This window comes from Somniosus microcephalus, chromosome 12 (genome assembly GCF_052327205.1).
Source record: "Somniosus microcephalus isolate GS21.2 chromosome 12, FLI_Smic_1.0, whole genome shotgun sequence".
In the NCBI taxonomy this organism is placed as follows: domain Eukaryota; kingdom Metazoa; phylum Chordata; class Chondrichthyes; order Squaliformes; family Somniosidae; genus Somniosus; species Somniosus microcephalus.
Window position 1 is genome coordinate 13,449,291 of NC_140998.1, and position 72,089 is coordinate 13,521,379.

Genomic DNA, 72,089 nt, shown 5'->3' on the forward strand with positions numbered 1-72,089 from the left:
GACAGAGGCTTCCCGAAGGCAACTAATAATTGGCAACTTCCCGAAACGCATTCATAATTTAGGCTCGTCTGTTGTGCCAATCACCTTTAATTAGCTCCTATCGTTCATGTTTCACTTCCGTGCAATTTCCCGCTCCACATTTTTGCTTTTTGCATCCATCCAAACTGACACCTGAGACTATATGCCAATGAGCAGTATGCGGCGGGTGGCCCACTTCCCTTCAGAAGGGAACTGGGTAAATACTTTAAGGGAAAACATTTACAGGGCTATAGGGGAAAGGTGCTGCATGTGTGGGGGGTATGGGAGGTGTTGCTTAGCTCGACCAAAGAGCCAGCGCAGACACCATGGGCTGAATAGCCTCCATCTGTGCTGTATCATTCTATGGTTCCTTTTCAGTCAGTGTAAAACCAGCAAATAGCCAAATCCAGGTCTCTGCCTGTTACACCCCACCCTCAGTAAGAGGCGCTGAGTTATAACACTCTCTCTGGCCATGAACTCCGCAAAACATAATTGTAGCAACCAAGATTGTTAACACTGCGCAGGAACAGTTAAATCCTTGCAGACCTCATTACTTCTTCTTTCCACAGAGACCTGTAAGTTAGTCCAGCCCTGCACATTAACCACTGGCTCCTGGATCTTCTTGCGTTTATTATTTTCTCACATTCTTTCAATAATCATATTTATATCTTTATATAGCAACTTACCTGAGCGAAGAACTCAAAGCTCTTGTGTGGCTATTAATACCTCAGCCCTTGAATAGTGCCAACGTCCACTGTTCCTTTTGTTGGCGTATTTTCTCATTCCTCAGCCCTGAACACTTTCCCAACTTCGCTGTCCTAAAACCGTGCAGCTCTGCATTATCTGTTGGTCTCTCGAGGTTAAACACACCCATTTCTGGGAAACTAATCAGCTCTATTGATCTTTACCTGTGGGAATGAATGTCAGTCCCTCTCTGTTGACATTTAAATGGCACAGAGAGGTCACAGATCACAATCTGCACCCAGAGTACTTTTAAATAGTCCCTTTAAAGAGGAAAAGGTTCCTCGTTAACCCGAGCGAATAGTGACACTGGCACCGTAGCCTCTGTACTGCCGCAGTTAATTCTCTGCCCTAATAATGCCGGACGCAGCCCACAGTACCAAGGTGTGGCAGCCCTGGACTGAAGAAACTCAAGCACACAGCATATGTTTCTTGTCTGTCATTCTCTTTCATGTCCGGAGTGGCCCAGAGACTGAAGACTTTGTGCTCATTGGTTGGAACTAATCATAAAGAAGGATAAAGGGTAAACAGTACACTTTGCCCTTGTCATGAAGCCCAATTGAAACATGACCAGGGCAGCCCAACCAACACTCTCCTATTGCTCTGAGACACACTTATCAATGCTTAATAGAACAAAAATTTTATACACCAGGACTTAGTGCCCAGTCTATTTGGAGCAGGGCAGAATGCCCTGCATCAAGCAGGACTGAATTATTTATATCTACTAGGACTGGATACTCTATATGGAGCAGGACTGGATACTCTATATGGAGCAGGACTGGATACTCTATATGGAGCAGGACTGGATACTCTATATGGAGCAGGACTGGATACTCTATATGGAGCAGGACTGGATACTCTATATGGAGCAGGACTGGATACTCTATATGGAGCAGGACTGGATACTCTATATGGAGCAGGACTGGATACTCTATATAGAGCAGGACTGGATACTCTAGGACTGGATACTCTATATGGAGCAGGACTGGATACTCTATATGGAGCAGGACTGGATACTCTATATGGAGCAGGACTGGATACTCTATATGGAGCAGGACTGGATACTCTATATGGAGCAGGACTGGATACTCTATATGGAGCAGGACTGGATACTCTATATGGAGCAGGACTGGATACTCTATATGGAGCAGGACTGGATACTCTATATGGAGCAGGACTGGATACTCTATATGGAGCAGGACTGGATACTCTATATGGAGCAGGACTGGATGCTCTATATAGAGCAGGACTGGATACTCTAGGACTGGATACTCTATATGGAGCAGGACTGGATACTCTATATGGAGCAGGACTGGATACTCTATATGGAGCAGGACTGGATACTCTATATGGAGCAGGACTGGATACTCTATATGGAGCAGGACTGGATACTCTATATGGAGCAGGACTGGATACTCTATATGGAGCAGGACTGGATACTCTATATGGAGCAGGACTGGATACTCTATATGGAGCAGGACTGGATACTCTATATGGAGCAGGACTGGATACTGTATATGGAGCAGGACTGGATACTCTATTTGGAGCAGGACTGGATACTCTATATGGAGCAGGACTGGATACTCTATATGGAGCAGGACTGGATACTCTATATGGAGCAGGACTGGATACTCTATATGGAGCAGGACTGGATACTCTATTTGGAGCAGGACTGGATACTCTATATGGAGCAGGACTGGATACTCTATATGGAGCAGGACTGGATACTCTATATGGAGCAGGACTGGATACTCTATATGGAGCAGGACTGGATACTCTATATGGAGCAGGACTGGATACTCTATATGGAGCAGGACTGGATACTCTATATGGAGCAGGACTGGATACTCTATATGGAGCAGGACTAGATACTCCAGACATATGAGGCTGATGGTGATTTCATTATATTTTTGAAAAGTGCAGCAACAAATCCATGTAGTAGATGAGCTTGGACATGTGGTGCTATGACATCCTGTTACAATCCTCTGGGGTCACTTACTGGATAGTAACATTGGGCCCAATGTTCCGGGAGATGGAGAGAGAACATATGTAGGATTTACGCCGGGGGAGGGGGGGATGGAATATTGTCCAGAATCTGGGATTCCACGCTAATAAAACAGACCTTCAAATTCTAGTCGGGGACAGGTGTGGGTGGATCTCCCCCCACCCCCTATATCAAGGGGCCACCAAGGGACCCAAGAAAGGCCTCAGCAGAACTCATGTCAGTTGAGCGCTAACATGATCCCCTTGGCTAGTGTAAAGTAATCGATCCCCTCGATTACTTGTCTATTGTCGAATGGATCCAGTTGGAGTTGGAAGAAAAAAATATTCTTCTTCGGATACTTTGGACTTAGGAACTCCTCGCCACCAGTCAAGGGCCGATGTGGGAACCGCTGGTGCATATCAGCTCGGATATCCGGACTGGGTTTCTGACCTTGGGGGGGGGGGGCGGGGGGCAGGGGGAAGCGTAGTGGTTGGGAGTTCCAAGCCACCAGAATTAAAATGTTGAGAAGTTATCCTAAGGATTTTCACCCCAGTACATGTAGAAATAGTGGGCTTGAAAGCAGAGTTTGTTGAGCTTTTTATGAACATTAGGAACAGGAGGAGGCCATTCTGCCCCTCGAGCCTCTTCTGTCATTCAATTAGATCATGGTGGATCTGTACCTCATGCCCTTCGTTCCATATACCTTGATAACCTTACATATCTCATTCTTGAAACTGTCAATGGTGCCCCAGCATCCACAGTCCTTTGGGGCGAGAGAGTTCCAGATTTCCAATACCCTTTATGTGAAAAATTGCTTCCCGACTTTCACTCCTAAATGGCTTTAATTTAATTGAAAGATTGTGCCCCCTTGTTCTGGATTCCCGCACCACAGGAAACAGTTACTCTGTATCTAGTCTATCAAACCCATTTGTTGTTTTAAACACCTCGATTAAATCACCCCTCAACCTTCTAAACTCAAAGGAATGCAAACCAAGTCACTGTAACCTGTCCTCATAATTTAACCCTTTCAGCCTGGTGAATTTATGCTATGCCACTTCCAAGGCCATTATATCGTTCCTGCATGTCCTGATGAACATAAGAACATAAAAATTAGGAGCAGGAGTCGGCCATTCGGCCCCTCGAGCCTGCTCCGCCATTCAATAAGATCATGGGTGATCATCGGCCTCAATGCCACTTTCCCGCCCAATCCCCATGGCCCTTGATTCCCTCAGTATCCAAAAATCTATCGATGTCAGCCTTGAATATACTCAACGACAGCCCCCACAGCCTTTTGGGGCAGAGAACTCCAAAGATTCCAAAGGTGAAAGGTTATCGTCCTGAAAAGTTAACTCTGTCCACAGATACTGCCTGGCCTGCTGAGTGTTTCCAGCTTTTATTTCAGAATTCCAGCATCAGTAGTATTTTGATCTTACTTTTCCGGTGGTTCGGTTCCCAAAACTGCACAACTGAAGGGTCGCTTCCTCACTTCTGTATTCCAGCCTCCTCGAGATGAAGGCCAACATTCTATTAGCCTTGTTGATTACTTTCTATGCCTGTGCACTCGCTAATAATGATGTGTATATGGACACCCAAATCCCATTGCTCCGCCACTGCTCCCAATCTCTCACTATTAAGAAAATAAAGGCTTAGATCAGCTCTCGAGTAAAGAAATCTAATACAAGACACAAAGCAATGTCCCAGTACTCAGTGAGGCCTTCAGCTGAACATATTAAAATGGCCCAGAACTTCGGGTCTCCACGGGTGAGTACGCACTGGGTACTCGCCCGTAAGCGCCGGTTTCCTGCATGCACTGCGCATGCGTGGGAAACCAGCACTTCCATTCCCCTGAAAGGGGTTCAGAGGTCGAACGCGTGCGCGGGAGAGGCTGCGCGTGCGCATCGAACTTAGGTTTTTTTTGCAGGTTTTCCCGGGAGGGTTAGTCTGCAGAAGTTAGACATTTAAAAAGCAGGCCTGCTTTTTACAAGGTAAGTGGTGAATTAATTAAAATTAAAACATTTTTTCCACAGGTTTATTATTTTTAAATACTTTAAAGCAAGGTAAGTTTATTTTTAGCCCCATTAGAAAATTAAAAAAAAAAAAATTAATTATTGTTTAAAATAGTTATTTCATATAATTTATAGTTTATTTAAAAAATGTGATTTAAAAAAAAAATTATTTGAAGATTTAGTGATGTTTTGGGGCCCGTAGTATTTATAAGTTTTGACAGCTCTTCCTGTCAAACTTATGAATGGGCATTCCCTGCTCCGATTGGCTCTCCATGGCCCACGGGATCCCAAGGGACGCTTCGAACTAACTGCGCCCCTGGGATACGCAAGCACTGCGCGCCGGCAGTTGGAGCAGGCCCAGGATCGGAATCCCACGCGGGCCCACAGCTCAACGGCCGGCGCGCAAGGTAAGTGCAGGTCGGAGGCTTGCACCCGCGGGAAGCCCCCGACCCGAATTTCTGGGCCAATATGTCATGTCATGGATATCTACATTGCTTCAGCTTGTCATGGTGTTTAATTTGTTCTTGTCTCTGCATTTGTTGCCCACCTATAGTTCCCCTGAGAAGGTGGTGGTGGTGGGTCTTCTTGAACCGCTGCAGTCCTAGTGCTGATGGCGATCCCACAGCAGTGTTAAGTGCGGAGTTCTAGAATTTTGACCCAACAACAAAGGAACAATGGTATATGCCCCAAGTCAGGATGGTGTGTGACTGGGAAGGGGACTTGGAGATGATGGTGTTCCCATGATCTGACTGCTGTAAGGATCTCTGAGGGAGTGCTACATTACCAGAGGCGCCTTTCTTCACATGATATGTCCAACCAACCTGCTTGTTCCGCTAGTTCAGGTGGACATCAGAGAACTCATCGAACTATTCAAAGAAGAGCAGGGTGTTCTACCAGCATCCTGGCCAATGTTCCCCCCTCAACCAATGACACCAAAGAACAGGTGAAGTCTCATTCACCTCATTGGTGTTTGTGGGATCTACCCTGCATAAAATAGCTGCTACATTTGCTTACGTGATAACAGTCAATGCACTTCAAAGTAATCCACTTTATGTGAAACATAGAAACATAGAAGATAGGAGCAGGAGTAGGCCATTCGGCCCCTCGAGCCCGCTCCGCCATTCAATGAGATCATGGCTGATCATCCAAATTCAGTACCCTGTCCCTGCCTTCTCCCCATATCCCTTGATCCCTTTAGCCTTAAGAAATATATTTAACTCCTTCTTGAATATATTTAATGACTTTGGGATGTGTCTGAGAAATGTGACAAGGTGCCCTATAAACGCAAGTCAAAAGCTATTTAATGGTCCCACTGCCAATTTCTCGGCAATAAAGAACACTCTGGCTGCGAGCGAGTCATTATCTTATGCCACCATTTCATGGCTTTCTGTCTCTCTTTGACTCACTTCTGTCCCACTATTCCATGGGCGGCACCAGCTAACTCCAGAGTTCATTGGGTGGTTTTATATTTACATGAATTTTCCATCGCACCAAATATGATTTGATTACATTTAACTACGGCGATGAGAGGAAAGTGCGGTGCATGTAATTGTGGCATTTCAGTGGTGATGGTTTCCAGGCAGCAGCAAGAAGCTGAGGAGTTGGAGAGAATCTTCAGCAGAGAACTACAAATGGGAAACCAGAGAATCACAAGCTGGGTCCATCTGGAAACGGTCCATTGATACTTTATGTCAGCCAACATTTGTTACTCAGGTACGGGACATCTCTCTCTTTTTGTATTTCATATCGCTTTTTATTTGCTCCCCAATAGATATGGAATGGGGATCTTGTCTGATTTTAACCCTTCCTGGCCCAGGAGAAATTTTATTGTTCCCTTGCTGCTGCCCCAGCTGATATCAACTAATTTCCACCAGAAGTCTCATAGAGGGTTGCTCAAAATGAGCACGGGGTCTTTTACGTCCACCTGAGAGGGCAGACGGGGCCTCGGTTCAACATCTTATCCTAAAGGCGACACCTCCGACAGTGCAACGCTCCCTCAGTACTGTGCTGAAGTGTCAGCCTAGATTTTTGTTCTCAAGTCATCTATTATTGTTATCCTCTCTCTACCTTCTAGTCCTCTTGAACGACGGGAGCAATCTCTCTGATGTGCCCACACCTAGCACGCTCCAAGAACACACGTTACACACTCCCAGCCTGCAAATATCTGCCTATTGACTGCAAGTACATACTTCCATAGCCTGATCATCACTTTGTATTTGTGAAGGATATTGGGCCGTATTTTCCGATCAGAGGCTTCCCGCGTGCGGAGGTCTCCGATCTGGAAAAAATGTACGCACTTACCTGAGGGCTCCCGAGGTGCGTATAGTTCCGCTCCTGGGCTTCTCCAGCTCCAAGTGCACAGGACCCACGTATCCCAGAGGCGCAGGCGGTTCGCAAGCGTCCCTGGGATCACGTGGGCCATGGGGGGCCAATCAAAGAAGGGAATTTCCCTTCATACACTTGACAGATAGACCTGTGAAATATATGAATGGAGATCAATGAAAAAACATAGTAAAACTTTAAATACATTTTTAAAAAACCATCACCTTTTTAAAATTAGTTGAAATTACAATAAATTAAATATTTCAAACAAAAATTTAATTTTTTGAAAAAATATTTAAAAATTTTTACGGGACTAAAAATAAACTTACCTTTTTTTAAAAGTATTTTTAAATGGTAAATGACTGAAATTTTAAAAACTTTTTTCAACTCTTATCCTGGTAAAAGCAGGCCTTACGCCTGCTTTTACCAAGCGTAAGGATTCTAAGGGTTTTCTGCGGGCGGAGGGTCTCCAGAAAGCGGAACTATCGGCCCGCAGCGCATTCTTGACAGATCGGAAATGCCGGTTTTCAGCACATGCACTGTGCGTGCCTGAAACCAGCGTTTCCAATGTCCCTACATGTGTACTCACCCGTAGGGATCGGAATATCCGGGCCAATGATTCAAAACAAGCAACAAGCAGCCCAGGACTGAGATCTAAAACATCCCTTTGTGTCTTCAATCACAGGTGACAGAATAGGCTTTGAGTTACTGGCATCAGGGCAGCTCAGAATGACAGACAACGCGACACAAGGCAATTCCAGCTGCACTGTCGACACCAGCGTGGAGTCCGTCTTGGTCCCCATCATGTACGTGGCTGCATTTCTCGTCAGCCTGCCTGGGAACTTACACGTGAAGCGCGATAATGAGATTGGCATCTACCTACTGAACCTGTCCTTGGTCGATATCTTGTACACACTCACACTGCCTTACTGGTTTGTTGACTATTTTAGCCCCCACACCGACATGGCGCTGTACAACCTGCTCATCGTGGTGATGTACAGCACCATGTACCTAAGCCCTGCGTTCCTCTGCTGCATCTCCATGGATCGCTACCTGGCCATCGCCCATCCGCTGAGGTATTTTGGGCTGCGGACAGTGCGGGCAGCCGTCTGCTGGGCCGTTCAGTTGACGTGCCATGCACTGTTGCTCCAAAAGCAGGATTTCTTCACCAACTTTGCTTCCTCCTTGGTGTACGAAGAGGCTTACCCAATGCAGCCAGCCCTGACCGTCGAATATATCACCCGATTCGCCGTCGGCTTTTGCTCGCCGCTGGCCCTGCTTTTCTTTTGCTCCCAGCGCATTTTAAAAGCGATCGCGGGCAGCGCCGCCACCGTGGACAGCGAGAAGAAGAAGATTGCGAAACTCTTGCTTCAGCTGCTGCTTGTCTACGCCATCAGCTTCGGCCCGTATCAGGCCATCATGCTGGTCCGCAGTCTCGGTGAGCCAGGCAACTGCAACTTCGCCCAGCAAGTGTACACCTTTTACAAAGTGTCCTTTGCACTGACTGGCCTCAACTGCGCCGCCGACCCCATTCTCTACTGCTTGCTCTGTGACGCTGCCAAACAAGACATTATTCATTTGGTCATGACTGGGAAGGACATTCTCCAGAGACTGTATGGTAGATTTTAATGTTCGGACGGACAGCCCAAGGAGCATGCGGGCCGGACTCCCTCGGTCCATTTTGAGGGCCGGCCTCATTGCAACAACAATAGCTTGCAGTTATATAGCACCTTTAACAAAGTAAAACATCCCAAGGTGTTTCACAGGAGCGATTATCAGACAACATTTAACACCGAGCCACATATTAGGACAGGTGACCAAAAGCTCAGTCAAAGAGGCAAGTTTAAAGGAGCGTCTTAAAGGAGGAGAGAGAGGTAGAGAGGCGGAGAGGTTTAGGGAGGTAATTCCAGAGCTTAGCGCCTAAGCAGCTGAAGGCACGGCCGCCAATGGAGGAGCGAAGGAAATCGTGGATGCATGAGGCCAGAGTTAGATAAACCACTCCTCCAGTGTGCTTCACATCACATACAGGCCCGTTTGGGACCACCCAGTACAACTGTGCAGGGAGTCCACAGCGCACGCTCCACCCAGCTGTCCCTCGTAATTGCACCATGGTCCGATGTATGTCACAGAAGCCAAATTTGCAGAGAGAAATCAGGTTCCCGTCTGATTCAGCTGGCTGCCTGGCGCGCCCTTCAAACCATCAAATCTGGCGGCAGACAGGAACCGAGCACGACCAGGGCGGCCGGACCACCACAGTGCCCGCTGCCTCCCCAGGGGGGAGGGAGACACAATTGCCCATTATGACACACCAAAAAAAAAGTTTCAAATAACCTTTTTGGGCCTCTTCCCCTTGACCGCCAGGTTTAACTGAGCAAAGCATCCATGCCCAGTGATACGGCCAGTAGGTCCAGAAAACTGCTTTGGGGGCCGACATACACTATTGGACCCTAATTAGCATCAGATAATGAAGCTCCCGCATGGGACACCCATCCAAAGGCCCCAGGAGAGATGGTGGTGGAGATGGAATGGGATGGTAGGTCGACCACCTCCATTTAAACTCCGCTAACGCCTCATTATTGCGCGGACACCCCAAGTATACCTTAGCTGATCATTAATCTGAGGGATTTTAGTGCCGGAGATTGCTTTCCCAGTTTTTCTACACCAAGTGAGTATAATGCACTCCTAAGTTTGTTAACACAGTTACAGAGTAAAGCTCCCTCTACACTGTCCCATCAAACGTTCCCAGGGCAGGTACAGCACGGATTAGATACAGAGTTAAGCTCCCTCTACAATGTCCCATCAAACACACCCAGGGCAGCCTATTACCATCTCGTCTAGCTTCTAACACCTTTCATTGTCTCTTTTTTACTTCTTTTGTTTCTTTTATTCTTTTGTCCGATCGCAGCCCTGCCTCCGATCCATCTTTTCTTTCCAGTTTTGAAGAAGGGTTCGACCCGAAACATCAACTAAAATTTCTGTCCACGGATGTTGCCTGACCTGCTGAGTTTTTCCAGCATTTTCTGTTGTTATTTCGGATTTCCAACATCCGCAGTATTTTGCTATCGTACTAGTGTTTGGTTCACTGCCACACCTCTTCTAGGAATGCCTACCTTGAAGAAGTTTTGCTCTTCTCTTCGACGGGATCAAATCAAATCAAATCAAATCAACTTTTATTGTCATTGTTAGTGCACAAGTGCAGTACAACGAAATGTAGGCTTGCGGCTCCCGAGAGTGTACAATTTGGATTAGGACACTTAAACATTTCAACATACATTTGTACATATATATTAGCATAAATATGACCATAATAAAGTGCATCGGCAGATGTGCAGGCTTTAGTGTTTGTTTGTGGAGTTCAGTAGGATGACAGCCCTGGGAAAGAAGCTGTTCCTAAATCTGGTCGTACGGGTGCGAATGCATCTGTAGCGTCTTCCAGATGGTAGGAGGGCGAACAGACTGTGGCTGGGGTGGGTAGGGTCTTTGATGATGGACCGTGCCCTCCGTAGGCAGCGTTTCTGATATATATGTTCTATGGTCGGTAGCCGGGTGCCGGTAATGCGTTGGGCAGTTTTGACTACCCGCTGCAGGGCTTTCCGGTCATGGGAGCTACAGCTGCCATACCATACCATGATACAGTTTGTCAGGATGCTCTCTATAGTGCAGCGGTAGAAGTTAGAGAGGATCGAGGGTGACAGATTACATCCCTTCAGCCTCCTCAAGAAATATAGGCACTGCTGGGCCTTCTTCACCAGAGAGGAGGTGTTGAGGGACCAGGAGAGGTCTTCCGTGATGTGGACTCTGAGGAACTCCGTTTGGCTCTTCAACCTTGTTCATCTTCATTACTTTCAGTTTCCCTTCTCGTGTTTGATCAGGTATCTGCCAAGACTCGGTTTCACAGCCACATCATTTTCCTCAGCAACTGTCTCCGGTTCCGACTTATTCCACGTGGATTCCAACTAAACTTCCACCCTTCGTGCTTCGGATCCACCCAGGATTACAAATATCTCCAAGATATTCATCGTTCCTTGAACTACTGCTCTCGCCGCATCCTGAGATCCACGCTCAACGCCATGCGGCGCCACATGAACACACTCGACCTCTCTCTTCAGCAGCACCGGCGCACTGTATCTCAAAGCTGTCCGGGTCCACAGTTCCATTTCATCCTTCGACTCATCCGACGCTTCAACAAAAAACTTTTCTTCTTCCTTTCTGATGTCAAGGATCGCAAGCTTCATCAACTCTTGGACACCAACGCCCCTCCGGAACCTTCTTCCCCTTCACTTTCCTCTGACCCCCCTTCTCCCAATCTCACCCCCTGCCACGTTTTCACTATCCCCTCTGACCTTCCACTTTCTGACCCCGAACAATCAGTCCTCAGCAAAGGCCTGAGCTTCATCCCCTTACGCCCCCACCTCAATGAATTTCGAGCTCGGCACGATGTTGAGCTCTTTTTCCGCCGCCTTCGTCTCCGTGCCCACTTCTCTGGCCAGGAGTCTTCCCCCCGCACAACTGACCCTTTCTCCCGCTTGCAGAATTCCCGTTCTACCTGGACCCCTCCCCCTGGCCTCTTACCCTCTCTAGATCTTTTCATCGCTAACTGCCGCCGTGACATCGGCCGTCTCCATTTCTCTGCTCCCCTCACTCACTCCAACCTACCTCCCTCTGAACTTGCAGCACTCCATTCTCTTAGATCCAACCCTGACATTGTCATTAAACCCGCTGACAAGGGTGGTGCTGTTGTTGTTTGGCGTACAGACCTCTACCTAGCGGAAGCTGAACGGCAACTCTCCGACACCTCCTCCTACCTCCCCCTGGACCATGACCCCACTACCGAACATCAAACCACCGTTTCCAAGACTGTCACTGACCTCATCTCCTCTGGAGATCTTCCCCCCGCTGCCACCAACCTCATAGTTCCCCAACCCCGCACAGCCCGCTTCTACCTCCTTCCCAAGATCCACAAACAGGACTGCCCTGGTAGACCCATCGTTTCAGCCTGTTCTTGCCCCACGGAACTTATCTCTTCCTATCTTGACTCCATCTTTTCTCCCCTTGTCCAGTCTCTTCCCACCTACATCCACGACTCTTCGGACGCCCTCCGCCACTTTAACAGTTTCCAGTTTCCTGGCCCCAACCGCTTCCTTTTCACCATGGACGTACAATCCCTCTACACCTCCATCCCCCACCCGGATGGCCTGAGGGCGCTCCGCTTCTTCCTTGAAGAGAGGCCCGACCAGTCCCCATCCACCACTACCCTCCTCCGCCTGGCTGAACTTGTTCTCACATTGAACAACTTCTCCTTTAACTCCACTCATTTCCTCCAAATCAAAGGTGTTGCCATGGGTACCCGCATGGGTCCTAGCTATGCCTGCCTTTTCGTGGGCTATGTGGAACAATCTTTGTTCCAGTCCTACTTGGGTCCCCTCCCTCACCTCTTTTTCCGATACATTGATGGCTGTATCGGTGCCGTTTCCTGCTCTCGTCCTGAACTTGACAACTTCATTCACTTTGCCTCCAATTTCCACCCTTCCCTCACCTTCACATGGTCCATCTCTGACTCTTCCCTTCCCTTCCTCGACTTCTCCATCTCCATCTCTGGGGATAGGTTATCGACTAATATTCACTACAAGCCCACTGACTCCCACAGCTACCTGGACAACACTTCCTCCCACCCCGCTTCCTGTAAGGACTCTATTCCATTCTCCCAGTTTCTCCGTCTCCACCGTATCTGCTCCGACGATGCCACCTTCCACACCAGTGCTTCAGACATGTCTTCCTTTTTCCACAACCGAGGATTCCCCTCTACCGTGATTGACACTGCCCTCGACCGTGTCAGATCTATCTCCCGTACTTCTGCCCTCACCCCTGCCCCCACCTCCCAGAACCATGATAGGGTTCCCCTTGTCCTCACCTTTCACCCCACCAGCCTCCACATTCAACAGATCATCCTCCGGCATTTCCGCGACCTCCAAAGTGATCCCACCACCAAACGTATCTTCCCCTCCCCTCCCCTTTCAGCATTGCGCAGGGACCGCTCCCTCCGAGACACCCTAGTCCACTCCTCTATCACCCCAAACAGCCCTTCCCCTTCGCCCGGCACCTTCCCATTCAAGCGGAGGTGATGTTACACCTGCCCCTATACCTCCCCCCTTCCCACTGTCCAGGGCCCCAAACACCCCTTCCAGGTGAAACAGCGATTTACTTGTACTTCTCGCAATCTAGTGTACTGTATTCGCTGCTCACGATGTGGTCTCCTCTACATTGGGGAGACCAAACGCAGATTGGGTGACCGCTTTGCGGAACACCTCCGTTCAGTCCGTAAGGGTGACCCCGAGCTTCCGGTCGCCTGTCATTTTAATTCAACGCTCCATTCCCACTCGGACCTCACCGTCCTTGGCCTCTTGTATTGTTCCACGGAAGCTCAATGTAAACTCGAGGAACAGCACCTCATCTTCCGATTAGGCACTCTGCAGCCTTCCGGACTCAATATCGAGTTCAACAATTTCAAATCATAACCTCGGCCCCTATTTCATTTTTTCTTGTAATTTTTCCACTCCTTTCCCCCCCCACCTTTCCTTTTGTTTCGCTCTCACACCTGGCAGCTATCCCTTGCCCTGCCAGTACACTTTACACCCAATCTCAGCCTATTACCATCTCGTCTAGCTTCCAACACCTTTTATTGTCTCTTTTTTACTTCTTTTGTTTCTTTTATTCTTTTGTCCGATCGCAGCCCTGCCTCCGATCCATCTTTTCTTTCCAGTTTTGAGGAAGGGTTCGACCCGAAATGTCAACTCAAATTTCTGTCCACGGATGTTGCCTGACCTGCTGAGTTTTTCCAGCATTTTCTGTTGTTATTTCAGGTACAGCATGGGTTAGATATAGAGTTAAGCTCCCTCTACACTGTCCCATCAAACACTCCCAGGGCAGGTACAGCATGGGTTAGATACAGAGTAAAGCTCCCTCTACACTGTCCCATGAAACACTCCCAGGGCAGGTACAGCACGGGTTAGATACAGAGTAAAGCACCCTTTACACTGTCCCATCAAACACTCCCAGGGCAGGTACAGCATGGGTTAGATACAGAGTAAAGCTCCCTCTACACTGTCCCATCAAACACTCCCAGGGCAGGTGCAGCACGGGTTAGATACAGAGCCAGAAATTAGGATTGGGTGCTTGCTGCGCGTGCAAGCCCCCGATCGGCACTCATCCTGCGCGCTGATATCTGAAGCCCGGGCCTGCTTGCATTTCCTGTCCATGGCCCGGTTCCAATGTCGGCGCGATGTGCTTACCTGATCCAGTGGCGTAGTTAGTGCGATGTGCCGGCTGGGATCAGATCAGCACTCTGCAGCCAATCAGGGGAGGGGAAACTCATTCATGAGTTTGATAGTAAAGACTGTCAAACTCATGAAAAGTACGGGCGCCCAAAAGACTAGTTTAACTTTAATTAAAATTTTTAAAAACATCCCAATAATTAAATAAACTATAAATAACTTCAAAAAAAACTATTTAAAACAATTAATAAAATTTTTGAAAAATTTCTTCTTTTTACGAATTCGGGTCTAAAAATAAACTTACCTTACTGTACAGTCCTTAAAACCAATGAAGCTGTGGAAAAAATGCAATAATTTTAAATAATAGACCACTTACCTTCAAGAATCCACTCCTTACGCCTCCTTTTTTCATTTCCAAAAAGTCCAGGCCCTTGCACACGCGCAAACCTGTGAAAACGAAGGAAGTTCAACGCGTGCGCGCAGAGTCCTGCGCGCACGCGTTGGACCTCTTAACCCCTTAGTTCGAAGGAGAGGAAATGCCGATTTCCCGCGCATGTGCTGTGTATGCTGGAATCAGGCAATATCTCCGGCCACACGCGTGAGTACACCGTCCGTACTCACGTGTTGGGAACGGAATTACTGGCCCACAGAGTAAAGCTCAATCTACACTGTCCCATCAAGCACTCCCAGGGCAGGTACAGCACGGGTTAGATACAGAGTAATGCTCAATCTACAGAGTCCCATCAAACACTCCCAGGGCAGGTACAGCACGGGTTAGATACAGAGTAAAGCTCCCTCTACACTGTCCCATCAAACACTCCCAGGGCAGGTACAGCACGGGTTAGATACAGAGTAAAGCTCCCTCTACACTGTCCCATCAAACACTCCCAGGGCAGGTACAGCACGGGTTAGATACAGAGTAAAGCTCAATCTACACTGTCCCATCAAGCACTCCCAGGGCAGGTACAGCACGGGTTAGATACAGAGTAATGCTCAATCTACAGAGTCCCATCAAACACTCCCAGGGCAGGTACAGCACGGGTTAGATACAGAGTAAAGCTCCCTCTACACTGTCCCATCAAACACTCCCAGGGCAGGTACAGCACGGGTTAGATACAGAGTAAAGCTCACTCTACACTGTCCCATCAAACACTCCCAGGGCAGGTACAGCACGGGTTAGATACAGAGTAAAGCTCAATCTACACTGTCCCATCAAGCACTCCCAGGGCAGGTACAGCATGGGTTAGATACAGAGTAAAGATCCCTCTACACTGTCCCATCAAACACTCCCAGGGCAGGTACAGCACGGGTTAGATACAGAGTAAAGCTCTCTCTACACTGTCCCATCAAACGCTCCCAGGGCAGGTACAGCACGGGTTAGATACAGAGTAAAGCTCTCTCTACACTGTCCCATCAAACACTCCCAGGGCAGGTACAGCACGGGTTAGATACAGAGTAAAGCTCCCTCTACACTGTCCCATCAAACACTCCCAGGGCAGGTACAGCACGGGTTAGATACAGAGTAAAGCTCCCTCTACACTGTCACATCAAGCACTCCCAGGGCAGGTACAGCATGGGTTAGATACAGAGTAAAGCTCTATCTACACTGTCCCATCAAACACTCCCAGGGCAGCTACAGCACGGGTTAGATACAGAGTAAAGCTCCCTCTACACTGTCCCATCAAACACTCCCAGGGCAGGTACAGCATGGGTTAGATACAGAGTAAAGCTCCCTCTACATTGTCCCATCAAACAGTCCCAGGGCAGGTACAGCACGGGTTAGATACAGAGTAAAGCTCCTTCTACACTGTCCCATCAAGCACTCCCAGGGCAGGTACAGCACGGGTTAGATAGAGTAAAGCTCCCTCTAAACTGTCCCATCAAACAGTCCAGGGCAGGTACAGCACGGGTTAGATACAGAGTAAAGCTCAATCTACAGAGTCCCATCAAGCACTCCCAGGGCAGGTACAGCATGGGTTAGATACAGAGTAAAGCTCCCTCTACACTGTCCCATCAAGCACTCCCAGGGCAGGTACAGCATGGGTTAGATACAGAGTAAAGCTCTATCTACAGAGTCCCATCAAGCACTCCCAGGGCAGGTACAGCATGGGTTAGATACAGAGTAAAGCTCCTTCTACACTGTCCCATCAAGCACTCCCAGGGCAGGTACAGCATGGGTTAGATACAGAGTAAAGCTCCTTCTACACTGTCCCATCAAACACTCCCAGGGCAGTTACAGCATGGGTTAGATACAGAGTAAAGCTCCTTCTACACTGTCCCATGAAACACTCCCAGGGCAGTTACAGCATGGGTTAGATACAGAGTAAAGCTCCTTCTACACTGTCCCATCAAACACTCCCAGGGCAGTTACAGCATGGGTTAGATACAGAGTAAAGCTCCTTCTACACTGTCCCATCAAACACTCCCAGGGCAGTTACAGCATGGGTTAGATACAGAGTAAAGCTCCTTCTACACTGTCCCATCAAACACTCCCAGGGCAGGTACAGCATGGGTTAGATACAGAGTAAAGCTCCTTCTACACTGTCCCATCAAACACTCCCAGGGCAGTTACAGCACGGGTTAGATACAGAGTAAAGCTCCCTCTACCCTGCCCAATCAAACACTCCCAGGGCAGGTACAGCGTGTGTTAGATACAGAGTAAAGCTCCCTCTACACTGTACCATCAAACACTCCCAGGGCAGGTACAGCAGGGGTTAGATACAGAGTAAAGCTCCCTCTACACTGTCCCATCAAACACTCCCAGGGCAGGAACAGCGCTGGTTAGATACAGAGTAATGCTCTATCTACAGAGTCCCATCAAGCACTCCCAGGGCAGGTACAGCATGGGTTAGATACAGAGTAAAGCTCCTTCTACACTGTCCCATCAAGCACTCCCAGGGCAGGTACAGCATGGGTTAGATACAGAGTAAAGCTCCTTCTACACTGTCCCATCAAGCACTCCCAGGGCAGGTACAGCATGGGTTAGATACAGAGTAAAGCTCCTTCTACACTGTCCCATCAAACACTCCCAGGGCAGTTACAGCATGGGTTAGATACAGAGTAAAGCTCCTTCTACACTGTCCCATCAAACACTCCCAGGGCAGGTACAGCATTGGTTAGATACAGAGTAAAGCTCCTTCTACACTGTCCCATCAAACACTCCCAGGGCAGTTACAGCACGGGTTAGATACAGAGTAAAGCTCCCTCTACCCTGCCCAATCAAACACTCCCAGGGCAGGTACAGCGTGTGTTAGATACAGAGTAAAGCTCCCTCTACACTGTACCATCAAACACTCCCAGGGCAGGTACAGCAGGGGTTAGATACAGAGTAAAGCTCCCTCTACACTGTCCCATCAAACACTCCCAGGGCAGGAACAGCGCTGGTTAGATACAGAGTAAAGCTCCCTCTACACAATCCCATCAAACAATCCCAGGGCAGGTACAGCAGGGGTTAGATACAGAGTAAAGCTGCCCGTACACTATCCCATAAAACACTCCCAGGGCAGGTACAGCATGGGTTAGATACAGAGTAAAGCTCCCTCTACACTGTCCTATCAAACACCCCCAGGGCAGGTACAGCACGGGTTAGATACAGAGTAAAGCTCGCTCTACACTGTCCCATCAAACACTCACTGGGCAGGTACAGCACGGGTTAGATACAGAGTAAAGCTCCCTCTACACTGTCCCATCAAACACTCACTGGGCAGGTACAGCATGGATTAGATACAGAGTAAAGCTCCCTCTACACTGTCCCCTCTAACACTCCCAGGGCAGGTACAGCACGGGTTAGATACAGAGTAAAGCTCCCTCTACACTGTCCCATCAAACACTCCCAGGGCAGGTACAGCACGGTTTAGATACAGAATAAAGCTCTCTCTGCACTGTCACCATCAAACACTCCCAGGGCAGGTACAGCACATGTTAGATACAGAGTAAAGCTCCCTCTGCACTGTCCCATCAAACACTCCCAGGGCAGGTAAAGCATGGGTTAGATACAGAGTAAAGCTCCCTCCACACAGTCCCATCAAACACTCCCAGGGCAGGTACAGCACGGGTTAGATACAGAGTAAAGCTCCCTCTACACTGACCATCAAACACTCCCAGGGCAGGTACAGCACGGGTTAGCTCTACACTGTCCAATCAAACACTCCCAGGGCAGGTGCAGCACATGTCAGATACAGAGTAAAGCTCCCTCTACACTGTCCCATCAAACAGTCCCAGGGCAAGTACAGCATGGGTTAGATACAGAGTAAAGCTCCCTCTACAATGTCCCATCAAACACTCCCAGGGCAGGAACAGCGCTGGTTATATACAGAGTAAAGCTCCCTCTACACTGTGCCATCAAACACTCCCAGGGCAGGTGCAGCACAGGTTAGATACAGAGTAAAGCTCCCTCTACACTGTCCCATCAAACACTCCCAGGGCTGGTACAGCGCGGGTTAGATACAGAGTAAAGCTCCCCCTACGCTATCCCATCAAACACTTCCAGGGCAGGTACAGCACGGGTTATATACAGTGTAAAGCTCCCTCTACACTGTCCCATCAAACACTCCCAGGGCAGGTACAGTACGTGTTAGATACAGAGTAAAGCTCCCTCTACACTGTCCCATCAAACACTCCCAGGACGGGTACAGCACAGGTTAGATACAGAGTAAAGCTCCCTCTACACAGCCCATCAAAGAATCCCAGGGCAGGTACAGCATGGGTTAGATACAGAGTAAAGCTCCCTCTACACTGTCCCATCAAACACTCCCAGGGCAGTTACAGCACGGGTTAGATACAGAGTAAAGCTCCCTCTACCCTGCCCAATCAAACACTCCCAGGGCAGGTACAGTGTGTGTTAGATACAGAGTAAAGCTCCCTCTACACTATCCCATCAAACACTCCCAGGTCAGGTACAGCACAGGTTAGATACAGAGTAAAGCTCCCTCTACACTGTCCCATCAAACACTCACTGGGCAGGTACAGCATGGAGTAGATACAGAATAAAGCTCTCTCTGCACTGTCACCATCAAACACTCCCAGGGCAGGTACAGCACATGTTAGATACAGAGTAAAGCTCCCTCTGCACTGTCCCATCAAACACTCCCAGGGCAGGTAAAGCATGGGTTAGATACAGAGTAAAGCTCCCTCCACACAGTCCCATCAAACACTCCCAGGGCAGGTACAGCACGGGTTAGATACAGAGTAAAGCTCCCTCTACACTGACCATCAAACACTCCCAGGGCAGGTACAGCACGGGTTAGCTCTACACTGTCCAATCAAACACTCCCAGGGCAGGTGCAGCACATGTCAGATACAGAGTAAAGCTCCCTCTACAGTGTCCCATCAAACAGTCCCAGGGCAAGTACAGCATGGGTTAGATACAGAGTAAAGCTCCCTCTACAATGTCCCATCAAACACTCCCAGGGCAGGAACAGCGCTGGTTATATACAGAGTAAAGCTCCCTCTACACTGTGCCATCAAACACTCCCAGGGCAGGTGCAGCACAGGTTAGCTACAGAGTAAAGCTCCCTCTACACTGTCCCATCAAACACTCCCAGGGCTGGTACAGCGCGGGTTAGATACAGAGTAAAGCTCCCTCTACACTGTCCCATCAAACACTCCCAGGGCAGGTACAGTACGTGTTAGATACAGAGTAAAGCTCCATCTACACTGTCCCATCAAACACTCCCAGGACGGGTACAGCACGGGTTAGATACAGAGTAAAGCTCCCTCTACACTATCCCATCAAACACTCCCAGGACAGGTACAGCACAGGTTAGATACAGAGTAAAGCTCCCTCTACACTGTCCCATCAAACACTCCCGGGGCAGGTGCAGCACGGGTTAGATACAGAGTAAAGCTCCCTCTACACGGTCCCATCAAACACTCCCAGGGCAGGTACAGCACGGGTTAGATACAGAGTAAAGCTCACTCTACACTGTCCCATCAAACAGGCTCAGGGCAGGTACAGCACGGGTTGGTTACAGAGTAAAGCCCCCTCTACACTGCCCATCAAATACTCCTAAGGCAGGTACAACACGGGATAGATACAGAGAAAAGCTCCCTCTGCACTGTCCCCATCAAATACTCCCAGGGCAGGTACAGCACGGGTTAGATGCAGAATGAAGCTCCCTCCACACAGACACATCAAACAATCCCAGGGCAGGTGCAGCACGGGTTAGATACAAAGTAAATCTCCCTCTACATTGCCCATCAAACACTCCCAGGACAGGTAAAGCACGGGTTAGATACAGAGTAAAGCTCCCTCTACACTGTCCCATGAAACACTCCCAGGGCAGGTACAGCACAGGTTAGATAGAGAGTAAAGCTCCCTCTACACTGTACCATCAAACACTCCCAGGGCAGGTGCAGCAGGGGTTAGATACAGAGCAAAGCTCCCTCTACACTGTCCCATCAAAAACTCCCAGGGCAGGAACAGCGCTGGTTATATACAGAGTAAAGCTCCCTCTACACTGCGCCATCAAACACTCACAGGGCAGGTACAGCGCAGGTTAGATACAGAGTAAAGCTCCCCCTTCGCTATCCCATCAAACACTTCCAAGGCAGGTACAGCACGGGTTATATACAGAGTAAAGCTCCCTCTACACTGTCCCATCAAGCACTCCCAGGGCAGATACAGTACGTGTTAGATACAGAGTAAAGCTCCCTCTACACTGTCCCATCAAACACTCCCAGGGCAGGTACAGCATGGGTAAGATACAGAGTAAAGCTCCCTCTGCACTGTCCCTTCAAACACTCCCAGGGCAGGTACAGCACGGGTTAGATACAGAGTAAAGCTCGCTCTACACTGTCCCATCAAACACTCCCTGGGCAGGTGCAGCACGGGTTAGATACAGAGTAAAGCTCCCTCAACACTGTTCCATCAAACACTCCCTGGGCAGGTACAGCACGGATTAGATACAGAGTAAAGCTCCCTCTACACTGTCCCCTGTAACACTCCCAGGGCAGGTACAGCACAGGTTAGATACAGAATAAAGCTCTCTCTACACTGTCCCCATCAAACACTCCCAGGGCAGGTACAGCATGTGTTAGATACAGAGTAAAGCTCCCTCTACACTGTCCCATCAAACACTCCCAGGGCAGGTACAGCACAGGTTAGATACAGAGTAAAGCACCCTCTACACTGTCCCATCAAACACTCCCAGGGCAGGTACAGCGCGGGTTAGATACAGAGTAAAGCTCCCCCTACGCTATCCCATCAAACACTCCCAGGGCAGGTACAGCACGGGTTATATACAGAGTAAAGCTCCCTCTACACTGTCCCATCAAACACTCCCAGGGCAGGTACAGTACGTGTTAGATGCAGAGTAAAGCTCCCTCTACACTGTCCCATCAAACACTCCCAGGACAGGTACAGCACAGGTTAGATACAGAGTAAAGCTCCCTCTACACTGCCCATCAAACAATCCCAGGGCAGGTACAGCATGGGTTAGATATAGAGTAAAGCTCCTTCTACACTGCCCCATCAAACACTCCCAGGGCAGTTACAGCATGGGTTAGATACAGAGTAAAGCTCCCTCTAACCTGCTCAATCAAACACTCCCAGGGCAGGTACAGTACGTGTTAGATACAGAGTAAAGCTCCCTCTACACTATCCCATCAAACACTCCCAGGACAGGTACAGCACAGGTTAGATACAGAGTAAAGCTCCCTCTACACTGTCCCGTCAAACATTCCCAGGGTAGGTACAGCATGGGTTAGATACAGAGTAGAGCTGCCTCTACACTGCCCATCAAACACTCCCAGCGCAGGTACAGCATGGGTTAGATACAGAGTAAAGCTCCCTCTACACTGTCACATCAAACACTCCCAGGGCAGGTACAGCACGGGTTAGATACAGAGTAAAGCTCCCGCTACGCTGTCCCATTAAACACTCCCTGGGCAGGTATAGCACGGCTTAGATACACAGTAAAGCTCCCTCTACACTGTCCCATCTAACACTCCCAGAGCAGGTACAGCACGGGTTAGATACAGAGAAAAGCTCCCTCTACACTGTCCCATCAAACACTCCCAGGGTAGGTACAGCACGGGTTAGATACAGAGTAAAGCTCCCTCTACACTGTCCCATGAAACACCCCCAGGGCAGGTACAGCACGGGTTAGATACAGAATAAAGCTCTGTCTAAACTGTCCCCATCAAACACTCTCAGGGCAGGAACAGCACGGGTTAGATACAGAGTAAAGCTCCCTCTGCACTGCCCCATCAAACACTCCCAGGGCAGGTCCAGCACGGGTTAGATACAGAGTAAAGCTCCCTCTACACTGTCCCATCAAACACACACAGGGCAGGTACAGCACGGGTTAGATACAGAGTAAAGCTCACTCTACACTGTCCCATCAAACACTCCCAGGGCAGGTACAGCACAGGTTAGATGCAGAGTAAAGCTCCCTCTACACTGTCCCATCAAACACTTCCAGGGCAGGTACAGCACGGGTAGATACAGAGCAAAGCTCCCTCTACACCGTCCCATCAATCACTCCCAGGGCAGGTACAGCACCGGTTAGATACATAGTGAAGTTCACTCTACACTGTCCCATCAAACATTCCCAGGGCAGGTACAACATGGCTTATATACAGAGTAAAGCTCCTTCTACACTGTCCCATCAAACACTCCCAGGGCAGGCACAGCACAGGTTAGATACAGAGTAAAGCTCCCTCTACACTGCCCATCAAACAATCCCAGGGCAGGTACAGCATGGGTTAGATACAGAGTAAAGCTCCTTCTACACTGTCCCATCAAACACTCCCAGGGCAGTTACAGCACGGGTTAGATACAGAGTAAAGCTCCCTCTACCCTGCCCAATCAAACACTCCCAGGGCAGGTACAGTATGTGTTAGATACAGAGTAAAGCTCGCTCTACACTATCCCATCAAACACTCCCAGGACAGGTACAGCACAGGTTAGATACAGAGTAAAGCTCCCTCTACACTGCCCATCAAACAATCCCAGGGCAGGTACGGCATGGGTTAGATACAGAGTAAAGCTCCCTCTACACTGTCCCGTCAAACATTCCCAGGGTAGGTACAGCATGGGTTAGATACAGAGTAGAGCTGCCTCTACACTGCCCATCAAACACTCCCAGGGCAGGCACAGCATGGGTTAGATACAGAGTAAACCTCCCTCTACACTGTCCCATCAAACACTCCCAGGGCAGGTACAGCACGGGTTAGATACAGAGTAAAGCTCCCTCTACACTGTCCCATCAAACACTCCCAGGGCAGGTACAGCACGGGCTAGATACAGAGTAAAGCTCACTCTACACTGTCCCATCAAACAGACTCAGTTCAGGTACAGCACGGGTTAGATACAGAGTAAAGCTCCCTCTACACTGTCGCATCAAACACTCCCAGGGCAGGTACAGCACGGGTTAGATACAGAGTAAAGCTCCCTCTACACGGTCCCATCAAACACTCCCAGGGCAGGTACAGCAGGGGGTTAGATACAGAGTAAAGCTCCCTCTACACGGTCCCATCAAACACTCCCAGGGCAGGTACAGCAGGGGGTTAGATACAGAGTAAAGCTCCCTCTACACTGTCGCATCAAACACTCCCAGGGCAGGTACAGCACGGGTTAGATACAGAGTAAAGCTCCCTCTACACGGTCCCATCAAACACTCCCAGGGCAGGTACAGCAAGGGTTAGATACAGAGTAAAGCTCCCTCTACACGGTCCCATCAAACACTCCCAGGGCAGGTACAGCAGGGGGTTAGATACAGAGTAAAGCTCACTCTACGCTGAGTAGTGGTGTAAAACAGGCAGCTCCTCATTTGCTTTTCGGTGAGTTATCTCGAGATCTTGACAGTTTGAGGTCTAGTTTTTGGTGGTTGACAAGAGTGTGTGGTGGGCCACCTGAGCCGCCTCTGCAGTGAAACATTGTGGTGAAAGGTTAATTGTTAATCCTGCTCTCGTTCACGGTATGTATAAAGTTTCAGGTGATAGGAAAACAAGGGTTGCATATGGAAAGAAAGACTTGCATTTCTATAGCACCTTTCTCAACCTCCGGACGTCCCAAAGTGCTTCTCAGCAAATTAAGTGCTTTTGAAGTGTGGTCACTGTTGTAATGTAGGAAACGCGGCAGCCAATTTGCGCACAGCAAGAGCCCACACACAGCAATGTGATAATGATCAAATAATCTGTTTTTTCTAGTGAATGTTGGATGGGATAAATATTTGCCAGCCCACCAGGGAGGACTCCCCTGTTCTGCTTCGAAAGTTGTGCCATCTGATCTGAGTGTCCACCTGAGAGGGCAGCCGGGGGCCTCGGTTTAACGTTACACCCGAGAGACAGCATCTCCGACACTGCAGAACTCCCTCAGTGCTGCACTGGAGTGCCAGCCTGGATTAGATGCTCAAATACTGGAGTGGGACTTGAACCTATAACCTGTTCACCATGAGGCGAGAGCGCTATCACTGACAGTTGGCTGCCTTGAGTTGCGAATACCAATAAAGAGAGTTGGGATAATAAGAGTAACATGAAATCACGGTGCTGTCTACACCGGGCTCCATGGTAACACCGCTTCTGTACTGAGAGCTTTATCGACTTTTAATAAAATGAGTTCATGTTATTCCTGTGCAATGTATGCTCATTAGTGAAGGAGGAGAAATAAGTAAATGAGGTAAAATCTATGTAGATGCAACATTGAGACATTATTTTCACGGGACATGGACGATTCTGCCATGGCCACATTTATTGCCCGTCCCTAGTTCTCCTTGAGGTGGTGGTTGCCCTTCATGCTGAAACAATTGCAGGTACAAATGGGTGGCTTGCTAGACCACATCAGAGGGCATGAAGGGTCAACCACTAATTGACATTGGGACCAGCAGCCCGCCCGGCATTCCCTCCCTGATAGAGGCCCCCCTAGCATGATCCGGATTGGCTTCTGATCCAGTGGCCGTCATGTCCCGCCATCGACCAGCCGATCTAGCCCAGAATGGTTTGTCTTCCATGACACGGGGTAAAGGGAAGAGGTGATCTCCCTGAGGTGGTTCCTATCACAAGAACAACAGGCCACATTACAGGCCATCCTTTCAGAATTTCCCCTCTAGCAAAACCCCCATGGCCTCCCAGATGTTTGAATTAATCAGGGGGTGGGGAGGTGGTGGGGTGGAAGGGGTTCAGAGGGGCTCCAGATGTTCTTTGTGTCCCCAGGACCCCAACAATTCTTAATCCGGCTCTGCACGTCATAAGAGACAGCGAGACAAATGTCTGAGAGACAAGTGCATAGTGTGACAGAGCAAGATAAATACATAAAGAAAGATCAAACATGTCATAAGGGAAAGTCAAATGCATAGTGAGTGAGAGAAATGGAGAAATAGGGAGACACATACAGAGTGATAGAGTGAAATATATATATAGTGAAAGAGAGCTAAACAGTGAGATAGGCAAATCCAGAGAATTCAAATGAAGGACAAATGCAAAGAGGGACAGAGAAAATAACACAGAATTTGCATATCACAAGAGAGAGAGAATACGCATGCAGAGGGAGACATTAAAATGAACAGCGAGAGAGAGAAACGCACGGTGAGATATACACACAGAATGGTTGAGAGAGACGCATACAGATTAATGGGGGGGGGGGGGGGGGAATTCATTATAGCCCCGTTTGGGGCACTAACTTTATAAGTTACTCAACTTTAAAAAAATTCAGTTTTGCGATCCAGGATGGAAGTGGAGCGCAGCAGGCAGCGGGCGGGGCGTGAGGTGAGCAGCGCTGCACACTGGGCCGAGCAGCACTGCCGCGTTGGAAGGCTCCTTCCCTCCCTTAAAGGGAAGGGCCATCGCTGCAGGTTCTGCAAGGGCAAAATTATCCTGGTCCCTGAGGGCAGCCGTGATGCGGCCCGATCAGCCCGATGCTCTGCAGCAGAGCGCCGGGCTGATCGATGGGCGGCAACGAAACAAAAAAAGACCGCAAAGAGTGACGTAAGAAAACTACTAGGCACTTGGTCTAAGCGTTAAACAAAGCTTTAATCAACTGTTTTACAACATGGAGGTCTAGTTGTGTCCTTCACTAGTTCCTGTTAAGAATGTCCTGCGCAAGCTGGGCCCGTGCCCGAGTATTTATACTCTCCCTGGACAGCGGCACCTGTAGGCCGCTCAGTATTATTTCATAAGTCTTTCTTTCATGAATGACTGATTCATATCAAAGAGTATTTCAGATTTTTTTTTTAAGACTACCTTGGCCACCTCGCCTTTAAGTATCTCGCCCGAAGCGTCCGGCCTCCCGATCGACGCCCCCTGCAGCTGTCGGTGTCCTCGGCCGGCGACGCTGCAGGGGGGCGGAAGTTAATTTCAGGTCCGGGGCGATACCGGGGAGATGCGCAGCCGGATGACGTCATGATCTCCGGCCACAGGAGATGGTGGCTGTTGTGTCTGTGTATAATAAGACACAGACTGCAGGAGAATGGTACAACTGGTGTTTACTCAACGTGGCTCACACTGGAACTGATCTGTACAGATTACTACTCAGTACTATATACAGGTGTGGTCATTGCCGGTACTGCAGTATACATGAGCTGTAAAAGATAGTTCCCCCCTTAAAGGTATATACATTACAATTCCTCCCCTTTTAGATTAACAGTACCATAACACTCATATAACAATTAAATATCAAACTAATTACAATTAACACTTTTAACATGCAACATTAGCTGAAAATATTCTATTTATATATTCAGTCTTTGGGGAGGCTTCCTGATCCTTTCTGGATAGCGCCTTTCCCGAGTGTCTTGCTCTTGGTGCGGAGGCGATTCTGGCCCCCTGTCATCGGTTGGTTCATCAGCTTCCGATGCGACCTGTACGTCGGGTTCATCACCAGGTACGTATGGGTGAGGCATGGGGTTGACTTGTTCCTGTGACTCTAGGATCTGGTCAGCATGGCATCTCACGATGCTCTCCCCAACGCCCACTGTGTACATTAGTGGGCCCTGCCGTGTGCATATCGTTCCTGGCTGCCATTTTTCTGTTCGGTAGTCGCGGGCCAAGACTGGTTGCCCTAAATTGAAGCTCCTTGTTGGATTCTCATGGATGTGCTGGAATTGCTTACTCTCAACATCTCTTCGTACGTTTGGTCTGAGCAAATCCAGGCGAGATCTTAACTGTTAGATCCGTGATTCTGAGAGTATGATGTTTTTCAATAACCACACGGATGCTGTAACTTAACAATCAACAGGTATTTACTGGAGTAGGGTAGTCTCAAGACTGGGGTACAGAGGCATGCTCAAGGCTTATATACAGGTGTGGTCACTACCGGTACTACAGTATACAGGAGCTGTAAAAGTAGTTCTCTCTTAAAGGTACATACACTACAATTCCTCCCCTTTTAGATTAGTAGTACCCATAATATTCAAATAACAATTAACACTTTAACATGTACATTAAACAACAATAGTCCATTTATAGATTCAGTCTTTGGGGCGGCTTCCTGATCCTTTCGGGATAGTGCCTTTCCTGAGGTTCTTGTTCTTGGTGCGGAGGTGATTCTGGCCCCTTTTCATTGGTTAGTTCATCGGGTTCCACTTCTGCTGGTTCGGAGGTAGATGCTACCGGTATGTCGGGTTCATCCCCAGGTACGCAAGACATGGGGGGAGAAATTGGGTGAGTAGCGCCAGCTGTTAGCGCCTAAAGAGGCAGTCAGTGGCTGTAGCACCACTGGCTGCGTCTGCGGCGATATTCAGTAGGGGCGCTAATGGTGGCGTTAGGCATTTGCACTGCGCCGCCACTGATGATGTCATTGGTGTGCGCAGCGCCCCATTCGTGCCCCATTCGCGATATTTGGTAGCGAACGCTGCAGTTGCGCCGCTCGCTACCCGCGCCCGGTTCACGGTGCCTTACTGTGCCGGCAGCAGCGCAAGTTAAGGTGGAGGTGCGGGGCGGCCGCTTTTTCGCCGGCCGCCTGCCAGCACCTCCGTCCCCGGCCTCCTAACCCCCACCCGCAGCATTGCCGGCTGTTTCCCGAGAGCCCGGCACTTCTCCTTGGTGCCGGGCTCATTTGCCGGCACTCGCGATTGGGGATTGCGCTGTTGCAGGGACCTCCCCCTTAACAGTGGGAGGAAGGCCTGCAGTACCGCAGCGTGCCGTGCCGCAGCATGTGGCGCTGCGGCACGTTGCGCTGCGATAATCAGTTTCAGCGCCCTAAGAGGGACGCGGAGCGCCTCGAGCCTCGCCCCGTCTCCCTCGAGGGGCACTGAAACTGAATTTCTGGCAATCGGTATCACTCCGATCGCTGCGCTAAATCCTGCGCTCCGCCGACTTTTGCGCCACTTTGGCGCCCCAACCCAATTTCTAGGCCATGGGGTTGACTCGTTCCTGTGACGTTAAGATCTGATCAACGTGGCGTCTCACAATGTTCTCCCCGACATCCACTGTGTACATTAATGGCCCCTGCCTTGTGCATATCGTTCCGGGTTGCCATTTCTCTGTTCGGCAGTCGCGGGCCAAGACTGGTTGTCCTAACATTAAAGCTCCTTGTCGGCTTCTCATTGATGTGCTGGAATTGTTTATCCTCAACATTTCTTCGCACATTTGGTCGAAGCAAGTCCAGACGAGATCGCAACCTTCGGTTAAAGAACATCATGGCCGGGGTCTGCTTGGTAACTGCATGTGTCGCGTTTCGGTAGGCTAATAAGAAATTGTCCACCTTATGCTGTAGTGGAATTTCATCATCGCACATGGCCTTTATCGCCTTCTTAAAGGTTTGTACGAACCTCTCAGCCAATCCATTTGTGGCTGGATGATACGGGGCGGATGTGTAATGCCTTACCCCATTCCTTCTCATAAATTTTCGAAACTCTTCGGACACAAACTGTGGTCCATTATCAGAGCAAATCTGCTCTGGCAAGCCGTTTCTGGCAAATATGGTCCATAGGACTGCAATCGTTTTCTCTGTAGTGGTTGAGGACATTTTTATCACCTCAGGCCACTTCGAATGAGCATCCACTGCTATTAAGAACATTGAGTCCATGAATGGACCAGCAAAATCAATATGCATCCGTTGCCATGGAGAGGAGGGCCACTCCCATGGGTGTAGAGGGGCATGTGGTGGTGCATTTTGGACCTTCTGGCATTCTGAGCAGCTCTTGGTTAGGTCTTTGATTTGTTGATCGATTCCCAGCCACCACACATAAGCCCTAGCAAGGCTTTTCATTTTCACTCCCCCCAGATGACCTTCATGTAGCTCATTTAGCACTCTCTCCCTTAACTTGAGTGGAATTACCACTCGGGATCCACACATCACTGTCCCCTGGCATACTGACAGCTGTTCTCTTCTGGATGAGAATGCTGGCAACAGTGAGTCACCATGTGTTGGCCATCCCCTCACCGTCAAATCATATACCCGAGACAGCGTCGGATCATTGCGGGTCTCCTTCTCTATATCCGCGTTCGTTACTGGCAATCGTTCGATTATTGACGAATAAAATATCTCGATAGGGTCCACTGCTGGTGCTTCCTCCACAGTAGGCAGTGGCAGGCGTGATAGCCCATCAGCATTTCCATGCTGTTTCGTGCCTTTATATTCTATTTCAGATTGATTCGCCCCTAGAAACAGGGACCATCTTTGTAACCGTTGTGCCGTCATCACTGGAACGCCCTTCTTAGGATTAAAGATGGAGACAAGTGGTTGGTGGTCAGTCAGCAGGGTGAACTTCTGCCCATGCAGATAGTGGTTGAATTTTTTTACTCCCCATACTAGGCTGAGGGCCTTCCTGTCAATCTGGGCGTAGTTGCGCTCAGCTGAGGTTAGTGACCAAGACGCAAAGGCTACTGGCCTCTCCAACCCGTCTGGGAATTTGTGCGACAGCACCGCTCCAATACAATAGGGTGATACATCACATGCCAAACGAATTGGTAGTGCTGGGTTGAAATGGGACAACACCTCTTTTGATGTGATCAATTCTTTACACTTCTGGAAAGCTCGTCTACATTCGTCATTCCACTTCCATGGTACCCTTGTTTGCAGTAGAGTGTTCAGTGGGTGTAATACCGTGGACAAATTTGGTAAGAACTTATGGTAGTAGTTTACCAGCCCAAGGAACGACCTCAGTTGTGACACATTGTCCGGTGCTGGAGCCTTGACTACTGCCTCAATCTTTTCAGGGGACTTATGTAAACCTTCTTCATCGATGACGTGGCCACAATATGAGATCTGCTTCTGGAAAAACTCGCACTTGTGGCGATTAGCTCGTAGCCCATATTCCTTTAATCTGGTGAGCACCTTCTCCAAGTTGGCAAGGTGCTCACTGTCATTTTCGCCCGTGACCAGGATGTCGTCCAAATAACACTGGGTCCCTGGAATCCCTTGCAGGACTTGATCCATCGCCCATTGCCAAATAGCCGGAGCCGATGCTACCCCGAACACCAGCCAGTTGTATTGATAAAGACCTTTATGAGTGTTAATCGTAAGGTATTGTTTCGAGGCTTCTTCTACCTCCATTTGCAAGTACGCCTGGGCTAGATCAATTTTGGTGAAGTGTTTACCTCCAGATAGCGAGGCGAAAATATCCTCAATTCGTGGAAGCGGATATTGTACCGTGTGAAGGATTGGGTTCACTGTCACCTTAAAATCCCCACAGATGCGGACTTTCTTTGGTTCCCCAGGCATATTACTCAATGACTTCTTCATTGCAGGAACAATGGGTGTAGCCCACTCGCTCCAGTCTACTTTGGACAGTACTCCTGAACGTTTCAACCCTTCCAGCTCTGCTTCGACAGTTGGTCTGATCGCATAAGGCACTGGTCTGGCCTTAAGAAACTTTGGGCTTGCATTTTCCTCTATTTTAATCGTTGCTGTTATGCCTTTTAGTGTTCCGAGTCCCTCCTGGAACACTTCTTGTGCGTCAGTTAGCATTTTTGACAGTCGTCCAGGTGTGACGTCGTCATCCTTTTTGGCCTCAACCTTCAGTGCCTGTATGGAATGCCAATCTAATTGTATCTTCTGGATCCATTCACGTCCTAGCAGTGGTGGTCCTCCATCTGGCAATACATATATATCCATTTTAGGTATTTCTTGGCCTTTATATATCACTTTCACCCTTATTTTTCCTTTGGGGTAGACTTTTTGCCCCGTGTACGTCTTCAAGACAATCTCTGTAGCTTTCAAGGGTATATGTGAAAATAGCCGCTTGTAGTCCCTTTGGTTTATGACTGTTAGGGCTGATCCTGTGTCCAATTCCATTTTCACTTGGACTCGGTCTATCTTGAGTGTAACCCAGATAGTCTGGTGATCCTCCATTTTGGTTACCTTATGTAGTTTCAGACAACCCAGCTCCTTGCTTCCGGAGTCTGTGTCACTTTTCTGTTCGTCTGAAATACTGTCCATCACCTGGTGTACCTTTTTGTACTTCTCCTGTGGAGATTTATTACTTTTGGTTTTCTTCCCAGACCTGCAGACTCTTGCTATGTGTCCTGCTTTTCCACACTGTCTGCACACTTGGTCCTTGAAACAACAATCCTTCTGGTCATGTGTTGTTCTGCCGCAGCGATAGCACTTCCCTGTTCCATAGGACATTTCATTGGTGCCATATTCTTGCGCAGTTCTGTTAGGTACTCAGCATTGCTTTCATCTTTGTGTTGGTTCCTTTTATGGAACTTAAATTGTTCTGCTATCAGCAGCGGTGTGGGGTTTAAGTGGTCCTGTAGGATTTCTACTATGCTTTCGAAATTCTTGTTCACAGGCTTCTCTGGGGCTATTAGGTTTCGCAGTAACCCATAAGTTTTTGCACCCGTGGAATTTAACAAAACCAGTGCTTTCCTAGCATCTGGCACTTCATTCGCCCTGCAGTACACCTCAATACGTTCCACATATATTGCCCAATCTTTGACTTCATTGTCGAACGTAGAGATACTGCCACTCTTCGGCATCCCTGGGTGTGATTTAACTGTCAAAAATGGCATCTCCCGCGGTTCCCCTTCTTCTCCGCTGGCAAAAAATGGCGTCTCCCTCGCTTTCCTTCCTTCCCGCGCTCTTCCTTCTTCTCCGCGGCTCAATGGTGTCTCCCGCGCTCTCCCTTCTTCTCCCCGCAGACACTGTTCAGCCCTTGAGCCCTGGCTGTGCTCTGCGCGTTCTTTTTTTTTTGTGCGCCTTTCCCGTTTCCACCGCTCGGTCCTGAACCCGGCTGTTGCTTTACCCTCTCTCTCTCCGTTTTGTTTTTCCTCGACGCCGCTTGGTTTTCAACCCCCCGGCTGCGCCCTGTGCGCTTCACCCTCTGTCTTACCCCGTCGACACTGCTCGGCTATCTCTCCGCCGTCGGTCGGCTCCAGCCGCCGCTGTCCGGGAAGGGTCTGCGCTGTTCCTGTCGTCAGGCTATTGCTGATCGTCGTGGCTGGGGAACCAAGCCCGGCTCTCCACAGCCTCCCCTGCGATGTTCACTCTCTGTCAGACGACTGGGCGGTTGCTCGTGGTCGACGCCCGTGTTTCTGGCCTTGACTTTCTTCCACCGCCCTCCCGGAGCGAATCCTCGAAGGGAAATGCAGAGTTGCAGGTCGATTCGAATTGACACTTGTCGCCACTGTTAGATCCGTGATTCTGAGAGTATGATGTTTTTCAATGACCACACGGATGCTGTAACTTAACAATCAACAGGTATTTACTGGAGTAGGGTAGTCTCAAGACTGGGGTACAGAGGCATGCTCAAGGCTTATATACAGGTGTGGTCACTGCCGGTACTACAGTATACAGGAGCTGTAAAAGTAGTTCTCTCTTAAAGGTACATACACTACATTAACCTTCAGTTAAAGAACATCATGGCCGGGGCCTGGTTGGTGACTGCATGTGTCGCATTCCGGTAGGCGAACAGGAAATTGTCCACCTTGTGCTGCAGCGGAATGTTGTCATTGTACATAGCCTTTATTGCCTTCTTAAAGGTTTGTACGAACCTCTCAGCCAATCCATTTGTGGCTGGATGATACGGGGCGGATGTGTAATGCCTTACCCCATTCTTTTTCAAGAACCTCCGGAACTCTTCGGACACAAACTGTGGTCCGTTGTCGGAGAAAATCTGTTCTGGCAAGCCATTCCTGGCAAAAATGGTCCGAAGGACTGCAATAGTTTTCTCCGTGGTGGTGGAGGACATTTTGATGACCTCAGGCCATTTCGAAGGCGCATCCACGGCTATTAAAAACATTGAGCCCATGAATGGACCAGCAAAATCAATATGCACCCGTTGCCATGGAGATGAGGGCCACTCCCATGGGTGTAGAGGGGCCTGTGGTGGTGCATTTTGGACTTTCTGGCATCCTGAGCAGCTCTTGGTCAGGTCCTCGATTTGTTTATCGATTCCCGGCCACCACACATAAGCCCTGGCTAGGCTTTTCATTTTTACCCCTCCCAGATGACCCTCATGAAGCTCATTGAGCACTCTATCCCTTAACTTGGGTGGAATTACCACTCGGGATCCACACATCAAGGTCCCCCGGCACACTGACAGCTGTTCTCTCCTTGTTGAGAATGCTGGCAACAGTGAGTCGCCATGTGCTGGCCATCCCTTCACCGTCAAATCATATACCCGAGACAGTGTCGGGTCATTTCGGGTTTCCTTTTCGATACAAGCGTTAGTTACCGGTAGGTATTCAACTATAGTCGAATGGAATATTTCGACAGGATCCACTGCTTGTGCTTCCTCCGCAGTAGGCAGTGGCAGGCGTGATAGCCCATCAGCATTTCCATGCTGTTTCGTGCCCTAGAAAAAGTGACCATCTTTGTAGTCGTTGCGCAGTCATCACCGGAATGCCCTTCTTTGGATTAAAAATGGAGATAAGAGGCTGGTGATCAGTCAGCAAGGTGAATTTCCGCCCGTGCAGATAGTGATTGAACTTTTTCACTCCCCACACTAGGCTGAGGGCCTCCCTGTCAATCTGGGCATAGTTACGCTCGGCTGAGGTTAGTGATCGTGACGCAAAGGCTATTGGTCTCTCTGAGCCCTCCGAGAATTTGTGCGACAGCACCGCTCCAATGCCGTAGGGTGACGCATCACATGCCAACCGAATTGGTAATGCCGGGTTGTAATGGGCCAATACCTCTTTTGATGTGATTAGTGCTTTGCTCTTCTGGAAAGCTCGTCTACATTCGTCACTCCACTTACATGGCACCCCAGTTTGCAGTAGGGTGTTCAGTGGGTGTAGTATTGTAGACAAATTTGGCAAGAACTTATGGTAGTAGTTTACCAGCCCGAGGAACGACCTCAGTTGTGACACATTGACAGCTGGAGCCTTGACTACTGCCTCAATCTTCTCTGGGGACTTATGTAACCTCTCTTTATCGATAACGTGGCCACAATACGAGATCTGTTTTCTAAAAAACTCGCATTTGGGGCGGTTAGCTCGGAGCCCATATTCCTGCAATCTAGTGAGCACCTGCTCCAGGTTGGCAAGGTGATCACTGTCATTTTCGCCCATGACCAGGATGTCATCCAAATAACACTGGGTCCCTGGGATCCCTTGCAGGACTTGTTCCATTGCCCTCTGCCAAATAGCCGGAGCTGATGCTACCCCAAATACCAGCCGGTTGTATTGGTAGAGACCTTTATGGGTGTTGATTGTGAGGTATTTTTTTGATGCTTCTTCTCCCTCCATTTGCAGATACGCCTGGGCCAGATCAATCTTAGTGAAGCGTTTCCCTCCAGATAGCGAGGCGAAAATATCTTCAATCTGCGGAAGTGGATATTGTACGGTGTGAAGGACTGGGTTCACTGTTACCTTAAAGCCCCCACAGATGCGAACCTTCCTTGGTTCCCCAGGCGTGCTGCTCAATGACTTTTTCATCACAGGGACGATGGGTGTAGCCCACTCGCTCCAGTCTATCTTGGACAGTACACCTGAACGTTCCAGACTCTCCAGCTCTGCTTCGACGGCTGGGCGGATCGCATAAGGTACCGGTCTGGCCTTAAAAAATTTTGGGCTTGCATTTTCTTCAATTTTAATCGTCGCTGTCATGCCTTTTAGTGTTCTGAGTCCTTGCTGGAACACGTCTTTCGCGTCAGTTAGGATCTTTGACAGTCGCCCAGGTGTGACGTCGTCATCCTTTTTGTCAACCACAGTCAGTGCCTGTGTGGAATGCCAATCCAGTTGTATTTTCCGGATCCATTCACTTCCCAGTAATGGTGGTCCTCCATCTTGCAATACATACAGGTCTAGTTTTGGTGTTTCCTTACCGTTATATATAACGGTCACCCTTATTTTTCCTTTGGGGTAGACTTTTTGGCCCGTGTACGTCTTCAAAATAATTTTTGTGTCTCTCAAGGGTATGTGTGAGAATAGCCGCTCGTAGTCCCGTCGGTTTATGACTGTTAGGGCTGATCCTGTGTCCAATTCCATCTTTACCTGGACTCCTGCTATCTTGAGAGAGACCCAAATGGTTCAGTGATCCTCCGTTGTGATCACATTATGTAGTTTCAGACAACTCAGTTCCCTGCTTTCGGAGTCGTTATCACTCTTTTGTTCGTCTGAACTATTCTCCGTCATCTTATGTACCTTCTTCTCCTTTTCTTTGGTAGGTTTCTTATTGCTGGTTTTCTTTCCCGACCTGCAGACTCGTGCTATGTGTCCTACTTTTCCACACTGTCTGCACACTTTGTCTTTGAACCAGCAATCATTCTGGTCGTGTGTTGTTCTGCCGCAGCGATAGCACTTCTCTGTTCCATATGACATTTCGTTTGTGCCATATTTTTGCGGTCTCTGTTGTATCTCTGCAGTGCCCCGTGCTGCTGCTTCATATGATACCACAATCCTGAAAGCCTTTTCCAGTGTAAGGTCCTTTTCAGATAAAAGCCGTTTCTGGGTTCCTTCACTTTGAAGCTCACACACAAACTTGTCCCTTAAGGTATCTGCCAGTCCCGCTCCAAACTTGCAGTGTTTTGATAGTTTGCGCAGTTCTGTTAAATAATCAGCATTGCTTTCATCCTTATGCTGGTTCCGTTTGTGAAACTTGAATCTTTCTGCTATCAGCAGCCGTGTGGGGTTTAAATGTTCCTGTAGTATCGTTACTATGTCTTCAAAACTCTTTTCCATTGGCTTCGTTGGGGTTACTAGATTTCGTAATAAACCATACGTCTTTGCACCCATTAAATTTAACAATACCAACGCTTTCCTGTCATCTGACACCTCATTTGCCTTGCAGTATACCTCTATTCGTTCGACATATGTAGTCCAATTTTCGACTTCATTGTCAAATGCGGTGATACTGCCACTCTTTGGCATTTTGGGTGTGGTTTGAAATGGCGTCTCCCAATGGCTTAAAATGGCATCTCCCGCGCTTTCCTTCTTCCCCCGCTGCTGCCAACGCCGCTCCCAGCGGTTCTCGTGGCAATGGCGGCGCCCTGTAGGTTTCGCGTGCTTCTCCTGCGCTGCTGCCAACGCCGCTCTCGGCGGTCCTCGTGGCAATGGCGGTGCCTCGCGGGTTTCTGCGCGTCTCTCTCTCCCTCTCTTCGACGCTACTCGGCCCCTGAACACCGGCTACGCCCTGTGCGCTCTGCCCTCTCTCTCTCTCCCCCATCGATGCTGCTCGGCCCTTTGCTGTGCCGCTCGGTCGGGCTCTAGCCCGCCGCTGTCCGGGAAGGGTCTGTGCACTACCTGTTGCCAGCCCGTTTCGCTGGACCACCTCGACTGGAAAGCCAAGCCTGGCTCTCGACAGCCTCCCCCGCAATTCTCGAGTCTCTGCTGGATGACTGGGTGGTTGCCCGTGGTCGACGCCCGAGTCTCTGGCCTTGACCTCCAATCCACTGATCTCCAGGAACGAATCCCCGGGAGGTGATGCAGAGTTGCAGGTAGGTTCAAACTTGCCTTGTCGCCAATGTTGTGTCTGTGTATAATAAGACACAGACTGCAGGAGAATGGTACAACAGGTGTTTACTCAACGTGGCTCACACTGGAACTGATCTGTACAGATTACTACTCAGTACTATATACAGGTGTGGTCACTGCCAGTACTGCAGTATACATGAGCTGTAAAAGATAGTTCCCCCCTTAAAGGTATATACATTACAGTGGCGCTAGGGGTTACCACCGCTGCCAACCGCCAGGTGAATTTCACGGGTGGTGGTAAAATCGCCATGCCCGGGTGGTAAGTCCTTAGTGCCCTGTTATCGCCCCCCCCGGAGGCACTAATGGGAGGCACTAAGGCACTGAATTTCTAGCCTTTTACAAATCAGAGACACGCACAGAGCAAGGCAAAAAGAAAAATGTACACATAAAATGAAAAACAGACACATATGTAGAATGAGACATAGAAAGATAGATAAACACAATAGGACAAGAGTCACTGTAATCTGGCACTGCACCCCAGCCCCCATTATGTACATTTACAGATGCAAGCATATACTGAGAGGAAGTTAAAAAGAAACGCTTAATGAGTTCATTCTTTCAAACTCAGAACCACTTCTCTAAAAGACTTGTGGGGGGAAATTTGGTAACCTAACACCTCTGGCACTAACGGGGCGCTAGAACATTATCGCCGGGCAAATCCAGCGCCGCACGTCAAATCCAGCCCCCTCCCAACCCCCCACTGCAGCACCACCGCTAACAGTTATCGCCAGGAGCCTCAACGGCAAATGGATCGTGACGTCAGTGAGTGTGAAACGCTCACTGACCGCCCGATCTGATAAATTGATTGTCGCCACCTACATTAGCGCCTGGGAGAGCTGGTGTGAGGCAACAGGGAGCCGGCTCCAGGGATGTTATTTAAAGGGATCATCAGTAATGAGTCGCAACTGCAGGTTAGTGGAGTTTCAGTGCTTTCTTGTCAGTTTCACAAAGTACAGTGGTCTCATTCCATAATTTCAATGTTATTTAGTATCAGGAGTGTTGTGGCAACTAAAAAGTAGCTACATTTATTCTTAAAAAAAATCAAACTGCTACACTTGGTTACATTAATGGGGTCTGTACTGGCAGCTGACCTCGCCCTCCAGGATCTATGGTGGAGGCAGCGGAGGCAGCGAGAAAGATGGGAACATGTGGTCAGAGGGAGGAGGAGCGTCATCAGGGCTCTCAACAGGAGGCCTTACCCTCCGAGGGTATTCCAAGAGCACTTTTCCTACCACCAATGAAGCAAGGAGCAGTGTATTAGAAGGCTCCGCCTCACCAAGGTGGTGGCCATGGAACTCTGCCACTTTCTGCAACCAGACCCCCAGCCTCAGACCATGGTTCTCTCAGTGGCAGTCAAGGTCACCGTCGGCCTCAATTTCTTCATCAGCGGATCCTTCCAGTCTGCAACAGGAGACATAGCTAACATCTCGCAGTTCGCCGTCCATTGCTGCATCCAGGAGCTCGCAGAGGCTCTCTACAGTAGGAGAAGGGATTACATTTCCTTCCCCATCACCAGAGAGAAGCAAGATGAGCTTTGCCAGGATAGCTGGATTCCCCATGGTGCAGGGCGTCATTGACTGCACCCACATGGCTTTGCAGGCACTGCATAACAATCCTGAGATCTTCTGTGACCGCAAAGGCTACCACTCAGTTAATGTGCAGTTGGTGTGCGACCACAGACAGCGAATCCTCAATGTGAATGCCCATTATCCTGGCAGCAGCCATGATGCCTTCACCCTGTGCCAGACTGGCGTATCAGCACTGTAGGGGGTGGCGTGTGTGTAGTCAGCTTGCCCCTGGCTGCTTTGAGTGGTTCAAATCGCTCCCACACCCCTGGGTTATCGACATCGGACTTAGGTACAGGCGGTGATACGGAATTGGAGTAGACAACTGGTTTGGTGCAAGAAAACTGTATTTTTGTTAAAGGCACAATAAAATTACAACACTGAAAATTACTGTAATAGTTACAGGCATATAAAAGTACACTTGATTAAGAATGGGGAACACATGGCACAACGAGGGAAAAATCACAATAATAATCCCCCTACCCTTGTCTCACCCCCAATATCTAGCTAAATTGTGCTGTAAGGGGCCAGGGATTATGCTCACCAATAACGGTTTCTGGACAGGTCGAATCCTGTTGATTAAGCCGGTTGCGGTTTTGGGGTTCGCTCTTTGTGTCCTTTGGGGCCTGCCGTCGTCACGCGGTCCCAGGGCACAGTGGTGGAGTCGCCTGAGTAAAGTACCCTCGTTTCTCCGTTAGAGATAGGGAGTAAAGTCTTTGTTGGGTACTTTATTTTGTAGAGTGAAAAACTTTGGGTTTTGTTCTTCTGGCGGTAGTCTGGTCGTCGAAGTTTTGTTGCGGTTGGGGTTCGGTTGGCGGTCTTTGGCGTTAGCTCGGTCGCAGTGGCCTAGATCACTACCTGTGCAGTGGTAATGATCCGAAGGTATGGTTTACCTGACCCTTTGTTACCGCGGTGCTCGTGGTCGTTCCTCGTGTAAGGCTGCGGTTGCGGCCGAGTCGTCTTCGGTCGAGCCTGCCCCACCGTGCCTGTCTGCTTCTTTGAGTTTCGAGTAACCCTGGACCTGAGCGTGTGCCTGCTCGTCCCCCAACGCTTCTCCACACTGCCCTTCTTTGCTTGCTTGTCGGCCTTGCCGTTCATCTCGCCTCGCTTGCCCGCTTGCTGCACATTTTTGGTTACCGGTGGGCCTACAATTATACTATTTCGGAGGCTGTTATCTGCGCGCCAAATCAGGGTTAGTTCTTTGTCTAATTTTGGCAGGCTCGTCTAAGGTGATTATAGTCGTTCACCTTAACTGCTTTTTGGATGGTTGCCCCGTTGCTAAATGATCTTTAATGTCTCGGTGTTTGTTATTCATAATGTTTAATCGGTGTCTTCCTGGCTTGGTAGCTACTTCGAACTGTAACCGATTATTTATGCAAAGGTTTCATGGGTTCAAGATTAAGTCTTTCCTGAGTTGATTAAGAATGCGTATTCTGTATTATCTAGTTGTCTGGCTTCAGAAATAACAAGTCTCTCACAGGCCCAGGCATGTCAGGTTTTTCAAAGCCCTTTTGAATTTGACCTGCCGCTTTGCAGGGTCCTGCTTTCCAATCTTGCAGGTTTCTGCCACAAGGTCCAGAAGCCATTTTCTTTAGGGTACCCTTATTAATAACTTGTCCTTCAGGGTCCCTTTATTAATAACTTTGGGGAATGTGGGAATTTTGAGAACCCTACAGCACTCTTCCACCCACCACGTCAAGCTCGCAGCTGGCTGGTTGGAGAGGAGGAGGAGGAAGAGGAACAGGAGCGAGGGAGGAAGCTGCCACTCAATTGGCCTTCTGGAAGGGTGGTCCGTGATCGCCTCATCAGACTGCAGTTCCAATGAATTAACCCCCAGATCCCAGTTGCTCACCACAGCCCCATCATCCCATCCCTGTCGCAGGCCATATCACAGCACAAAGCTGAAATGAGACACACCACAAAAAAAATCCAAACTGAATGAATAAATTTATCAAAAATCAGTGAACACATATTTACAACAAAAATATTTACTATTCAGCCTTGTGCAATCCCTTAGTGTCTGTCGTTACTGTGCCTTTGCCTACTCCGGTGCTCCTACATAGTCTGTCCCCAGTGACTGCAGCAGGGCGGGTGGAAGGCTGCTGAGAGTCCGTGCGGGAGACTTCAGATGGCCTTGCAGGACTCCCTCGACCAGCTCTGGGCTTGGAAGGCCCGGCTGTAGACTGCACCACCTCGGCAGGGGCGGCAGCAGTCTGGGCTGGCTGGATGAGAGGCAGTGACAAGGACAATGGCAGAGTGCCAGTGGTGGGAGCAGGAATGCTGTCATCCTGAGAGAGGACAGCAGGTTCCTGCTCCACTGACCCACTGCCACCCCCCCGGGGCAGCACCTCAGCATCCCTTGCAATCTGTTGGAGCACAGATTGCTGACCTGCTGCGACACCGTGAAAGCCTCGGTCAATGGTGATAGACCCAGCTATGATGGCAGCATTCAGAGCTTGCATGGCATCAAGCTGAGACTGCATGGGAGCAGTCTGAGATTGGATGCCACCAAGCATAGACTGCATTACAGCACTAAGACATTGCGTCGCTTCCGCCTGTGCTGCAATGGAAGCTGCCAGATCGCCCATCACATGTGGCATCAGGTCTGCGTCGCCACGGTCTCTCTGGGAGTCTACCATCCTTTCCAGACTGGAAATGATGGGCTCCATGGTGTGCACAGAGCCTTGTGCAATGTTGGAGGCGGACTCCTCCACGCTCCTTATTATTGCTGAGAGGCTCTCGGGCACTCTTGCCATTGCACATATCATCTCCGTGTGCATGCCCATCACCCTTCTTGTGAACGCTTCCCCATCGAGGTCCTCATCTGAGTCCTGTGCAGCAGAACTCGCGCGCGAACTCGCCCTCCGGGGAACTGGCCCCTGAAATACCCTTTCCCCCTGGCCTTACTGCAGCTCACTCATCCCCAGTGCCTCACACTGTGTAGATCCCACTACTATACTAGCCTCTAAAGAACGCGTAGTGCCAGTATCTGAGCTGGTGCCTGCGGGTGAGGCATGCAGTGATGCGGTGTGTTCTTCCTCTTCCTCTTCTCCCACCTTGCTCTCTACAGTGCCCTCAGGGACAGGCTGCTCAGGTGCTTGCTCATTATCTGAAAGTATAAAGGCACAAGAGTCGGGTTAAGGTGAGGGGAGGGGGGCAGGAAGGGAGAAATGCTTCATTCAGCATGATTAGCTGGAAACTGTAAAACACTTGTGGGGTGAGGGGGAAGTGGGACGTGAGAAGGAGTAGGGATGAACATACCATTGTTGTCCCCAAGGGGGTCAACGTCGCCGGTGGCCACGACGTCCACCACCTGGCGCCCAATGATCTCCAGCACTCTATTCTCCAGCGCAGACAGTGGTTGGGTGTTGGCTTGTCCCCCGCCTGTGCGCTCCTGCTCCCTCCTGTTGTGAGCCACCTTGGCCTGCAAGAGAAAGGAAAGTGTGTGAGTGAGTGTGGAGCAATGTGTTTGGGTGATGTGCCTGCCATGGTTGAATAGCTGTGATTGTGTGCAAGGTGTGAGATGTGGGTGTGAGTGTTGGTAGGTAGAGATTGTTGGTGGGTGAGTGCTGGGGGGAGTGGTGCTTTGGGCAGTGTGCGAAGACTGTGCTTCAGATGGTGGTATGTAGCATTTGTTGAAGCATTCACTCACCCTGACCACCCGAGTGAGGTTGTTAAATTTCTTCCTGCACTGTGCGTGGGTCCTGAGGACCACAGTGCTGCCCGAGATGTGCTGCGCTACCTCCCTCCACATGGCACGGAAGACTTGCGGCGAGGGCCTCCTGCCACTTGCCGGGTAGAGCATCGCCCTCCGTCTCTCCACAGCGAACACCAGTGCTTGATCACTGAATCTGTGGGCTCTCTCCCTGGGGCATTGATCTGCCATGAGTACAGCTGCTTCAGTCCTCTGGCTCCTTCTCCTTGTCCTGCTGATGCTTGCTGGGGCATCTGCACAGCCAGCAATGCTGGGAACGAGGTTCTGCAGCATCAATGCACCTTGAAGAACTGAAAAAAGCCTGTGGCAATCATGGCTTGCGATTAGACTGCACCTGATCTTGGTCCACCCTTTGAGTGTAACGCCAATGAGCTCGGGCTTAAAGACTTGAATCAGCGCTCCAATCATTTCTTTGAGCAGTGTGCACGAATTTTGCGCCTGACACCAATTCTTCAGCTTTTCTAACGGTACCGCCCATTCCTGGACTATAATAAATTTCTAGCCCTTTGCCCCCAAAAATAGATGGCCCTTCCTGCACTCTCCGTCAGTCACGCTGGAGTGTGAGTGCGGCTGAAGGCCCACAAAATAGGACGGAGCCCAGATGGAACTTCGGTCGGGCTTTGCTTGGGTCGGTACATCCAGCTGCCTCAGCCACGGTCTCCCGCATCAGAGAGGGTGCAGCTTTGGGGAGGGAACTGCCGGGCTGCTAGTTTCCTCAGACCTAGGCTAGCTGATTTTGAAGATTTCTGAGCGCCCCCCCCCCCACTTATGTAGGCCGTGGTGCTGGTTGGGGCAGTAAGCGGCTGTACTGTGCCACCTTTCCCACCCCTTCACTTCACCTGGCGGGCGCCCGACACATGCCCTCAGTGATATAGGTGCCCTGCTGGCAACATTTAACTGAGGTGGCATCCTCCTGATCCCACACACTTTGGCAGGGTTCGAGAGCGGAGGTCACACGCCAGCACTGCGATATCATCCCCATGGATTTTCCTTTTATCTTTGAATGGAAAACGCTATTTAAATTTTGAGGGATGCAAATCACATGAAGTCAAATTGGATGACCGCCGCATAGAGACCACAGGTGAGAGTCAGAACGCGCTGAGTGAACAGAAGACAGTGGCTGGGAAATTCACCGGCGCTACGTCATCGGGAGTGCGGTGGTAACCCGGGAGAAATGCTCGTGTTAGAGAAGGCTGCTTTTAGCCGTTGATGCTGTTTCTCCACCTACCTCCTAACCGAGAACCCCTGCAGAAATTACAGGATACAACTGAGTATCTTGCCCTTCAGAGGGTAGTTAAGAGTCAACCACAATGGTGCAGGACTGGATGTCACACAGAGGCCCAGGCTGGGTAAGGACGGCAGGTTTCCTCCCAGAAAGCAGGGCAGTAAAAAGTTGTGCAAAAGCAAAATACTGCAGATGCTGGAAATCTGAAATAAAAACACAAAATGCTGGAGCTGACTGATCGAGGATCATCGACCTGAAACGTTAACTCTGTTCCTTTCACCAGAGATGCTGCCTGACCTGCTGAGTATTGCCAGCATTTTCAGTTTTTATTCGTAAAAAGTTGGTTTTGTACAAAAATCTGACAGTTTCAAGGTCAATTTTATTTTTAAATTAAATTCAAATTCTCAAACTACAATCTACTCATCTTCTCTGGGCTATAAATCCAGGCCTCTAGATTACTGGTCCAGTAACATAACCATTAAAATACAGAGCCCAAATGTTAATTTACTGTGATAGAATTGGGTAAAGAAGAAATTAAACTTCCTGCAAATCTTACTCTATAATTAGTTGTCATTCTGCAAGAGAACGTGTGGCCCTTCAGTTTTCTTTGCACGGTGAATGGTTTGCCTGACTCAGGGGAGAGACTGTGGCCTGGATTTTGCAGTCAGCGGCCAAGGAGCGACGCTCGCCGTTCATTACGCTTACAGCTGCCCACTGACTTTTCGTGGGCTTTTGAGGGGCAACTTGCTGAAATTGGAGATCCTGTCCAGCGCGGCGCCCCCTACAGGGGATCTGTGGCATGGGTGAGCAGGCCAAGCAACATCGTGTCTCTTCACTCAATCAGATTGAAGAATCTTCACTGAGACCCGCAAGGGGAAAAATTCGGTTGGTTGGCGCCGCCCGTTAGCGCCTCCAGGGGGGGCACTAACGGGGCGCTAATGACTTACTGCCCAAGCACAGCGATTGTAGCGCCGCGCGCAAAATTGACCTGGTAGTTTGCGGTGGCATTAAACACTACCGCCACGATATCCTGCGCCCGGAGACCATGATGTCATCGAAGCTCCCATCGCCCCGGTCCGGAAATTGATTCTCACCCCCTGCCTCAGTGCTCTGCCGCTAGGAATGACAGGTAGAGGGGGATGGTTTACAGTCGGCAGGTAGCTGGGGGAGCGCTATTTAAAGGTGTGCACTTCCTGCTTCTTCCTGTCGGCAAAATATTCTGCAGGTTGAGAGAGGAAGAGAGGCGTCTGGAGACATTTAACGCTGTCCTACTTGAAGGAGTTTTGGTCGTCAGCAAGACTTATCTGGTTTCCGTTTCTGTGCCCTTTCGTACTACCACATTTAGAAGATTAAATGGGGGCTGTACGAACACGGGGCCTCGTCCTCCAGCTTCACCGCCAGAGGCAGCGGAGACGGAGAGAGAGAGTGGAAAACGTGGCCAGAGGGAGGAGGGCCAACAGGGCTCTGCACAGGAGACCTTACCCTCCCAGGGTATTCCGGGCGAATTCTCATATATCCTTCTGTCTGAGGAGCAGTGTTTGCGCAGGCTGCACTTCAGCAAGGAGGTGGTCACAGAGCTCTGCCACCTCCTGCAGCCAGAGCTCCAGCCTCAGCTCAGGACCAGGATGTCTCTGTCGGTGGCAGTGAAGGTCATGGTGGCTCTCAATTTCTACACCAACGGCTCCTTCCAGGCTTCAACGGGGGATATTGCGAATATCTCCCAGTTCGCTGTTCATTGTTGCATCCGGGAGGTCACAGATGCTCCCTACAAAAGGAGAAGGGAGTACATCTCATTTCCCATGACACGAGACAAACAGCGTGAACGCGCATGTGGCTTCGCTAGGCTAGCGGGCTTCCCCATAGGTCAGGGCACCATTGACTGCCGCATGTGGCATTGTGGGCACCTCATGAAAATGCAGAGGTTTTCCGCAAATGCAAAGGCTTCCACTCTCTCAACGTTCAGTTGGTTTGCGACCACAGACAGCGCATCCTCGCCGTCAATGCCCGCTATCCTGGCAGCAGCCACGATGCATTCATCCTGTGCCAGACTGGTGCCCCAGACCTCTTCCAACCACCGCATCACCCTCGTGGCTGGCTCCTCGGGGACAAGGGTTAGCCACTCTGCACCTGGCTGATGACACCGCTCCGTAACCCCAACACCTCTGCTGAGCTCGCCTACAATGAGAGCCATCTCGCCACCAGGAACCTCATTGAACAGACGATCGGCGTCTTGAAGCAATGGTTCTTGACCACCCTGGAGGAAACCTGCAGTACTCCCCTGATCGAGACTCGCTTTTCATAGTTGTGTGCTGCATGCTGTACAACCTCGCCATTCTGATGACCCAGCCATTGCCACCAGGGATTGGTGGACCACCTCAGGAGGAGGAAGAGGGAGAGGAGGAGGAGGCGGAGGAGGAGGATGAAGAGGAGGAGGAGCAACAACAATGTGGGAGGGAGGCGCTCAATGTTGCTTCTGCTAGGGCCGTTCGTGAAGGCCTCATAACACAGCGCTTCCGATGAGTGAGAGAGCAGATGGCATTTGGACTCAAGAACCACATCATTACAGCCAGCCCACAGCCCCTAATACCGGGCAAAGTTCCAATGAGAAACATGAGGAAATTTGTAACGTTTAAATAAATATTTTTATTCTTCTGAACAACTGTGTCTTATTAAGCACAACCAATAACAAACAAAAACAACAATTTATTAACAAACAAAACTGGTCCTTAGCACATCGAAATAATTCTTAACAAAGTGAACAATATATTTACAAACACATCCCATCTTTGGTACAAACGTTCCCCCCATTTGGTCTAAAAATTTTAGTTAGTGGGCCTTCTTCAATGATCTCGCTCCTCTTTGCACTTCCCCCCTTCCCACCCTACTGCTCCTCCGTAATGTGGCCCCAGTGGCTGCAGCAGGGCGGGTGGAAGGCTGCTGAGTCTGGGAGCCTGAGACTGCAGATGGCCTTGAAGGACGCCCTCGACCAGCTCTGGGCCTGGAAGGCCCGGCTGCAGACTGCACCAACTCTGCATGGGCGGCAGCAGTCTGGGCTGGCTGGGTTACAGACTGTGGCAAGTGCAATGGTGGAGAGGCAGTGGTGGGAGCAGGAATGCTGTCATCCTGAGAGACGACAGCACCTTCCTGCTCAACCGGCACACTCCCGGGACAGAACCTCAGCATCCGGAGCAATCTGCTTGAGCACAGATTGCTGGCCTGCTGCGGCACCGTGAGGTCCCAGGTGGACAGTGGGTGACCCAACGACGATGGCAGCAGTCAGCGCTTGCGTGACATCAATCTGAGACTGCATGAGAGCAGTCTGAGACTGGATGGCACCAGCCAATGACTCGATTAAAACACTAAGCCATTGCGTTGCCTCAGCCTGTGCTGCAATAGATGCTGCCACCTCACCCATTACGTGCGGCATGGGCTCTGGGTCTGCACGGTCTCTCTGTAATTCAACCATCCTCTGCAATGAGACAAGGATGGGTTCAAGGGTTTGCACAGATGACAGCTGTGTTGGCGGTGGACTCCTCCACACTCCTAGCCAGTGCATCCATGCTGTCGGGTACCCTTGCCATCGCACCCATGAGCTCAGTATGCATGTTCAAGGCCTGCGTATTCATCGCCACGATATCGAGATCCTCATCCGAGTCCTGTGCAGCAGAACTCGTGCGTGTACTCTCCCTCTGGGGAGATGACCCCCAAGCTTCCATTCCCCCATGGCATTGCTGCAGCCCGCTGGGTCCCGGAGCTTCACCCACATCAGATCCAAACCCCCTGCTCCCCTCCAGTGAACGCGTGGCCCCAGTATCGGATGTGTCGTCCTCGGGAGACGCAGGCGGTGAGGCGCGGGCATCGTGTTCCTCCTCCTTTCCCGCATCGCTGCCACTGGGAGGCTGAGGGACAGGCTGGTCAGATGGTGGCTCCCTATCTGAAAGCAGGAAGGTACAAGAGTGGCTTTAACGTGAGGGCAGGTGGGCAGCAAGGGAGCAAGGACTGGAGACAGTATAGTTAGATGGAAAGTGGGAAAGACTGGCGTTGTGAGGGGGAAGTGGTATGAGAGAGGAGATAAAGCTGATGAACATACCGTTGCTGTTCAAGGGGTCGACCTCTCCAACTGCCACTGTGCCCATGACATGTCTGGCGATGAATCTGTGAACTCGCTCCTCCAGCTGTGAGAGGGGGTGCTGCTCTGCCTGACCGCCTCCCGTGCGCTGTTGCTCCCTCCTGTTATGAGAAAGCTTGGCCTGCAAGAAAAAGGACAGCGTTTGAGTGAGTGTGCAGCCGTGTGATTGGCAGATGTGCCTACCATAGTTGAATAGCCTTTAATGTTTGCCAGGCGTGAGATGTGGATGAGACTTTTAGTAGATGGGCATAGCTGTTGGGTGAGTGTTGGGAATTTGGGACTTTACACTGTGTGTGCACAGAATGAGGTTGAGATGGTGGGATATAGAGGTATTTCATGCATCTGCTCACCCTGGCCACCCGAGTGAGGTCGTTGAACTTCTTACGGCACTGGGTGGGAGTCCTTTGGACCAGGTTCCTGGATGAAACATGCTGGGCCACCTCCCTCCACACCCTTCTAAACTCCCGGGGCAATGGCCTCCTGCCAGTGTCTGGAAACAGCACTGCCCATCGGCATTCCGCAGCGCCAACCAGAGCCCCCAATGCCTGGTCGCTAAGCCGGCGAGTTCTCTCCCTGGGTAGTCATCATGAATCTTTGCTGAAGATTTTTACCTGCTTGCAGGCCCAGGTCAAACACTGCAATGATCAGGGTGAGGCTGTGCAGCATGATGGACCCTCCCCTTTAAGAACTGGAAGGCGCCAGTCTGTCTGAATCTTCCTCTTCTTAGGCAGTCCCTCGGAACCGAGGATGACTTGCTTCCACACTAAAAATGAGTTCTCAGGTGACTAATGAGTCCAATGCGCGACCTACAGTCTCTGTCACAGGTGGGGCAGACGGTGGTTGAAGGGGCGGGTGGGTGGGGTGCTTGGGTTGACGTGCGCTCCTTGCGTTGCCTGCGCTTGGCTTCCGCTTGCTCCCGGCGAAGAGACTCGAGGTGTTCGGCACCTTCCCGGATGCTTCTCCTCCACTTTGTGCGGTCTTGGGCCAGGGATTCCCAGGTGTCGGTGGGGATGTTGCACTTTTTCAAGGAGGCTTTGAGGGCGTCCTTGAAGCGTTTCCTCTGCCCACCTGGGGCTCTCTTGCCGTGCCAGAGCTCCGAGTAGAGCGCTTTTTTGGGAGTCTCGTATTGGGCATGCGGACAATGTGACCCGTCCATTGGAGCTGATCGAGCGTGGTCAAAGCTTCGATGCTGGGGATGTTGGCCTGAGCAAGAACACGGACGTTGGTGCGCCTATCCTGCCAATGGATTTGCAGGACCTTGCGGAGGCAGCGTTGGTGGTACCTCTTCAGTGCTTTGAGGTGCCTGCTGTACATGGTCCATGTCTCTGAGGCATACAGCAGGGCGGGTATCACTGCTGCTCTGTAGACCATGAGCTTTGTGCTGGGTTTGAGGTCCTGGTCTTCAAACACTCTCTTCCTCAGGTGACCGAAGGCTGCACTGGCACACTGAAGGCAGTGTTGGACTTCGTCATCGACGTCTGCCCTTGTTGACAGTAGGCTCCCGAGGTATTGAAAGTGGTCCACGTTGTCCAAGGCCTTGTCCAACCGTGAGGGATTATGGAGTATCCTCCTCAAATTCAGCTGCCCTCAAAAGTTTGTCACCATCCTTCGCCTGCTTCACAACGACATGCAAGCCGTGATCCTGACCAATGGTTCCACCACAGACCCAATTCATGTACGAACCGGAGTCAAGCAAGGCTGTGTCATCGCACCAACGCTCTTCTCGATCTTCCTTGCTGCAATGCTCCATCTCACCCTCAGTAAGCTCCCCACTGGAGTGGAGCTAATTTACAGAACAAACGGGAAACTGTTCAACCTCCGTTGCCTCAAGTCCAGATCCAAGGTCGTCCCATCCTCTGTCGTCGAATTACAGTATGCAGACGACGCTTGCGTCTGCGCTCACTCGGAGGTCGAACTCCAAACCATCGTCAACACCTTCACCGAAGCATACGAGAGCATGGGCCTTACACTAAACATCCGTAAGACAAAGGTCCTCTACCAACCTGCCCCCGCCACACAGTCCTGCCCCCCGATTATCTGTCTTAATACAAGGTGATTGACAGCACATGAGCTTGAGTAGTGCTCTGCGGTAGCACTTCATTCTCCGATGTTAGCGTCCTATGAGAAGTGAGTAGCGCTCTAAACACCCACAGAGTCTAAACCAGGAGGTCAAGTTCAGATCAACCATGATCTTATTGAATGGCGGAGCAGGCTCGAGCGGCCAAATGGCCTTCTCTTGCTGCTATTTCTTATGTTCTTATATTAAGAGAGATAAAAGAGACAGAAAGATAAAGTAAAAAGAGAAATATTTTAATTATTAATTTAATAAAATCTCCAACAATAATTAAATTCTGAAAGAATGAGACTCCACGCTTGTAAAAGTAAATTTTTAGGGCCAGAGAGTTTGTTTGGCAGTAATTAAGACTTATTATGCCATCAAAAATTCACTTACACCTTAATGCACCAGCCCTAACTTTTTCTGGCATGTTTAGTGGCTAACTAGTGGGTACCTACTGTAGTTAGGTGAAGCTGCACCTTCCCTCTTATACTCTAATTCCAGAATCCGACCTGAACCCTTCCGGGATAAATGTGAGGTTATCCACTTTGGTGGCAAAAACAGGAAGGCAGATTATTATCGAAATGGCAATAGATTGGGAGAAGGGGAAGTGCAACGAGGCCTGGGCGTCCTTGTGCACCAGTCATTGAAGGTAAGCATGCAGGTGCAGCAGGCGGTTAATAAGGCAAATGGTATGTTGGCCTTCGTAGCAAGAGGATTCGAGTACAGGAACAAGGATGTCTTGCTGCAGTTGTACAGGGCCTTGGTGAGACACAATCTTGAGTATTGTGTGCAGTTTTGGTCGCCTTATCTGAGGAAGGATGTTCTTGCCATGGAGGGAGTTCAGCGAAGATTCACCAGGCTGATACCTGCGATGGCAGGAATGACGTATGAGGAGAGATTGGGTCGATTGGGCTTGTACTCGCTGGAGTTTAGAAGAATGAGGGGATCTCATTGAAACTTATAAAATTCTGACAGGACTGGACAGACTAGATGCAGGAAGGATGTTCCCGATGGTCGGGGAGTCCAGAACCAGGGGTCACAGTCTAAGGATACGGGGTAGGCCATTTAGGACAGAAATGAGGAGGAATTTCTTCACCCAGAGAGTGGTGAACCTGTGGAATTCACTACCACAGAAGGCAGTAGAGGCCAATTCATTAAATATATTCAAGAAGGAGTTGGATATATTTCTTAAGGCTAAAGGGATCAAGGGGTATGGGGAGAAAGCAGGGACCGGGTACTGAATTTGGATGATCAGCCATGATCCCATTGAATGGCGGAGCAGGCTCGAGGGGCCGAATGGCCTATTCCTGCTCCTATCTTCTATGTTTCTATGGGTGACGTAAAATGGTCAAGGCTCACAACTCAGAACAACTCCGTATTCTTTTAACTGTTTATTGTACTATGGATAATGTATGTACGTCAATGCACTGTTCCCTTTAACTTCAAACAGTACTGACATACACTGTTCCCTTTAACTCTCTTTAATTTCAAACACCACTCACCCCGGCGATCACTCAGAGGAGAATATTCCCAACTCTACGGGTGATCAAATCTGTCCGCAGTTACCTTGCAAGTTGCTGATGTTTGTCCCTAAATGCACCTGTCTTATAATACAAAGATCAATCCCGAGACAATAGATTGACGCAACCCCCCCCCCCCTTTGATTGCACCATCTTAATCGTGTCTGTTTCTGCAAATCTATGGAGTGCTTGATTTGCTCACCTCCCCATCCTGGGTTGGTGAACACTGGGCTGGGCTCTTCCGAGTGATCACCGGGGTGAGTGGTGTTTGAAATTAAACAGTGTGACGTAAGAAAACTATTAGGCACTTGGTCTAAGCATTAAACAAAGCTTTAATCAACTGTTTTACAAAATGGAGGTCTAGTTGTGTCCTTCACTAGTTTCTGGTAAAGAATGTCCTGAGCAAGCTGGGCTCATGCCCGAGTATTTATACTCTCCCTGGACAGCGCCACCAGCAGGCCGCCCAGTATTATTTCATAAGTCATTTCCACATGAATGACAAGATTCATGTCACAGGGTATGTGAGTTCTGGGCTGATCAACATTCTGAAAGATTTTACTCCAGCAACAATTTTGATATTAACATCTCCGAAGGATGAGGGAACCGACCCAGACTCGGTGGAACCAGGGTCCTTACCTGTCCTGTTGATTTGTAAGTCTTGTTAACAGCCTAGCCACAGGAGTTCAATGGACAGGACAGTCAGTGAAATTTAAACAAACACATGTCATTGTGTGGCCTGATCACTCCAGCTCCTTCCTTGGTTAGCATATTCCTAAAGTCAACCAATGGTGTCTGTGTCTCTGTGTGAATAATTTCCTCCTGCATTCCGTTCAGCTCACAGCTTGTTTTAAAAGCTGCAGCGGCGGCAGGTAGCGGGAGCAGCGGACCTGTGGGAGACTCGGCGGCGGCGGCGAGCTACAAAAGGCGGCAGCGGGGTCAGGAGAGGCCTCAGAGCAGCGGCGGCAGGCAGCGAGAGGCGGGACCTGCGGGAGACTCGGCGGCGAGGTACTTAAGGCGGCAGCGGGGCCAGGAGAGGCCTCAGAGCAGCAGCGACAGGCAGCGAGAGGCGGGACCTGCGGGAGACTCGGCGGCGAGGTACTTAAGGTGGCAGCGGGGCCAGGAGAGGCCTACCAAACTCCAGTCTGCGAGCTCGGAAGTTGCAGAGAGGTAAAAAGTAATCGGGGTGTGACGTCACCAGGGAGCAGGTAAGTGATTGGTTGGTGAGTATTTCTCTCTTTTCATTACAAGCTTGAATTCTGTGGTGTTAAATTTCTAGGGGCTCTGTGTTGTAGTGAGGACAGTTGGTAAATAAAGCGCCCTAGAGTATACCTGTAACTGGGGTATTGAATAAACTTTTAGATTAATTAAAGGAGTAAGTCATGGCAGGAGAGCTCAGACCTGTGTTCTGCTCCTCCTGCTCTATGTGGGAAATCAGGGACGCTGCCAGTGTCCCTGGCGACCATGTGTGCGGGAAATGCATCCAGCTGCAGCTACTTGTAGACCGCATTGTGGCGCTCGAGCTGCGGGTGGATGAGTTTTGGAGCATGCGCGATGCTGAGAGGCTCGTGGATAGCACGTTTAGCGAGTTGTTCACGCCTCAGGGTAGGGCTGCACAGGGGGTGACCATCAGGCGGAGCAACAGAGGCAGGCAGGAAGTGCAGGGGCCCCCTGCGGACATCCCCCTTTCAAACAAGTATACCAAGTTGGATACTGTTGAGGGGGATGACTCACCAGGGGAAGGCAGCAGCAGCCAGCTTCCTGGCACCAGGGACGCTTCTGCTGCTCAGAAAGGGAGGAAAAAGAGTGGGAGAGCAATAGTGGTAGGGGATTCTATCGTAAGGGGAACAGATAGGCGTTTCTGTGGCCGCAAACGTGACTCCAGGATGGTTTGTTGCCTCCCTGGGGCCAGGGTCATGGATGTCACTGAGCGGCTACAGGGCATTCTTAAGGGGGAGGGTGAGCAGGCAGAGGTCGTGGTCCACATTGGGACCAACGACATAGGTAGGAAGGGGGATGAGGTCCTGCATCAAGAATTTAGGGAGCTAGGTAACAGATTAAAGAGCAGGACCTCAAAGGTTGTAATCTCTGGATTACTCCCAGTGCCACGTGCTAGTGAGTATAGGAATAGGAGGATAGAGCAGATGAATGCGTGGCTAATGAGTTGGTGTAGGGGGGAGGGTTTTACTTTCCTGGATCACTGGGCCTGCTTCTGGGGAAGGTGGGACTTGTACAAGTCGGACGGGTTGCACCTGAACCAGAGCGGGACAAATATCCTTGCGGGGAGGTTTGCTAGCACTGTTGGGGGGGGTTTAAACTAACTTGGCAGGGGGATGGGATACAGAGGGGAGCTGAAAGAGGGGGTGATGTGCTGCCAATTATAGAGAAAAAAACAAGTCAGCTTGGTAGACAGGGCAAATATACAAGGGCAAGGCTGGATGGCATCTATTTTAATGCAAGGAGTCTTGCAAATAAGGTGGATGAACTGAAGGTGTTGATAAACACATGGGAGTATGATATTGTTGCTATCACGGAGACATGGTTGAGGGAGGGGCAAGGCTGGCAGCTCAATATTCCGGGGTACAGAATCTTCAGGCGAGACAGAGGGGGGGGTATAAGAGGAGGGGGTGTAGCAATATTAATTAAGGAGTCAATTACTGCAGTAAGGAGGGATGACATATTAGCAGGTTCGTCTAATGAGGCCATATGGGTGGAGCTTAAAAACAAGAAGGGGGCAAGCACTTTGCTGGGAGTGTACTATAGGCCTCCAAACAGTCAGGGGGAGATAGAGGAACAGATATGTAGGCAAATCTCAGAGAAATGTGCAAATAATAGGGTAATAATAATGGGGGATTTCAACTTCCCCAATATTAACTGGGATAGTCAGAGTGTGAAAGGCACAGAGGGTGTAGAATTCATAAAGTGCATCCAGGAGAGCTTTTTGAGCCAGCATGTAGAAGGTCCTACAAGAGAGGGGGCGGTACAGGACCTAATTCTAGGGAATGTGGCCGGCCAAGTGGAAGAAGTGCTAGTAGGTGAGCACTTTGGTGACAGTGACCATAATATGGTGAGATTTAAGGTGGCCATCGAAAAGGACAGGGATGGGCCGGAAATAAAGGTTCTAAATTGGGGGAAGGCCGATTTTAACAGGATAAGGCAGGATCTGGCCAAAATGGACTGGGATCAGCTACTGGTAGGAAAATCCGCATCGGAGCAATGGGAGGCTTTCAGAAGGGAGATTGAGATCATACAATGGCAACATGTTCCCGTAAAGGTCAAGGGTGGTTCCAAAAACCACAGGGAACCGTGGATGTCAGGGGATATACGAGAATGGATTAGAAAAAAAAGGAGGGCTTTTGGCAGATACAAAAGGCTAAAGACGGAGGAAGCCCTAGAGGAGTACAAAAAGTGCAGGGGGATACTTAAAAAAGAAATTAGGAGATCAAGGAGGGGCCATGAAATAACACTGGCGAGCAAAATAAAGGAAAATCCTAAGATGTTTTATAAGTATATTAAGGGTAAGAGGATAACTAGGGAAAAAATAGGGCCCATTAGGGACAAAAGTGGCAATCTGTGTGTGGAGCTGGAAGATGTAGGAGGGGTTCTAAATGAATTTTTTGCATCTGTTTTCACTATGGAGAGGGACGATGTAGACATAGAAATAGGGCGGGGGGACTGTGATATGCTCGAACACATTAACATCGAGAGGGAGGAGGTATTGGCGGTTTTAGCAGGCCTAAAAATGGATAAATCCCCAGGCCCGGACGAAATGTATCCCAGGCTGCTGTGTGAGGCAAAGGAAGAGATTGCGGGGGCTCTAACACACATATTCAGAACCTCTCTGGCCACAGGGGATGTGCCAGAGGACTGGAGAACCGCTAATGTGGTTCCATTATTCAAGAAGGGGAGTAGGGAAAAACCGGGGAACTACAGGCCAGTGAGCCTAACATCAGTGGTGGGAAAATTATTGGAAAAAATTCTGAGGGACAAAATCAGTCTCCACTTGGAGAGGCAAGGATTAATCAGGGATAGTCAACATGGCTTTGTCAAGGGAAGATCATGTCTGACTAATTTGATTGAATTTTTTGAGGGGGTGACTAGGTGTGTGGATGAGGGTAACGCAGTGGATGTGGTATACATGGATTTCAGTAAGGCCTTCGATAAAGTCCCGCACAGGAGACTGGTCAAGAAGGTAAGAGCCCATGGAATCCAGGGTGCCTTGGCACGTTGGATACAAAACTGGCTTAGTGGCAGAAGGCAGAGGGTGATGGTCGAAGGTTGTTTTTGTGACTGGAAGCCTGTGGCCAGTGGGGTACCACAGGGATCGGTGCTGGGTCCCTTGCTGTTTGTGGTCTATATTAATGACTTGGATATGAATGTAAAAGGTATGATCAGTAAGTTCGCGGATGATACAAAAATTGGTAGGGTGGTAAATAGCGAGGAGGGTAGTCTCAGTCTGCAGGACGATATCGATGGGTTGGTCAGATGGGCGGAACAGTGGCAAATGGAATTTAACCCAGAAAAGTGCGAGGTGATGCACTTTGGGGGGACTAACAAGGCAAGGGAATACACAATGAATGGTAAGACCCTAGGCAAGACGGAGGGTCAGAGGGATCTGGGTGTGCAAGTACACAGATCCCTGAAGGCGGCAGAACAGGTGGATAAGGTGGTAAAAAAGGCATATGGGATACTTGCCTTCATTAGCCGAGGCATAGAATATAAGAGCAAGGAGGTTATGATGGAGCTGTATAAAACACTGGTTAGGCCACAGCTGGAATACTGTGTGCAGTTCTGGTCGCCACACTACAGGAAGGATGTGATAGCTTTGGAGAGGGTGCAGAGGAGATTCACCAGGATGCTACCAGGGCTGGAACGCTTCAGCTATGAAGAAAGACTGGGCAGATTGGGTTTGTTTTCCTTGGAGCAGAGGAGGCTGAGGGGGGACATGATTGAGGTGTACAAAATTATGAGGGGCATAGATAGGATGGATACTAAGGAGCTTTTTCCCTTAGTAGAAGGGTCAATAACTAGGGGGCACAGATTCAAGGTAAAGGGCGGGAGGTTTAGAGGGGATTTGAGAAAGAACTTTTTCACCCAGAGGGTGGTTGGAGTCTGGAACTCACTGCCCGGAAGGGTTGTGGAGGCTGGAACCCTCACAACATTCAAGACGCATTTGGATGAGCACTTGAAATGCCATAGCATACAAGGCTACGGACCAAATGCTGGAATATGGGATTAGATTAGACAGGGCGTGATGGCCGGCGCGGACACGATGGGCCGAAGGGCCTCTATCCGTGCTGTATAACTCTATGACTCTAAAAGTCCCGCTGGTTCCTCGAGGCATGCTGGGATAAGAGTCTTGGTCAACCTCTTATGATTGGTCAATTTACGAAGCTGCCTTTACAGGACAGCCGCTTAACCCTTTAATGTCAGTTTGCTTTAAGTTAAGTGTGTTCTTGCTGCAGGACTGGCTCCAGGGCTCCATCCCCAAGTGACTGATGTACCGACTCCTCGGGGAATCAGTCACTTTTAAACCAGCTTCTCCTGTTCTTGCTGAGCCAAGACCTCGCGCATTAACTTTCGCTGTTTCTTCTTCCGCCATCTTTTCCCCACCATCGCCAGACATAGTAAATAGATCACAATGATCAATTGGATTATGACCAATATACATGAGACTCGATTCTTATCCAAGGATTTATCTCAACTGCAGTTCCCCAATTCCATAATTGTTTCCACCATGGAATAACTTTAATGTTTTGTATGGCTTTTTTAAATTCGTTTTTATGGGATGTTGGCATCATTGGCAAGACCAGCATTTATTACCCATCCCTAATTGCCCTCAAGAAGGTGGGGGTGAGCCGCCTTGAACCGCTACAGTCCGTGTGGTGAAGGTGCTCCCACAGTGCGGTTAGGGATGGAGTTCTAGGATTTTGACCCACCCAGCAATGATGAAGGATCATAGAAGATCATAGAAAGTTACAGCATGGATGGAGGCCATTTTGGCCCATCATGTCTGCGCCGGCCAACAAAGAGCTATCCAGAAAACGCTGGAAAACCTCAGCAGGTCAGGCAGCATCCGTGGAGAGAGAAACAGAGTTAACGTTTCAGGTCGATGACCTTTCGTCAGAACTGGAAAAAAGCAAGAAATGGAAAGCAAGTTTGGGGGCTGGGAAAAGGGGGAGGGGATGAAAGAACAAACAGGAAGGTCAGTGATAGGATAGAAAGCAGGAGAGATTAAGAGATATTCAAAGCGAGAGGAGGTGGTAATGGGAGGTTAAGGAATAAAGGATGGCTCTAGATGAAGTGTGAATTGCGCTGGCAGAATGAAGGACAGCCACCAAGTGGGAGGGAAGAAAAAAAGGCCAAACAAAAAGTGTGGATAAAAAAAAATATATTGTAATCAACCACCACCTAGACCGAAGGGTGTGTTGATGCGGGGGTGGAGGACACAAACACAGGCACAAGATTGGTCAATGAAAAAAACAGCAGTTAGCAGTGTTTTATTTTTAGAAAACGGGGAAAAAAGGTTCACATCTGGCAAAATCCAACAACATATGACATTCAAAAAGAAAAATGAACAAAACCATCACCCGCACCGGGTGGTTAGGAAGGCAGTTCTTAAATCAGTTTTCTCCAAAAAAACAATAAGCCAGGGTTACTTTACCGCTGGATCTTTCTCAGCCGGTCCAGGGATCACATGCGGCCTCTCAGAACCCAGGTCCAGGTCCAGGTCCAGGTCCAGGTCCAGGTCCAGGTCCTGGTCCAGGTCCTGGTCCTGGTCCTGGTCCTGGTCCTGGTCCTGGTCCTGGTCCTGCTCAAGCCCTAAAGGTATGCACTAGTTTGCCTTTTGAACTCCTGAGCTAATGGGTAGATTTGCCTCAGGTGTGTTGGAGGTGGGTGTGGCCTTCACCTGAATTGGAGTGAGAGGGGGACTTTGTCTCCATCTGGTGGCCACATACCGTCCATCCACCACAAACCGCCCCCATAGCTCACAATATATATGTGATAGGGGCTGAGGTTATGATCTGAAATTGTTGAACTCTATGTTGAGTCCAGAGGACTGTAGAGTGCCTAATCGAAAGATGAGGTGCTGTTCCTCGAGCTTATGCTGAGCTTCCGTGGAACAATGCAAGAGGCCGAGTACAGTGAGGTCTGAGTGGGAATGGAGCGGTGAATTAAAGTGACAGGCCACCGGGAGCTCAGGGTCCCCCTTACGGACTGAACGGAGGTGTTCCGCAAAGAGGTCACCCAATCTGTGTTTGGTCTCCCCAATGTACAGGAGGCCACATCGTGAGCAGCGAATACAGTATACTAGAATGCAAGAAGTACCGGTAAATCACTGTTTCACCTGGAAAGGGTGTTTGGGGCCCTGGACAGTGGGAAGGGGGGAGGTATAAGGGCATGTGTTGCATCTCCTGCGCTTGCACGGGAAGGTGCCTGGTGAAGGGGAAGGGGTGCTGGGGGTGGTAGAGGAGTGGACTAGGGTGTCACGGAGGGAGCGGTCCTTAGGGAATGCTGAAAGGGGAGGTGAGGGGAAGATGCGTTTGGTGGTGGGATCACGCTGGAGGTGGCGGAAATGGCGGAGGATGATCCGTTGAATGTGCAGGCTGGTGGGGTGAAAGGTGAGGACAAGGGGAACTCTATCGTGGTTCCGAGAGGGAGGGGCAGTGGTGAGGGCAGAAGTGCGGGAGATAGAACGGACACGGTCGAGGGCGTGTCAACCACGGTAGAGGGGAATCCTTGGTTGAGGAAAAAGGAAGACATGTCGGAAGCACTGGGTATGGAAGGTGACATCATCAGAGCAGATGCGGCAGAGACGGAGAAACTGGGAGAATGGAATAGAGTCCTTACAGGAGGCAGGGTGGGAGTAAGTGTAGTCCAGGTAGCTGTTGGAGTAAATGGGCTTGTAGTGAATGTTAGTCAATAACCTATCCCCAGAAATGGAGATGGAGAAGTCAAGGAAGGGAAGGGAAGGGAAGAGTCGGAGATGGACCATGTGAAAGTGAGGGAAGGGTGGAAATTGGAAGCAAAGTGAAAGACATTTTCTAGTTCAGGGCGGGAGCAGGAGATGGCACCGATACAGTCATCAATATACCAGAAAAAGAGGTGAGGGAAGGGACCCGAGTAGGACACATATCCCATGAAAAGGCAGGCATAGCTAGGACCCATGCGGGTACCCATGGCAACACCTTTGATTTGGAGGAAATGAGTGGAGTTAAAGGAGAAGTTGTTCAATGTGAGAACAAGTTCAGCCAGGCGGAGGAGGGTGGTGGTGGATGGGGACTGGTTGGGTCTCTGTTCAAGGAAGAAGCGGAGGATGGAGCTGTAGAGGAATTGTACGTCAATAGTGAAAAGGAGGCTGCCTGGCCTGTTGAGTTTTTCCACCGTTTTCTGTTGTTATTTCAGATTTCCAGCATCCGCAGTATTTTGCTATCGAAATAGCTATCCAGCCTAATCCCACTTCCCAGCTCTCGGTCCATAGCCCTGCAGGTTAGAGCATCCCAAGTGCACCTCCAAGTACTTTTTAAATGTGGTTAGGGTTCCTGCCTCTACCACCCTTTCAGGCAGTGAGTTCCAGACCCCCACAACCCTCTGGGTGAAGAAATTTCCCCTCAAATCCTCTCTAAACCTTCCACCAATTACTTTAAATCTGTACCTCCTGGTTTTTGACCCCTCTGCTAAGGGAAATAGGTCCTTTCTATCCACTTTATCTATGCCCCCCATAATTTTATACACCTCAATATGATCTCCCCTCAGCCTCCTCTGTTCCAAGGAAAACAGACCCAGCCTATCCAGTCTTTCCTAAGATTCTCTACTCTCGGCAACATCCTTGTAAATCTCCTCTGTACCCTCTCTAGTGCAATCACATCCTTCCTGTAATGTGGTGACCAGAACTGCACGCAGTACTCTAGCTGAGGCCTAACTAGTGTTTTATGCAGCTGAAGCATAACCCCCTGCTCTTGTATTCTATGCCACGGCTAATAAAGGCAAGCATTCCGTATGCCTTCTTAACCACCTTATCTACCTGGCCTGCTACCTTCAGGGATCTGTGGACATGCACTCCAAGGTCCCTTTGTTCCTCTACACTACTCTGTGTCCTACCATTTCATGTGTATTCCCTTTCCTTGTTAGCCCTCCCCAAATGCATTACCTCACACTTCTTCGGATTGAATTCCATTTGCCACTGTTCTGCCCACCTGACCAATTTATTGATATCTTCCTGCAGTCTACAGCTTCCTTCTTCAGTATCAACCACACAGCCAATTTTAGTATCATCTGCAAACTTCTTAATCATACCCCCTATATTCAAGTCAAGTTCGTTGATATATACCACAAAAAGCAAGGGACCTAGTACTGAGCCCTGCGGAACCCCACTGGAAACAACCTTCCAGTCACAAAAACACCCATCAACCATTACCCTCTGCTTTCTGTCTTCTGGCGATATACTTCTAAGTCAGGATGGTGTGTGACTTGGAGGGGAACTTGGAGGTGGTGGTGTTCCCATGTGCCTGCTGCCCTTGTCCTTCTAGGTGGAAGAGGTCGCGGGTTTGGGAGGTGCAGCCGAAGAAGCCTTGGTGAGTTGCTGCAGTGCATCTTGTAGATGGTACACACTGCAGCCACGGTACGCCGGTGGTGGAGGGAGTGAATGTTTAAGGTGGTGGATGGGATGCCAATCAAGCGGGCTGCTTTGTCCTGGATGGTGTCGAGCTTCTTGAGTGTTGTTGGAGCTGCACTCATCCAGGCAAGTAGAGAGTATTCCATCACACTCCTTACTTGTGCCTTGTAGATGGTGGAAAGACTTTGGGGAGTCAGGAGGTAAGACACTCGCCGCAGAATACCCAGCCTCTGACCTGCTCTTGTTGCCACAGTATTTATGTGGCTGGTCCAGTTAAGTTTCTGGTCAATGGTGACCCCCAGGATGTTGATGGTGGGGGACTCGGTGATGGTAATGCCGTTGAATGTCAAGGGGCGGTGGTTAGACTCTTGCTTGTTGGAGATAGTCATTGCCTAGCACTTCTGTGGCACAAATATTACCTGCCACTTATCAGCCCAAGCCTGAACATCATCCAGGTCTTGTTGCATGCGGGCATGGACTGCTTCATTATCTGAGGAGTTGTGAATGGTGCTGAACACTGTACAGTCATCAGCGAAAATCCCCATTTCTGACCTTATGTTGGCGGGAAGATCATTGATGAAGCAGCTGAAGATGGTTGGGCCTAGGACACTGTCCTGAGGAACTCCTGAAGCGATGTCCTGGGGCTGTGATGATTGACCTTCAACCACCACAACCATCTTCCTTTGTGCTAGGTATGACTCCAGCCAGTGGAGTGTTTGCCCCTCGATTCCCATTGACTTCAGTTTTGCTAGGGCTCCTTGATGCCACACTCGGTCAAATGCTGCCTTGATGTCAAGGGCAGTCACTCTCACCTCACCTCTGGAATTCAGCTCCTTTGTCCATGTTTGGACCAAGGCTATAACGAGGTTGGGAGCTGAGTGGTTTTGGTGGAACCCAAACTGGGCATCAGTGAGCAGTTGCCGCTTGATAGCATTGTCGATGACACCTTCCATCACTTTGCTGATGATTGAGAGTAGACTGATGGGGCGGTAATTGGCCGGGTTGGATTTGTCCTGCTTTTTGTGTGCAGGACATACCTGGGCAGTTTCCCACATTGTCGGGTAGATGCCAGTGTTGTCTGGAACAGCTTGTCTAGAGGCACGGCTAGTTCTAGAGCACAAGTCTTCAGCACGATAGCCAGGATGTTGTCGGAGCCCATAGCCTTTGCTGTATCCAGTGCGCTCAACCATTTCTTGCTATCACATGGAGTGAATCGAATTGGCTGAAGACTGGCTTCTGTGATGGTGGGGACCTGAGGAGTAGGCTGATATGGATTATCCACTTGGCACTTCCAGCTGAAGATGGTTGCAAACGCTTCAACCTTGTCTTTTGCACTCACGTGCTGGGCTCCACCATCATTGAGGATGGGGATATTCATGGAGCCTCCGCCTCCCGTTAGTTGTTTAATGGTCCACCACCACCATTCATGACTGGATGTGGCAGGACTGCAGAGCTTTGATCTAATCCGTGTTTTGATTTCTTTTTGGGTTCAATAAAGACTCATTTCTGAAAGAGAATGTTGTTTAATCTAAAGTCTTGTTCAAGACTTTCTACAGCTTTTTACAGAACACACTATGCTGTGATGCATCTGGAATGAAACTGAAAGTAAAACTCCTCTGGACTGCTTGTCTCTCACATGACCTCTGCTGGTCAGGCACAAGTAATCAAAAACACAGACAAATATGCTGTAAGGCATAAGTAATCAAACACAGACAAATATCATCACTATTTGCTGATATCATTACATCTCCCTTTCTTAAAACAAAAGTATTTTACTTTTAACTAACAACATTTAATGAACTTACATTATCATTATCATGATCAAGGTTTTTTACCCTTGCTTTGTGTGTTCACATGAAATATGTCAATACACTAGAACTTGAAGAAAGAATAAGATAACATTACTTCCTTCTTTAACAATAGTCCTTAAATTTGCTTAATGAGTCTCTCAGGAGGCTTCACGTGTCTTGAGGATTTTCTGATTGATTGTCCTTGAATCTGAGTTGTTGCCTCAGATGATTGGTTCTCAGCTGTGTGATCAGGTTGTTCAACAGTATCAGTCTCTTGACCTGCTGTGGCTGGTCCCATGAGAAGATCTCGACGATTTCTTCTCAGAACAGCACCCTCATCTGTCTGAATGGTGTATGATCTTGGTTGAACTTCACTCAGGACAGTTCCCTTCTGAGTCCATGTGTTTGTTTTGTCTTTCAACCTTACTTGGTCACCAGTGTGGAGTTCAGGTAGGTTTTGTGTTCCTCTGTCATAGTAGTACTTTTGCTTTTCTTTCTGTTGCTCTTTGAACTTCCTCACTTTCTCCCCCTCTTTTGTTTTCAGGAGGTTCTCCGGGATGGGTAGGTTTGACCTTAGCCGACGTCCCATCAGGAGTTGGGCTGGTGACATACCACACTCGAGCGGCGTTGTGCGGTATACAAGCATGCTCTGGTAGAAGTCAGTTCCACTGTCTTTTGCCTTGTACTTCAGTCTTTTCACTGTGTTTGCAGGCTCTCCTGGGTCAACAGCTCTGGACAACGTGTCTGCTGTATACATCAGCTTACCCGGTGTGTACGCAACATTCAGTTCATCATAGACTGTCTCTCTTTCACTTTCCACAACGAGGACTCTCTTTACCAGGTTCAGTCTCTCACAGGCTTTTAAACCTAGTATGGCTTGCACATCCTTTGGCACCACGATTAATGCTAGCGTATGCTCTCTGTCCTTGTGTGTTACTTTGACAATGCATTTTCCTTTCACTGGTATATCAGTACCTGAGTATCCGGTCACTTTCACTTGTATTCCATGTAACTTTGGTCTGGGTCTAATTCTCTTAAAATCGGTCTCTGATATCACATTAACTTGTGCTCCAGTATTCAATTTAAATGGAATGTGTGTGTCATTCACTTTTAGTGTCAACATCCAGTCTCTTTCTTCTTTTTTGTTTTCAGACACAACATCTACATTGAATTCCTCTATCTCGCTTTCATCTACTGTATGGACCTTGCTTTGTTGCGCTTGGTTCTTACAGCAACAGGCATAATGGTTGTTTTTGTTGCATCTATTGCATGTTTTACCATATGCTGGACACTTTCTTGGTGGATGCTGTGTACCGCATCGACTACATGACTTCCGATTGTCTCTTTCATTTTCGTTTGCTGGCCACGTCTCTTTTTTCACATTGGCGCTCTCTTTGTTAAACGGTTTGTATCCGTTCTTTCTCACTGCATCCACGTTGCAGCTACTGTCACTGAACAGCTCCTTTGCCTGCAACTTCACAGTCTCTGTAACCCTACACAGTGCTATGGCTTTTCCCAGGTCTAGATCTTGCTCTCTTAGCAGTCTTTCCCTTAGACCATTATCTCGAATACCACACACCAGTCTGTCTTTTATCAGCGAGTCTGTGAGTCCCCCAAATTCACACGATTTGCTCCGGTTTCTCAGTTCAGTCACATGCTGATCAATAGTCTCGCCGATTTTCTGTGCACATGTGAAAAATTTGTGCCTCTCAAAGGTCACGTTGCGTTTAGGTATGCAGTAGGCCTCAAACCGTTCCATTATTTTATCTAGCTTCATTTTGTCTCCATCAACGGCAAATATGAAATTATTATATACCTCCAGCGCTGCATCACCCACGACATGTAAAAACATGGACGATTTCTGTTTATCACTTTTATCGTCAGCTCCGATTGCCGCTAAATACAACTCTAAACGTTGTTTGAACCTTCTCCAATTTTCAGCCACATTACCTGTCAATTGAAGCGTCGCCGGTGGGAGTAAACCTTCCATTTTTTCACTTCGTTAGCTATTCTCTAATGGTAAGCAACGATGTTCTCTTCTGGCTTGCTAATATGTGGAGAGCTGATTTCGCTTACTTGCCACAACTGCTTTCACTGTCCCATCAAGTTGCTAACTTCAGATTTTTTCTCTTTCAGCCACTTCTGACATCATGTTTTGATTTCTTTTTGGGTTCAATAAAGACTCATTTCTGAACGAGAATGTTGTTTAATCTAAAGTCTTGTTCAAGACTTTCTACAGCTTTTTACAGAACACACTATGCTGTGATGCATCTAGAATGAAACTGAAAGTAAAACTCCTCTGGACTGCTTGTCTCTCACATGACCTCTGCTGGTCAGGCACAAGTAATCAAAAACACAGACAAATATGCTGTAAGGCATAAGTAATCAAACACAGGCAAATATCATCACTATTTGCTGATATCATTACAATCCGTTGATTGTGGGATCGCTTAGCCCTGTCTATAGCGTGCTGCTTTCGCTTTTTAGCATGCGACAGGTAGATTGGTGAGGATGAGGTCAAGTAGGTTATTCCCTCGTGTTGGTTCTCTCATCACCTGTTGCAGGCCCAGACTGGCAGTTATGTCCTTCAGGACTCGGCCAGTAGTGGTGTTACTGAGCCACTCTTGGAGATGGACAGTGAAGTCCCCCACCCAGAGTACATTCTGTGCCCTTGCTACCCTCAGTGCTTCCTCCAAGTGGTGTTCAACATGGAGGAGTACTGATTCATCAGCTGAGGGAGGGCGGTAGGTGGTAATCAGCAGGAGGTTTCCTTGCCCATGCTTGACCTGAAGCCATGAGATGGGGTCCAGAATCAATGTTGAGGACTCCCAGGGCCACTGAGTGCTGGTGGGACAGGACATACCCAGGGATGGTGCTGGAGGAGTTCGGGACATTGGCTGAAAGGTACGATTCTGTGAGTATGACTCTGTCAGGCTGTTGCTTGACTAGTCTGTGGGACAGCTCTCCCAATGTTGGCACAAGTCCCCAGATGTTGGCGAGGAGGACTTTGCAAGGGTCGACTAGGCTGGGTGTGCCGTTGCCGTGTCTGTAGCCAGTGCTGAGGTCGATGCCAGGTAGTCCGTCTGGTTTTATTCTTATTATTGTGTTTCATAGTGGCTTGGTACAACTGAGTGACTTGCTGGGCCATTTCAGACGGCAGTTAAGAGTCAACCACATTGCTGTGGGTCTGGAGCCAGATCGGGTAAGGACGGCAGATTTCCTTCCCTAAAGGACATTAGTGAACCAGATGGGTTTTTACGACTATCCGATAGTTTTACCATTACTGATACTAGTAATTATTCCAGATTTATTTAATTAGCTGAATTTAAATTCCCCAGCTGCCGTGGTAGGATTTGAACTCACGTCTCTGGATCATTAGTCCAGGCCTCTGGATTACTAGCCCGTGACTAAGGGGATCAAGGGATATGGGGAGAAAGCAGGGACCGGGTACTGAATTTGGATGATCAGCCATGATCTCATTGAATGGCGGAGCGGGCTCGAGGGGCCGAATGGCCTACTCCTGCTCCTATCTTCTTTGTTTCTATGTTTCTATGTTTCTATTCCCATAAATGTCTTCACTTTGTATTTGTTTTAATTCCCACAATACATGCTGGGTTACATCAAAATCATTTAGTAATTTAGTTATTTTATCCTGAACTTCGGGTTCAAGTAAATTTATATCAGAGCCAAACTTACTAATGAATTCTTCCATGTTCAAATTAGAGAGTGGGTCTGATACATCAATACCAGTTTCCTTTCCCAGGTGTAAGGGTTGTAGGATCCTGTGTCCTATCAATATCACATGAGCAGGCTCAATAAAAAAGGTTGGCTGTATAACTGGGTCAAATTATTTCCGTAAGTAAAAGATTTCACAGTTGTGGTTACACAACACATTCCATTCCCTCTATAAGCAGAGTTAACAACTCCATGTCTTCCTGATGTTGATTGCATGGTACAATTTGCCCTCTTCTCAGAGAATCCACATGCTGATCCTTCATGGTTATGTAGTCTATAGGGACAAATTACTGTCTCTCTCACTTGCTGTCTCTCTCACTCGCTGACATCCCACAAGGTCTATGGGAATCCACTTATCCACTCCACTCGCGGAGACATTACAGGCCACTTAAGAAGCATTCTCTTGGTGCTCCGTTACTATTTGTGTCCCATACAATACATGTCCAATGTTTTCTGCTCTAAACAGGGGATATCCCTGAGGGTTTGGATTTATGAGGGGGAATTTCAACACTATTCCGACCACTCCATCATTAGTAGGACCATCACAATTGTGATAAACTACATTCGGTGAAATTTCATCATCTTTCAATTGTGTTATGTGTTCATTGCTAATCCAATCAGGTCCGTGTCTCTCCTCAAATTTCTTCAAATTATGGCGGGTTTGTTCTACTAACCAATTCCCATACATCGTGCACACATCATTCTGAGCTGCCTCTGTGCTGGCATTTCTATCTTCCTTGATGAGCTGATCCACCTTTTTAGCAGTAGTTTTGTTAAATGGAGAGTCTGATGTAAGAAAACTACTAGGCACTTGGTCTAAGCATTAAATAAAGCTTTAATCAACTGTTTTACAACATGGAGGTCTAGTTGTGTCCTTCACTAGTTCCTGTTAAGAATGTCCTGCGCAAGCTGGGCCCGTGCCCGAGTATTTATACTCTCCCTGGACATCGCCACCCGCAGGCCGCTCAATATTATTTCATAAGTCTTTCTTTCATGAATGACTGATTCATGTCAGAGTCATTATCATAGCCTCGTATATTTGCTGTTGCGTTAAATTCCTCTTCTTCTTAGGCAGTCCCTCGGGACCGAGGATGACTTGCTTCCACATTAACAATGAGTTTGCAGGTGACTGATGAGTCCAATGCGGGACCTACAGTCTCCGTCACAAGTGGGGCAGATGGTGGTTGAAGGGCCGGGTGGGTGGGGTGCTTGGGTTGACATGCGCTCCTTGCGCTGCCTGTACTTGGCTTCCACTTGTAGGTGTTTGGCGCCTTCCCGGATGCTTCTCCTCCACTTTGTGCGGTCTTGGGCCAGGGATTCCCAGCTGTCGGTGGGGATGTTACACTTTTTCAAGGAGGCTTTGAGGGTGTCCCTGAAGCGTTTCCTCTGCCCACCTGGGGCTCTCCTGCCATGCCAGAGCTCCGAGTAGAGCGCTTGTCGTGGGAGTCTCGTATCGGGCATGTGGACAATGTGACCCGTCCATCGGAGCTGATCAAGCATGGTCAAAGCTTCGATGCTGGGGATGTTGGCCTGAGCAAGAACACTGACATTGGTGCGCCTATCCTGCCAATGGATTTGCAGGATCTTGCGGAGGCAGCATTGGTGGTACCTCTCCAGTGCTTTGAGGTGCCTGCTGTACATGGCCCATGTCTCTGAAGCAAACAGGAGGGCGGGTATCACTACTGCTCTGTAGACCAGATTATTGCTTGGCTGTAAGATGTGTAGCCAGTTCCTGCAGCAAGAACACATTCTTGATACCAACATTAGTGTCAAACAGCTGGAATGTGAAGGCAGTTTTGTGAAGTTGACCAAACATAAGAAACTGACCAAACTTCATATCCCAGCTTAACTTGAGGAAAGACGAGGCTTTTAAAAGGAATTTGTAATACACTCTCTGGATTAAACAGCATAAGAACCACAGACATGACTCCTTTTACTTCATGGCCCAGAAATTAGGGACAGGGGCTTCCTGCGGGTGCAAGCCCCCAGTCTGCACTTACCTAGCGCGCCAGCCGTTGAGCTGTGGGTCTCCGTGGAATTCCGATCCGGGGCCTGGTCCAGCTGCCGGCGCGCAGTGCTTGCGTATCCCAGGGCCGCAGTTAGTTCGATGCGTCCCCTGGGATCACGTGGGCCATGGGCAGCCAATCGGAGCAGGGAATGCTCCATTCATAAGTCTGACAGGAAGGGCTGTCAAACTTATAAATACTACAGGCCCTTTCTTCTTACAAAGCATCACTAAATCTTCAAATAATTTTTTTTTTAAATCACATTTTTTAAATAAACTAAAAATTAAATGAAATAACTATTTTAAACAATAATTTAAATTTTTGAAAAAAATAATTTTATTTTCTAACGGGGCTAAAAATAAACTTACCTTGCTTTAAAGTATTTAAAAATAATAAACCTGTGGAAAAATTGTTTTAATTTTAATTAATTCACCACTTACCTTGTAGAAAGCAGGCCTTACGCCTGCTTTTTACATTTCTAAATTCTGCAGGCTTACCCTCCCGGGAAAACCTGTAAAAAAAATACGAAGTTCGATGCGCACGCGCAGCCTCTCTGGCGCACGCGTTCGACCTCTGAACCCCTGCTTTCAGGGGAACGGAAGTGCCGGTTTCCCGCGCATGCGCAGTGCATACAGGAAACCGGCACTTCCATTGGGCCTACTGGTGAGTACCCCGTGCGTACTCACCCATGGAGACCCGAAGTTCTGGGCCCATGAATATGCAAACCAAGGAGGTGGCTGGAACAATCAAACCACACAATGGCCTGTGTTTGTGTAAATCCAACTGACTATCCTGTCCAGCGAAACTCCTTGGTCGAGCTGTTAACCAGACTTACAATTGCTTTTCCGGTACATTGATGACTGTATCAGTGCCGTCTCCTGCTCTCGCCCTGAACTAGAAAATTTCATTCACTTTGCTTCCAATTTCCACCTTTCCCTCACCTTCACATGGTCCATCTCTGACTCTCCCCTTCCCTTCCTCGACTTCTCCATCTCCATCTCTGGGGATAGGTTATTGACTAACATTCACTACAAGCCTACTGACTCCCACAGCTACCTGGACTACACTTCCTCCCACCCCGCCTCCTGTAAGGATTCTATTCCATTCTCCCAGTTTCTCCGTCTCCGCCGCATCTGCTCCGACGATGCCACCTTCCATACCCAGTGCTTCCGACATGTCTTCCTTTTTCCTCAACCGAGGATTCCCCTCTACTGTGGTTGACACGCCCTCGACCGTGTCCGTTCTATCTCCCGCACTTCTGCCCTCACCCCTGCCCCTCCCTCCCGGAACCACGATAGAGTTCCCCTTGTCCTCGCCTTTCACCCCACCAGCCTCCACATTCAACGGATCGTCCTCTGCCATTTCCGCCACCTCCAGCGTGATCCCACCACCAAACACATCTTCACCTCACCTCCCCTTTCAGCATTCCGTAGGAACCGCTCCCTCCACGACAACCTAGTCCACTCCTCAACCACCCCCAGCACCCCTTCCCCTTCACCTGGCACCTTCCCGTGCAAGCGCAAGAGATGAAACACATGCCCTTATACCTCCCCCCTTCCCACTGTCCAGGGCCCCAAACACCCCTTCCAGGTGAAACAGCGATTTACTTGTACTTCTTGCATTCTAGTATACTGTATTCGCTGCTCACGATTCGGTCTCCTCTACATTGGGGAGACCAAACGCAGATTGGGTGACCGCTTTGCGGAACACCTCTGTTCAGTCCGTAAGGGGGACCCCGAGCTTCCGGTCGCCTGTCATTTTAATTCACCGCTCCATTCCCACTCTGACCTCACCGTCCGCGGCCTCTTACACTGTTCCACGGAAGCTCAACGTAAGCTCGAGGAACAGCATCTCATCTTTCGATTAGGCACTTTACAGCCTTCTGGACTCAACATAGAGTTCAACAATTTCAGATCATAACCCCGGCCCCTATCACATACATATATTTTCTTTTTTTTATCCACACTTTTTGTTTGGCCTTTTTCCTTCTTCTCTCCCACAGGGCAGTTGTCCTTCACTCTGCCAGCGCAATGCACACCCCATCTAGAGCCATCCTTTGTTCCTTAACCTGTCCCATTACCACCTCCTCCCACCTTGAATATCTCTTAATGTCTCTCAATGTCTCTTAATCTCTCCTGCTTTCTATCCTATCACTGACCTTCTCTTTTGTTCTTTCATCCCCTCCCCCTTTTCCCAGCCCCTAAACCCGCTTTCCATTTCCTGCTTATTTCCAGTTCTGACGAAAGGTCATCGACCTGAAACGTTAACTCTGTTTCTCTTTCCACGGATGCTGCCTGACCTGCTGAGTATTTCCAGCGTTTTCTGTTTTTATTTTTACAATTAGTTCCACCCAGTCTGGAACGGCTCCCTCATCTTTTGGAAATGTTAATGCCAGGATTGTCGTTGGATTGAAACCCATTCACTAACCTTTCAAGGCAAGGAGGTGTCTAACCAAGACATTTCTTTGTGTGATAATGGTCGAACATCAAACAGGATGAAGACATTTCTTTTTGTATTGTATGGTTTGAAATCGAACAGAATGGCAGAAAGACGAGATTAAGATGGTACAATCGAAAGGGGAAGGGTTTACGTCAATCTATTGCCATGGGTTTTGCTCTTTTGTATAATACATAGATACATAGAAGATAGGAGCAGGAGTAGGCCATTCGGCCCTTCGTGCCTGCTCCGCCATTTAATGAGATCATGGCTGATCCTTTAATTCAGTATCCCGTCCCCGCCTTCTCTCCGTAACCCTTAACCCCTTTTGCCCGTAGAAATATATCTAATTCCCTCTTAAATATATTTAATGAGCTGGCATACACTGCCCTCTGTGGCAATGAGTTCCACAGGTTCACCACTCTCTGAGTGAAGAAATTCCCCCTCATCTCTGTCCTAAATGGTTTAGCCCTTATCCTTAAATTATGTCCTCTAGTTCTGTTCTCACCCGCCAAGGGAAACATTCCTTCTGCATCCAGTCTGTCTAGACCTGTCAGAATTTTATACACTTCTATGAGGTCCCCTCTCAATCTTCTAAACTCCAGTGTGTACATCCCTAAACTACATAGTCTCTCCTCATAGGTCATTCCCGCCATTCCTGGTATCAGCCTGGTGAATCGCCGCTGCACCCCCTCCATGGCAAGAACATCCTTCCTCAGATGAGGCGACCAAAACTGTACACAGTACTCGAGGTGTGGTCTCACCAGTGCCCTGTACAGCTGCAGCAAGGTATCCCTGTTCCTGTATTCTAACCCTTTTGCTATGAAGGCCAGCATACCGTTTGCCTTCTTGACCGCCTGTTGCACCTGCATGCTCGCCTTCAGTGACTGGTGTACAAGAACACCCAGGTCTCTCTGTACTTCCCCCTCTCCCAATCTATTGCCATTTAAATAATAATTTGCCCTCCCGTTCCTGCACCCAAGGTGGATAACTTCGCACTTGTCCACATTATAGTGCATCTGCCATTTATCCGCCCAATCGCCCAGTCTGTCCAAATCGCTCTGGAGCTTCCTGGTCTCTTCCTCTGAGCCCACCCCCCCTCCTAGTTTAGTGTCGTCTGCAAATTTGGAAATGCTGCATCCGACTCCCTGATCCAG

General features: G+C 49.2%; 1 protein-coding gene across 1 annotated transcript; it reads left to right on the forward strand.

Annotated features, from left to right (window-relative positions):
• The first annotated feature begins 7,800 nt into the window (after positions 1 to 7,800).
• Positions 7,801 to 8,700, forward strand: LOC147109032 (G protein-coupled receptor 4-like). Its single transcript, XM_086004171.1, has one exon. It carries the CDS (start codon positions 7,801 to 7,803, stop codon positions 8,698 to 8,700), a length of 900 nt encoding a protein of 299 aa, XP_085860297.1.
• The last annotated feature ends 63,389 nt before the right edge of the window (positions 8,701 to 72,089 follow it).

Coding starts and splice junctions, on each gene's coding strand:
- LOC147109032 (XM_086004171.1), top strand. CDS start 7,801: ATGACAGACAACGCGACACAAGGCAATTCCAGCTGCACTGTCGACACC.